Consider the following 57,924-nt stretch of genomic DNA (forward strand, 5'->3'; position numbering starts at 1 on the left):
TGATCACCTTAGCCTCTGAAGACTTGATCTACTACAGCCTACGACCTACGACCTACGACCACGACCCCAGTGTACTGTTTAAACGTCAATCCCCAACTTCTGTTAGCAGACCCTACTGTCGGATAGCTGACCGTAACACTAGGAACCATCTAGTATTTTATGCGAGGAACCATGTGTATTTGTATTGATTTCTCGTATCGCCTATGTGTATGATTTATGGCACTTTTGAAATATGCAACGATATTCAGTTAGACACAAGACACCAATTACGGGACGGCACTCTCCTTAAATCAAATTCAAGGGAGCTGTCTTAGGCTGGCCAGCCAGCCCGTGGTAACGTGGCGAGCTGAGATGCAAGACATCATACGAGTCTAACCAGTCTCGCGCACGACGGGGAGTATTTCATCGTTTTCATTGTGAGCTATCATAAATCCTTTTGATGATAATTTCGAAATGAAGGCGCAAAGGTCATAGAACTCCATTCCAGTTGGCAAAGTGATCGAATATCAGGATTGACCTGGTCTAGAACTCGAATGCGGTCTACCTTACAGGAAGTGGTAATGACAAGTACTGGGCCTAGAGTCAGCGCATGAAAGTGTTGTGATGTTACTTGGTAAAGGCTGTCATAATCGTACCAAATTTGAGAAACAGGTTTACATTGCGAATGCCTGGTTGTCATAGTCGCTGCGACGGCCGTCCCCGAGGAGTCCAAAATGTTGACGCTGTCAAAAACAACACCATTTTCCTGATAGATCATATTGGGCCGTTAATATGTATGTCAATGACCCCTCTCACTAACTAATCACAACAGCTCTGACGACTGACGAATAACCACTGAATCTTTTGAGGCCCTACAGGCAAATAAAACCCATGACTTTGAATCAGGGGTCAAGGGCTTTGGGTGACTCCTAGGTATATCCTTAGGTTGCCTGAATTTTCATATACTTACTTGTTGTCAGGTAAAATAGGTGGACTTTAAAAGTATAGTATAAAGAGGGGCATCTCCTGCGACCAGACTTTGGGTTTCTTATGTTCTTTGTATTTGATAATGTACTGCAAGTCTTCCAGTGCGTGCTCTCGATCTATGAGTGAGTATGCACATGAATAGATGAGCCTTTTGGCTTTAGGGCTGGGAACGGGTCGAGGCAGGATCTCCAAAACCTGTGACCTGAATTCCAAGAACGCTGGTGAATCTTTTGACGTCGCTTCACCTAAACGCTGCTTGGCTTTTCGCTACCACATGGAGTAAAGGTCCACGTGGTTTAGATGAGGTCCCGTCATGGCCTCTAAGCTACGCATGTAGACTAAAGAGCCCGGCAATTGTTCCTCTCCAAGTACGTCAGTCCTCTTTTTCAAAGGGTAGCCTGATCGCACCGCGGGTCCGGTATTAGGCACCTCATCAATTTGATTGGCTCAGTACCACGGAGTGAACTCCTCTGTGCAAGTATGCATTGGTAAGCGGACTGCCGTGGAATCGGGACTTTCACTCCGGATCGACTTCCCTGAGGCTCAAGTCTCGGCGTATTTCCACCGTGACACCGTCAAACCCAACATGATGAGAAAAGGTTGGCGTCATGAGGCTTTGAGACACGTCCCGTTCGGGAAGGAGATTGACACCCCAGGGGGAAGCTAGCTCGTTATCAGCGGTCTGGAAGCCAAGCCTTTCGGAGCTAAGGCGTGAGCTACACCCGGAGCTGCGTTGGCGCGACCTTCTCGGCATGGACCGAGACGCCGCTTCGGTGGGGCGACCCTCGAGACATTGAGAAACTCATAGACGTCATTCATCGGATGGCACTTTTCGATGGGTGTTCTCCGATGGATAATTTGCGGCAGGCAGAGGACCGAGGTCTATTGCCTGACCTGAGCAGCTTGCAGCATGATCAGCTCAGAGGCGGGCAGGTCTGAGGAAATTCGAGCGTCATCGCGAAATCTGGCCGTATTTAAGTAGAAGAAGAGTGCACTTTGAAGCATAGCAAAGACAAAAACACATCGGCATATATTCTCGAACAATATTCTAGATATCATCACCACCACCAATCTAATCAGAATGAGCTACCCCGAAAAATTCCAGGGCTTCTGCACCCAGGGTCCGAAAACATGGAACAAGTTCAGCAAGGAGACCCTCACACCGAAACCATTCGAAGATCACGACATTGACGTGCAGATCGAGTGCTGTGGTGTCTGCGGATCCGACGTGCACACCATTACTGGCGGTTGGGGTGAATATGAGGGTCCGTTGTGTGTCGGCCACGAGGTAAGTCTACTGTAGAACATCTAAGACGGGTGTGCAAGATCTAAAAGCCATCAAGGTTGTCGGTAAGGCGATCGCCGTTGGCAAAAGTGTCAAGGACATCAAGGTTGGAGACAGGGTTGGCGTGGGAGCCCAGGTGTGGGCGTGCCTGAAGTGCGAGCAGTGCAAGCATCAGAACGAGAACTACTGCCCTCACCTCGTTGGTACGTTGACATGGATTTTTCGGCCGCTCCCGAAGGAAAGACTAACTAAAGAACCAGACACTTATAACGCAAAGTACGAGGATGGCAGCCAGGCGCATGGCGGCTTCGCAAGTCACATCCGCGCTCACGAGTACTTCACCTTCAAGATCCCCGAGAAGCTCAAGTCCGAGGATGCGGCCCCGCTCATGTGCGCCGGCTTGACGACCTACTCCCCGCTTGTCCGGGGCGGTGTGGGGAAAGGCTCCGTAGTCGCGATTGTCGGCATCGGCGGCCTCGGTCACCTCGGAGTGCAGTGGGCTAAGGCTCTCGGCGCCGAAGTCTACGCCCTCACGCACTCGCCCGACAAGGCCGAAGACTGCAAGAAGTTGGGTGCCAAGGACGTCATCAACACGACAGAAAAGGACTGGGCGAAGCCCTGGGCATTCAAGTTCGACTTCATGTTGAACTGCTCCGACATGACCAACGAGTTTGATCTGCAAACCTACCTGTCGACGCTCAGCGTCGGTGGTCACTTTCACATGGTGGGACTTCCGGATAAGCCGCTTCCCCAGTTCCCTGCGGGCCTGTTCACCAGCAACTCGGCTAAGATGTCCGGAAGTCATATTGGAAACCACCAGGAGATGGATGGGCTGTTGAAGCTTGCCGCTGAGAAGGGCATCAAGCCATGGGTTGAGACTATTGACATCTCCGAGGCAGGATGCAAGGAGGCGGTTGAGAGGGTCAAGGAGAACAAGGTTCACTACCGATTCACCTTAGTTGGGCACCAGAAGGCGTTCGGTACCGCTTAAAATTTTCCCTTAATTGAACCAATTTACAGCAACTTCATATCCAATTGATTCGTACTCAAGTTTTCGATGCATTGCTCGCCCCCAAGTATCATGTGGTACACAGTATTAGGTTTTGTTATCCGCTCATTGAGCTCTGCGTCAGCCAGAGTGACTCCCGAACCCCGCAACGCCCGGCCCATCCGGACATCATCCAAGTATGACAGTGTGTGCACTTTCATCGCTGAAAAAGTCGTAGAAGGCTATCAGCTACACATTCAGTTAGTTGATCGGAAGTGAAACCAGCTTACGAAGGATTTTTTCGTCGAGAAAGGTTCAAACTGCATCCACTATGACCCCTGTAGGGATGACTCTTCGCTGATGACTGACAGTGGCCCAGCGGATTCAAATTAAATGCGGGCGCCAACCGGCTAGCCGGTTCAGTGCGATGGGACCACTAACAAGCTTAATCCAAGCCTTGATGCGGTTTAGGTCTTACTTCACACTCAATGTAAGATGCCCTTTTGATGCCGCCCCATCTGCTCGGTCTGCTGCTGACCCTTGGCAATTGTCGGCAGCTCAAGGATTAAACTTCGGGTTAAAACCACAACCCCTCTCACTGTGTTCCGTTTGATCGTTAATCAACCACCAGCGAAGCCACACTCACACAACTGCACTCATCACACTGCCAGCAATATGGCGGCCGAAATTCACGTCATTTCCAAGAAGGACCTCACCAAACATGAGACAATCTCAGTCAATCTGTCTCTTCCCCCCTTAGCCCCCTCGTCCATCCGGGCGCGCTCAACTCTCATCGGCATCACATCCAACAACCTCTCATATGCTAAGCTCGGAGACATGCTCCATTGGTGGTCCACCTGGCCCGTCCCTCTCGACGGCCCCGCCCCGTATAACAACCGGGATGAGTGGGGTATCGTGCCTGCGTGGGGTTTCGCCAGGGTTCTCGAGTCGAACATCGAGGCCATCCCCTCCGGCAGTCTTGTCTACGGCTACTGGCCTACCTCATCACACGAAGTTGATCTCAACCTCGTACCACACGAGCCCAAGGGTCACTTCCGCGAGGTGAGCGACCACAGGAAGGAGCTCGGAAGCATCTACAACCGGTACAACCTCGTCGACGAGTCCGCTAAACCAGAGGAGTTCAGAGCCATTTTCGCTAACGCGTATCCTATCTGGAACGCGGGCTACGTACTTAACCGCTTCAGCTTCCCGACGGAGTTTAAAGGAGTTCACCCAACTGGCCAATATGGTGGCGAGTGGACCGACAAGGACGGGGATCTGAGCTCCGCCGTCGTTGTCAACCTCTCCGCATCAAGCCGGACGGGGCGGAGCATCACCTGGAACTTTGCCCGGAACCGTAAACCGGACACCAATGGGCCTCTTGCATGGCTGAACGCCACTTCTTCGTCTCATTATTTAAGTCCTTCCCCCGAGGCTCCCTTCGAGATCAAGAATGTGAAGTACGACGAACTTGCTGCTAAAGAGACGATCGACTGGATTACTAGTGTCCAGCCTAAGCGCGTTGTGGTATTTGACAACGGAGGCCCTGTGGAAGTCACAGAGCGGCTCCGCGAAGCTCTGGCCGCCAAGTTACCGAAAGGTACAAGCTTCACTCTGGTCTTGATTGGCGGCGAGCCAAAAATGCAATCTCCAGATGAGTTCCAGACACTTATGGGCTTGCGAGGGAAGTGGGGTGTCCCTGTTCAACTGAACACGACTTGGGTCATTGACGATGGTGTTGAGGCGGAAGGCGCGGAGAGCTTCTTCAAAGCAAACGAAGCTGCATTCGAGAAAGCAGTCGGGGAGAAGTACCTAGGAGATATGGAATTGGTTTGGGGCACTGGAGTTGGTGGTTCCTCAGGAGTTGAGAAGGCATGGGAAAATATCATTCAGGGAACGCTGACGCCCAACAAAGCCTGGGTTTACCGCCTGGGCAACTAAGATGCAAGCGAACCTGTGGACAATTCCATTACCTGTCGTCATTGCGTAACGAATTGCACCGAGTAGAAGTCGAGAATATGCCCGAGGTTCGGGCTCGGTATCGGAGTTGAGAGCGCGAACAAGTCTCCGGCTGGATATGTCAATACCTAGGCCACCAGACCCACTAGCAATCAATTATTATGCTTCATTAGCTTTTCTGTGGCTCTTTTCAGGCGGAATGTTCCTTTTGTGATTACATTTTCCCTAAGCTGCACAGCCATAAGGCCATATATGTAAAGGCTTGAGTCAGGAATACGGGGTTAAGTTCTTGGAGGCGAGTTTCAGACGGCCGTTTCAGACGAACCTCAACTCCGGCCGCTCAGTACCGGCAGTCCGGTTCAGCTCGGGGATACCGTCATCAATTAAGGGTTGCTGTTAGCCAATAGTCTGAGTGAATCAGTATCCGAAGCTCATGCTCAGAGTCTTTCTTGACTTGCTGCGATACATGGTATGCACATCTAGTGCCCACTTCGCCTGCCAGTTGTGTTTGACAGCAACCTTAATTCTTTACGGCGACTTTTTATAATAGCTTTCGTCTGTCAAATCCTGGTAGTCTTCCTGTGTTCCTTTGTAAATCATTTGAATTAGGAAGTTTCCTATCTCGAAAACACCAAAATAGCCAAGTCAAGTGTTCTCAAAGAAGATCTGCCGATCAAGCGCCCAAGCATTCGGTCAAGTACAAAAGCAGCAGACATCGCCGCTTGAACTGACATAATGTTCCAGCTAGTTGGTCATCAAACAAGCAGGCAGCTTCATTCTTATTCAAAATCTTGAAGTCCGGTACTTCCACGTTTTTAGACAATATTCTTTGAGTCTGTCACCTGTCCATCTCATTCACATCCAACAATATGAAGTTTACTGCAGTTATCGTCACTCTCATTGCCGTTGTTTCGGCTGCTGTCCCTCACCCAGTAAGACCTTTTACCCCCTTAAATGCTCATTCGTGGACATCGCCGAATGCTGACTGATATATCAGCGTGACACTACGGGCATGGAATTATTCCCTCGTCAGGCAGATTGCAGAAGAGCGGATGGTAATACCTGTTCTCTAGATCCTCCAATGATTTCACATTGAGCTGATTTACAACCACAGAGTTTTGCAACGACAACGACCCTCTGCCTCACGATTGTTGTAAGGGACTTAAGTGCACGCTGGAGAACCCGGCTGGCATTGGCCCAACCAAGATTTGCCGATAAATGCTCTCGATCCAATGGCTGAGATGGATAAATGGTAAAATCAATGTTCATCCAGACTAAGTAAATAGAACAAGAATGAATTGTATATACTGGGTTGCAGAAGCTTGCAAGGCAAGATCCGAGTTGCGCCTTCACAAGATGTGCATTCGACCTGTCCCGCCACGGTTTTGTTGTCGATGTTTCGTGTCATCAAATGAGCGAAGGCGCACCTGAATTACAACCGACACATCTGCATGAAAGTGAACGGAGAATACAGTACCTCTAAGCTTGCGCCCTCCCAAAAAAGCCCCATTCAAGTGATGTGACAACGTATGTTTCTCATTTTCCTTTCAAATATCACATATCAACCTCGCTGAAGTACCTTTACGCCCATGCTACTAACGACACCTAACGAAACTCGAATCTCCTTCAAAATGTTATGGCATCCTCAGAAATAGGTACCAAATTCCCCTTGCCCTTGAACTTTTCCACAATGTCCGCTTGCTCGGACAGCATGAGCCTGTCGCTCTGATGTCCAAACCTCGCAAGCACCCTCCACCGCGCCAAATCGCCGGGGTTGCGCTTATCACCGTGCGCCGCCTGAGGATTTTCCCAATGACCCCGCGAAAACGAAATGAGAGTCGAGATTTTCTGATTCGGAATGTCGTAGACCAGCGAGCAGACAGTCCCCGTCTCTTCGAGCCAGTTCACCTGCCATAGCTCGCCGGGGCGAATACACTGATACGTGGCGGCCTGGTAGTTTATGCGGCCCGCCATCGGTCCACCGTGAATGGCGTAGACTACGCGGTCCTCGGAGAAGAACCACATCTCATAGCGCCATTTTTCCGGATTTCCATTCTCATCCTCGGCGTCGTAGTCGTAGATAAGGTGCACGTCGCGGATGTCCTTATCAAAGGTCGAGTCCAGCGGCGTGTTGGTTTGAAAGCGGGGCAGCGGTTTCGCTGGTGCTCTGTTGGAGAGGAACATGACTCGTGCGTTTCTGGAAGGCTGGTAGATGTTCTGGAATGCGTTGATGACGACAAGTTTGTGAGCTAGCTCAGGTAGGGATAGGCAGTTTATAGAGCTTTTTGAATTCGAATCCTGAAGAGTCTGAGGAGGTAGCAGTTCGTCGGACAAGTGAATAGACGCCGTTTTATCACACGGATGTCCGTGGAGAAGGGTGCTCGGGTGGTGTGCCGGAAGTGGTCTGTCGGAGCGGGTCTGTGTGGTGACATGCTCGATTGTCTAAAGACTATTACATCATAGGCCGAACCTTCCGGCGATACCGCGCCATGTGGACAAGAAAAACTTGTAAAGCCTTTGGTCTTTCGCGCACGGAATGGGCAATTTGTCAACGATGAATCAGGAAGCTGCCGTTGACGTGTTAGCTTGGCTAGAAACCGGAAGCAAACGTGGTAGCTCTGAGTGGGTGCACATGACGAAGGATGCTTCCTAGACTGCATCCAAGCCCTCGAAGGCGGACTTGGCAGCATATTCTAGTAAATCAGTAAGTTTCATTGCTTTGCGATGAGAGACGTTGAGAGACGTAGTAGTAGCAATAGTTGAAGGTGATTGGCCAAGTCAACTCACCTGCATGCTGCTGCCTGCATGGCGACTTCAGAACCTCTCCTTGAGTCTTGGCTCATCTGTGCTCTGGCCGAGAGATGTCTGTACACATACCTTTGTGCTCAAAGTGGCCAAGCTCGAAGTAAAATCAGAGTTGCGTCTGGCCTGAGACTTCGTATTCTTTTCAGAGAATTTGGTGGCTAGATCCTCACATGGCATATCTACCCACCAACCTCGATTCCTGCATGCCATTTACACAGACGCAAGCCATCATGCCAACCCCAGAGACACCATCAGATCCGAGACCTATCAACACGCCTTAATCAGCGACCACCCGCCTAATCGTATACGGCCAAAGACGTAAGCGGCCAAGGATATTACATAGGCTAGCGCAGCGAATATTATCAACCCCCGATAGCCGCCCCCCTCGGCTCCTAAAATCGCCCCAGCGATTGGAATCCCGATGAGAGTACCAAAGCTACAAAGAGTGTATGCGGTACCGTTGCGTTTCCCATAGTCTTCCGTCCGACAAACCAAGCCAATGGCGACCGGAGCAAGACTCACTGATGCTCCTGACCAGAATCCGTAGATGATGGCGAACGCTGTTGTCATGGCCCGACTCCCATTTGCTGTAAGCCAGAGGCCAAATATCGATGCCATGCAGCAGAATGTGATAGCACACATGGTGTTCATGACACCGAATCGATCAGCGACGTAATTAGGTAAGAATCTACCCGGAACGGCGCCAACGTTGAGGAGGGGGTTGAGCATGTATGCGTCGAGGTATCCGAACCCAGAGTAAGTACCATAGGAGCAGATGTATGTGATAGGAATGAAGACGGCAAACTCAACGAGAACTAGTCCAAGGGCCACTGCAGCGCAGTCAATGTCCTTGAGGGCTTTGAGGTCGATGGAAGAGCCTCTTGACTTCTCAGGTTTCAGCCGTTTAGTCAGTAGGCAGCATGCCGCTGCCCCGTGAATGGCGCATATGAGAGCTATCACTCGTATAGACCAGCCGAAGCCGATGCGAGGAGCCAAGTAGAGGATGACGAGGGGCATCCAGACGCCGCCCACACCTCCCGCAGTGCAAGCCAGGCCAGTGGCCAGTCCTCTCTTCTTGTGAAACCAATGACCGATTGCCGATACAGCTGGATTGTACAGTAACGACGACGAAATCCCGCCAAGCACACTGAACGAGAGAAAGAATTGGTAGAACTCTGGACAACAATTAAAATCATCATCGAGAACTCATGATGCTAGGTAGCCTGAGACATGAAACTTATGAGGCTTACCGGATGAAAGGCTCATGAAAACGAGAGCAAGTACGATGCCGACAGCTCCGGGAATGATCAATAGGCGCATGTCATGGGCATCAAACACAGGGCCTGGGGCTGTTAATTTCAAAACGATACGCATACACTTGCTCCGGGCTGCCTTACCTATTTGAGCGCCACAGAAGAACAGGAAGAAGGCATAGCCGCTGAATATCCATCCAGTGGAAGACTCTGGCATTCCTTGCAGCTCGTGCTCTCCGAGCCAAGCCTGGAGGACGGCGAGCGAGTTTAAGAGACCCATGGAAGGTATCATGGCACACCAGGCGCCAAATACGACTAGCCAAGCTCTCAATCCGCCATCTGGATAGTCCATGATAGATTCGGTGCTTCCAGCGTGGGTCATTATGCCTTAGAACTATGTCAGCTGTGCTTACGACCCTGAATAATTGTTTGCTACGTACCATCTGAAACCGAGCTGTGCGGTCGCTCTGCTGGCTGCGGTATATTCTCTTTCATGCTGGGGACCGTTTCTTGACCGCACGGCGAAAGTGGGTGTTATCCGAGTTTGCCGCGGAAAACTAATCATTCACGTGGGTGATTGTCTAGACTTTTGGAAAATGTTTCTGGATACGCGCGACTCTTAATTATTGAGACTCGCTTTCATAACTCCGCGGAGGTATCGGTCAAATTAGCACCACGGAAGCCATTCTTTCTGGATTTGGCGACCGCAAGGCGTCGTCGACACCTTGGTGGAGCTTGATTTCCTTGGGGCAACTTTTTCCGTAAACGGGCCGGTCCGGCCGTTGAGCATAACGTGTTACACTTGAAATATTTCCCTGGAATCTGGCAATGGGGGCACAAATCCCGAAGTCAATCCACATTTGACGTATTGGGATGCCAATCAAAATTTGGGACCTGCCTCATGAGAGGCGAGGGTTACGCTATCTGGAAAGTAGCTTCAGATAGGCGGAAGTGCCGCCCTAGTCTGTTGGAATTGGCGGGAAAGCTTCCGCCCTCTCGTGGTTTACAAAAGCTTTTTGTCGTTAGTTTGCTTGTGCGATATTGAGGGAACCAGGCGTACATGTTAGGAGAGTAATCTGATCTGGCATTGTAAGGAGAGCGTCAGTGCAAAAGATGGGTAGCGATGAATGAATATTTGGCACATAACATGGTGGCTAATAGATTTTGATCATGACTGGGGCACATGGGACGTTCCTTTTGTTCTCAATTCATGTTTCATTAGTAGAGGAGCATTCAGGAGGTTCTTTGAGGCGTTGCTTGGCAGATAGGACTGGTAATTCTCGCGAAAGAGCTCTTGGCCAAGACAAGATCATGTAGCAACGCGATTCATTGATCAAATGAGATGTTATTGTTAAGGATAGTTGTCCGGGTCTCGGGGCTCATTTTCACAGTTCCTTAGTGATTGTATACAGTTTACCTCGACAGCTACTCACTCGAACTCATACCTACAACAAAACACATTGGTGACAACCCAAAATATCAAAATCGGGATAGTCTAGACTTGCGCTCGACTGTTACCAGAACAACACCGGACTCGGACGCCGAGGATAATGTATGAGAAATCAGCAGTCCTTCGCATGACTTTCACAAGAAACTATCACATGTGCTTTAGTCGAGCGTCTCAAAACAAATTTCAGTTTTGGTTCACTCCTGTTGAATCAAGACCTAATCCGTAGTACAGGAAGCATCTATCCCCACAAACAGACATTGAATCGGAGACATCAGCGCCACATCGGAAGAGATGCTTGGGACCGGCCCGAGTATCGTGAGCACATGAAAAGTCGGGTTTGTTGAGCCTCTTGGCAAGGACGAGAGAAATTATCCTGAATCGTCAACATTGAGCAAAACGTCTCGCTGATCACTGGATCTCTGCGCCGGTGTGAAGTTGGAATGTCGCAGGCTCATGCGGAATGAGTAGAGGTCGGAAGAATATGTCCCGTTTTGTTGATAATCGCCAAAGTGAGCCACAGATTGGGAAATGGGGTGTCTTGAACGTTCGCGCAAGGCGGCGCATGTGTTTCATGCGGGGTGACCGAGCTGAATGCGGCGACTCCATTTTGCTGGTATGCCGGAATGCAGTTTTCCGTGAAGATCATTCTTCGGATCCGAGAGGCATACCGAGGCTGGACTCCCCTATTGATCCGAACCCTCAATGGTTGCTTTCTTCAACGTCAACCGAGCTTCTTAACTCCGGTCTTGGCTGGAAGAGAAGACAAAGTGATAGCTTATATCTAGCTATGGAATCATATCCGCTAGATCGGTATTTTCTGGATGGGCAGTGACATCTCAGGTTTCTTCGTTGCTTGATATGACCGTAGGACCCCTCCGAATGCCAAGTGCCGCGTGTAAGACAGCTCCCCTCCTTCGGTCTGCGTCAAATGATTGAGATCTTGTCCCGAAAGAGCACGTCGAAAAGTCACTATGGCATTCTGGGTTCGCCATGTTGTAAACGAGCCTATTAGAGCGTTGGGCAAGGGAGACCGTCCGTGGGATGTCTCACATCTGTGTTCTGTGGCTGGCGTGTCCCGCAACCATCCACCTGGATACGCCTGGATACAGACACAACTTTCACGACTTAGCAGGTACAACCCTTTCTATTGGTTATTGCTCCTTGAATCTTTGCATGGCTCGTGCCGTTCCCCAAGAGGCCTTTCCGAGAATGATTTACTGAGATGGGATTCTCCCTCTCTTTTGTCATGAGACATTCATTTGGGCAATTGCTGGAATCACTCTATTTGGCCAATGCTCGCAGGCAGGATGATACCGTTAACGGAGACGATGAATCTTCAGGATACGCTGATTGTTGAGATCAACGGTAGCTAGAGAGTATGTTGTCTAAGACCCTAGGGAGAGAGCTGGGATTTTGTCTCTCTCCTATCTCGTTTTGGTGGAGACGAGTGCGTTTGTGGCAGCCGACAACACCGTTTTGGGAAATCAGCTCCTAGACAGCTGGATACCCGGGGAAGCCATCAATGGCTACCATTGTGTTGTTGGTCCTTCGGATGGCGTCTCCTCTCATCCTGGAATTCCTCCCACGAAAAGTCCTTCACACAGCATCCATGACTATATATCTGGATCGTTATTCTCCTGTTTTGTGTCTTCTCTTTCCCGCTTCATCCGATCCTTGCCCACCCATGACCGAGATATCCAGCACTTCATTGAATCGTAACCTTGCTTACGAGCTTCCTTACTTCAACGAAATGGCTACCCTCGACACTCACACCAATGGGATTTTCATGCCCAAGGACTTCGTCGGAATGGACAGCATCCTCGATGAGGACCTGTCTACTTCCCCGGATGCCACATCTCACATCTTCGAGATGTCCCGCACCAGACGTCTGCCTCGTCCCAACGGCGTCCTCTCTCGCGACGCCAGCCCTACGGGCTCCACGCGCTCTTTCGCCAATGGTCACAGCCATAGCTCCCGTCGCATCCTGAGCCGCACCCGAACTTCATCATGGGGCAGCTACCAGAAGCAGTACAGCTCCGAAGTGGCCAAGGAGCTGACCGCTCAAGCCGAGGGCGAGTTCTTTGCCCTCACCGAGCTGATGGCCAACATGTCTCGCCGGAGCACCTCCCTGAGGGAGGTCTGGAGCAAGATCATCGCTGAGCGGGAGTCCTGCTATGCTGAGATGGACAGGATGCACCAGCGCATTGAGGAGTTTGCCGAGATCATCGAGATCAAGGAGAGGGAGCACTCTCACAACCACCACGAGCACGAAGAGCGCCAGAAGCAAATCCTCAAGTTCAACATTGACCTCAAGGCCGCTGTTAACAGCACTGCCGAGTTCAAGACGAAGCTTGCTGAGCGCGACACCGAGTGCCGCCACCTCCTTCACGAGATTACGCAAGTGAAGGACACTCTCAGCCACGTCAGGCGCGAGCATGAGGAGACGAAGAAGACTGTCGAGACCACGAGACACACTCTGATCTCGACCGAGAGTTCTCGTGCTGAGCTCGAAGACAGGTGTGGCAAGCTTCGTGGCGACCGTGATGCTCTCGACCTGAAGTACACCGAGCTGCTCTCTCGTTATGAGGAGCTGACGACCAAGCACGACACCCACCACAAGGAGCTTGTCCACTCCAAGCAGCTCAACTCTGTTCTCAAGAAGGAGAAACACGACTGGCTCCACCGCGAGAGCGAACTCGAGGAGAGGCTGCGCAAGCATGAGCACAGGCACGAGGAGATCAGACGCAAGAACAAGGAACTCGAGGATCGCCTCGAGAAGAAGCAGCTCGAGATCAAGGAGTTCCAAGAGGTCATCACCAGGGCTGAGCAGCGCGTCACTAAGGTCAGACACGAGAAGACCGAGCTCGAGCAGCACATTGAGAAGCTCAAGCGCGACATCATCAAGGAGCACAGCTGCTGGGAGGAGGCCGAGGATCGCAGCAGCAAGTGGAAGCTCAAGTGGGAGCACTCTGAGCGTGAGATCGTGTCTCTGCGCGAGGACGTCTCTCGCGTCGAGATCATTCAGACCGAGCTGCGTGAGACCATTACCAAGAAGATCGAGGAGATCCGCGTTCTTCAACTTGAGAAGAAGCGTGTCGAGGAGGAGAGCGGTCGCCACTCCGGCCGCGCCGATGATATCCACCGCCAGCTGGTCATCATCCAGGAGACTCTCAGCCACACCGAGTCTACGCTCTCCAAGACTCAAGAGGAGATCCACTCCAAGACCGAGCGCATCGAGCGTCTGCAGCTTGAGTTTAACACCGCCAAGACCAAGATCAAGGACTACGAGATTGAGATCAAGAGCCACAAGTCTCTCGCAGCTACTCTGCAGGTCGAGGTTGAGAGTCTCACGACCGAGTGCGGCTCTCTTAAGCAGAAGTGCCGCGACTGGGAGGGCAGGTACGAGGACGTCTGCGAGAGCGTCACCGAGTACGAGGATGGCGGCTCCGGCTACGAATTCGAAATCAGCAGCATGCGCACCATGCTTCGTGAGTCGAGGGAGCAGAAGGAGAAGGCGATCAGCGCTCGCAACAACGCCGACCGCGAGCGTGACGAGGCTATCGCGAGATACGAGGAGAAGTGCCGCGAGATGGAGAGGCTCGAGGAGAGGATGAGAACGCAGTTGCACGAGCAGGAGAGACGCCGTTCCAGCAGCGGCCGGACCGTTGTCAGACACTTTTCCAAGAGTGGTAACGGCATGACCAGCAGCAGCGAGGCTGGCAATGGCCACAGCCACAGCCACAGCCATGGTCACAGCCATAGCCATACCCACGGCCACACCCACAGTCACGGCCATATCCACGACCACGAGAGTGTTTAGTTGGGATTCAACAACTTAACAAGGTCCTTCTTTATTCTTTTCCTTTTTCCACAAACACTTCCAGTCTTTAGTCTGAGTTCGCAAGACGATTTTTTCTTTGTCAGGTAATCGCCAACGGAGCGAGTAGGTCGCAGATCAGAGATTGAATAAACCCCTACTATTCTTGAACGTCTGGTCAAGTCTTGAACTGCTTAGAGAACAAGTCCAAGAGTCCATGTGTTCTTACAAAAACAAACAAACCTAATACAAGATTACTCTTCAGATCTGATACCGACCTCAATCTGGCTATTCGTTTCGTTTGACATGCAACATCATGAGGACCTTTAACAGTGGATGTAAGAGCGTGGTCTGAAGATCAGTTCCAGACGGCTGCCGTGTCGTCATCTTACATGCATTTACAGCATCACAGCAACAAGGCGATTGGTCTTCTAAATTTTTACACAAGGTGTTGCTGAAGATTAGGCTTTGGAGTATTTCTCCCACCCTTTTTAATTACAAATTCCCCGATTGATGTTCCATAACGTCTGTGTTCTCGAGATGTTTGGGTTCTCCGGTGGTCCCTGTCAGCTTATGGCACTGGAATTGGTCGTGGGTGATTAACATTAGTGGCCCGACAGCGACTGCTTTGCGCTAACACCTGCTGGTAATCTCGAGCAGCCGGAGATCTGCACCTCATACGACGAATGCGATGCTCGGCTCTCACAAGCACTGACGAGGCGTTGTATGTAGAATAAGGTAAGTCATTTCGAATCCCGTGAGACCAACGATTGGCAGAGGTTGCTGCATTTCCAATGCAGGCATCACGCAGCTCTGTCGTAGACCATGTGGTCGATCAACAGCAAAGTAGGTTGTACAACACCCAACAAAAGCACCGCACCTACCTAGTGAGTTTTACATGGACATGCAGCCGGAGTATCATCCGAAGTCTTGGTCTTTCAACGGCGGCTTACGTTGAACCATATCGAATTAAGATCCATGTTTAGAAGCTTGAGTGGTCTCAATTGGTAATTCCTTGGTGAAGGATCAGTAAGCTCCCAGCGGGCGCTCAATCATAACGACTGACTTCTGACGAAGAACAATCATTCGTGGCTGTGGGCAGCACAGTACCGGCGCCAATTTGCCGGCTGTACTAGCGTGCCCGTTTTTGGGTTGCTCTTTGTTCACACTGAGTGGAAAACACTAAGATCGATGATGGAGGGCCAACTCACGGGGAAATCCATGAAGCCCATCACGCGTTTGCTACCTTTGACACAACTCTCTAGCACTTCATCTCGTGACTGCGGGGACCTCGGACTGAGTGCCTGCAAAAAGACCTCACAGGTCGGGTTGACATCGACCCTGGTCGTGCTATTCAGGGGCGGAAAGGCTGGAGCCGTTGGGGCGAAGGATCCTGCCCTCGCTAACGGGTTCAATCCTACGCTATTCTCGGTTGAGTAACTGGCAGCTGCCAGGCTTCAGCGTTTTGCTCCGGAAGTCATTGTTTAAGGACTGCGCATGGCCCCCAAGATCCATTTGTCCTTGTTCTTTGCTTGTCATCCATATCCAATCTTGAACATGTCCATGATGGAGCCACAGTCGTCGGGCTCAAGCTCGAAATCCAAGTCGTCCAGCCCGGATCCGTCCGCCGGAGTCATGGCCCCGCTGACGACCGGGTCTCGGGGGAAGAAGAATAGGTACGTCAACATCGGCGCGCCTCCGATCGTGGCGGCCGCCCCCTGACACTGGAAATCCATCTGACGATGCTGCAGATTGCCGGGGATGTCGCCTCAAATGGTCACTTTCTCTCTACATCAACGCTCACAAACTAAGAGAGCTTCTTCAAAGAAAGTGAGAACAGGTTGCATCACATGCAAGTAAGCATTGACTCCAAGTCCTAGTCATATCCCCTGATGGGCTGACGATTGATGCAAGACGGCGGCACATCAAATGCGATGAGACCAGGCCATTTTGCCAGAAGTGCACCAAGTCACCCCGCGGGCCAGGGGTATGCGAAGGGTACCCTTCCGACCGCAACACCAAAGCAGGGCACCGCCAAATCCAAGCTGCGCCGCGCAGGATCGTGGCGAAGGGGACATGGAGAATCCAGAACATTCTCGTCGAACCAGGGTACGACTCTGTCTTCTTCACAGACCCGGAAGAGAGAGGCTACTTCGACTTTTGGCGCATCCTCGTCGGCAACATCTACCTCTTCCCCAACGATGTCATGTCCCGCATCCTCCCGCAGCTTGCCCGACATGAGCCCGCCATCAAACATGCAGCCCTCGCGATGGCCGCGATGGCCCGCGCTCTGGTACCGAACCTCAAGCGTCGAACTCGAAGGGAGCTACATAGCAATGGGCCGCACTATGAGTTCGCGTTAAAGCATTACGGCCGTGCCATCAAACTTGTACGCACGTCCACGCCGTCGACTGATAATATGCTCTGGGCTATCGTCTGCTGCGTCCTGTTTGTCACCTTCGAGTGCCTCCACGGTGACCGCAATGCGGCGTTGCAGCATGTTATGCACGCATATAAGATGATGGAGCACTACTTCATTCAGCGGTCCATGGTCGAGGATGCTCGGGAAACAGACTCCATCCGCTCTGTTTGTGACGATGCTGCGTGGATCTTCCAAGGCATGACGATGCAGTCTTGGTCGCACAACGTGCTTCACTCGAAGAACTCAAGCGACATAAGCTGGTGCTGCCGTGGTAGCACTCGGCCCTTTGCAGTTGAGGAGATGCCTTCGACGTTCGCTGACCTACACATCGCACGAAGATGGTGGAGAGTGGTTCAGCACTACATCTGCCACCGCTGTCCGATCTATACCGACATGTATGCGGACGACATGCCGCAAGAGGTCATTGCTGGCGGGTACATACGAAATACATATGAACTCAAGGATGCTGAGGATCTAAGGAGAGTCCTTCCTCAGTTTCTTGCCCATCTTCAACGCTGGCATGACAGCTTTCAGGGGATCTATGACCATGCCAGGATTGGACAAGATCGCGACTTCAGCTCATACGTCGACGCATGCAATCTGCGTGTACAGTATCTTCTTTTATGGAGCGATGTCGTGAGCATCAGTTACAGAGATGTCAAGACAGTCAAAAGTCTTACACCAGCATTCCGCGAGATTGTGGACTTGTCACGGATTGTCATTCAAACACAGTCTAACTGCGGTGGCTGTTCTGAGGTGTTCAGCATGGACAACGGACCTACCATGCCACTGCTGGTTGTCGCATGTAGATGCCGCGACGCCGAAGTGAGAGAAGAAGCAACGGAGCTGTTAGGGAAACATCCCAGGCGTGATGGCTTGTGGGATAGCAGGACGTTTCACACAATTGCTATGAGAAATAAGGCCATTGAGTCTGACAACATCGCCTTTGAGGATGATGAATTTGAGGAGTGGTCTCGACTTTCACGGAGGGAAGTTCACTTCGATGCCAACGGGGACGTCCAGGCAAAAATTGTCAAATGGCATCCCGAAGTCGGGGAGTGGCGTGTTGTGGAGGAGCAACTCGCTGAGCCATCTCATAAGGTGCCTCCAGACTACAGAGAGCTTCCACGAAGGCAGCAGTCGATCAAGATTGCCCCAAGACTTTGTTAGATAATTATTGACTGGTAATGCGAGATCTCAAGCTAAACTCTAGTAACTCTGACAATCCCGTTCCCAAAGCCAGCCATCCGCCGATGCATAGTAGCACGTATTTCTAACATGAATTCCATGATCGGTCGAGAGCTACCTTCCGGGCTAAACCTCAGGCCTCCCTTCAGAATCTTTCTCGGAACCATCTTCTGAATGGCCTCTGCCGGGCTTGCAACAATAGTCCTCGTTTCCCCAAACGCCGGAGCCCTGCCAAACGTCTGGCGGTGGGCAGGGAGTCCGTTGTTCGGCCTGGGCCATAAGACTTTCTAACTGGTCGCGTTTCTCAGGAAATATTATCGGAAGGAGCTCACGGAAATGTAAAACGGTTCCATTATGACATTGTGGAGTCATAACCTTTCTCACGAGGGGCTGCGAATCCTCGAACCTGGAAATGTTAGACACAAGGAAGTGCCCTCTCTTCGTTCCCGGCCACCACATAATGAAATCCTCGTCAGTGAACTTAGCCCAGATATCAGTGTCTGCGCCATAGGTCAAGAACAGAGCTATAAAGTCTGCTCGGTTCTCCATTCCTGCTTCATGGGGCAATGACACGAGAATACGCATAAGCCAAGCGTGCCAGCATGTAATAGGTACACCATGGAGTATACAAGTTCCGATATTGGACTTTGCGCTAGATGATGCTCCATATTTGAGATAGGCATGTACTCCTGCTAGAATTCTTTGGTTGACGACTTTCGCAGGAGTGCCTTCGAATTGTTGGGGTTCGTCGTTCTTAGCGTGACCGAAGACGTAGGTGCCGGTGAGAAAGTTGTCGAGAACAACACCTTCAGATATGTCGGTACCTTGACTACAGAGGAATCTATGCCAAACTTCGGGGGAATCGTAATTATTGTATATCCCAGCTCTCATAGAAAGAAGGAGCAAAGCGTCTTTGGGTGGAAGGTACCAACTCGAAGTGTTGAAGGAATGTGCGAAATGAAGACTGAAACTTAAATTTATTTCCATCTCATGCAGATTATGATGTTGTAGGATATAGCCAAGTTCTTCGAATAGGCAAATCCAACGGTCATCGGATAATCTCTTCTCCAAGTAGTGATATTGGGAGAGAAGCCCACGAAGCTGGACATTAAGTTTCTGTCGTACGTAGAAGACACTTGGGCGGAAGTGTTTTATTGCGGCAAGGTATGACTGGCAATGAAAGTCCCCTTCATTGAAATCAATGTCATCCGTCGCGTCAGCGCGCATCGTTTTGTTGACCTCATGTTGTCTCAAAAACTCAAGCACCGTCCTATGAATACAACGGACCTGCTGATGAGATGGATAATGCTGATTGATTTTAGATGGTTCCTTGTACGAGACATGGAAGTGGAAGTATTCTTCGTCTTCAAAATCGAGAACGACGTCTGAGTCCGTTGTGGCATCATTCGTGCTGCCTGACTGCTTCGTCATGCTTCTCGGTCCATGGTCTTCTGGAATGTCATCCAACTCAGCCGTATACACCTCAAGAAGGCCCATGCACCTGCGGTACACCGCCTTGTGTGTATTCTCCAGTCTCTGATCTCGGGATGCAGCATCTATCTGTCGAGGGAGAGGGGGAAGATCGAGCGCGAAATTACGGTTTTTCTCGTATTCTTCGAGGAACGAATGGCGAATCAAAGCCATAGGGATGCGTGGGCTGTTCGACGGAATAGTGGCCAAAAGCATCCGCATAGCCTTCTTCCTATCCTTCCTAGTCGCGAAGCCTTCATTTGCCATGGACTTGAAGATGTTTTCGTAGAGAATCTCCAGTTCTTTCGGCAAATCATTGACCCTTTCTTCAAGATCTTCCATGAGATCCCCAGCCGCGTGACTTGAGATGAGTCCTTCAACAACGATACGCACCCAAAGAAAAACACCCTCAGCTTTTTCAATGATCTGATCAATCAAACGTCGGGCTCGTTCTGTTGCAATTGAATCTCCTATCGACGAGATGAGATCTGCCAGCTTGTGGCGGACGAAGCTTTGAATGTCGCGAAATGTGATTTCATGCAGCTTAATCTTCGGGCTATGGACAAAGGCCCTTGTGAAAACAACCCACTCGCGGCTTGATACACAAATCTTGATGTTGGTTGGATAGCGACCGGCCCAGCTGAGCAGCAAGTCTATCATGGCCTGATGCTCTCCGACAAATTCATCTAAGCCGTCGATGAAGAACACAACAGCGTTCGAAGTAAAGAAGTCTGGTGAGTTGAACAATTCCGTAAAGGCAGCTTCAACATACGATGGCCGTACTTCAATCGGCATCTGCTGAATAGCACAAGACCATAGCTGTGGGAAGACTTTCTCGACGAGGCATGGGACTTGTTCAAGTATTGAACACAACAATGCCTGCTTTAGTCCTTCCAGAGACTTTTGCAAGGGTGTCCCGTGCTGATAGAAGAAGAAGTTTGCCATGATCAGTGATCTGTTTCCAGCCCATGTCTTCAATTGATCTTCTGTGTTGCCAGTTTGACAAAGTAACTTCATCAATGTTGACTTCCCTGCACCTGGCTTGCCAGTTATGTGGAAGATGCCTCTTCCCTTTGAAAGCCAAGTGGTAAGGTCTCGACGGGCGTCCAACTCCACAGCTGTCTCGTCAGGTCTGGCTTCTGATTTCAGAATCCAAGAGAATGTCTTCTCATGGGCAGGCTTGACGTCGTCGAACCTGCGAGTCATATCGGCGACATGGAGCTTCTCCAATATTAGTGCCTGCACGGTGCGCTCGGCTGCTCCTTTGGAGAGAGCCAGAATATCCGCAGCTTGTTCCATGAACTCGGGAACATGCCTCCAAGCCTTCATTCGAGTCTCAAGCTCACTTATGCCATCTCTCATGAGCTTGACTTCGGTCGATTTGGCCTTTCCCTGATCACGGATCTCCTCCAAGCGCTGTTGTAGGTCTGCACTTATTCAAAATTTAGCTAGGTCATAGGATGATGGTGCAGCCCAGCGGGAACTTGGCACTTACCTTGACGCGAGTGTTAGTTGCATGTGTACTCGCTGTCGGCAAGCCTTCAAGTCCTTTTGTAGCTCTGCCTTCTTGTCTTTCTGGCGGGAGCTTTTGAACAATTTGAACGCTATGTCCCGCTTTCTGGTTGCTTTGAGGCCTCCCAGGAGACTCATCAACTCAAGTGTCAGGATCCTGTACTCATCGGTGACTTTGACAAGCTCGGCCTCATGACTATTCTTCTCAATGTCTGAGTAATCCCGGCGTATACTGTTCATTTGATTGTCACATCGTTTGATGCGATCTTCCAATTTCGCGTTGTCACCCAGCGATGCCGACCCATCTTCTGCAATCGCTTGTGCTAAAGCGACACCTTCGGCAGCAAAGTCGACGAAGCTGATTATGCTGCTGACTAGACCGATGATTTCTAGCCCACTCATGATCGTTGGTCTGTTATGTCTTGTGAATTTACCTAGATAGATTGAAGGCTAGACGATGTTTTAATAAGGCGAATCCTGCACGGCTGTCGTAAGAGGACGCAGGAAGCGAGTTGTGAAGCATTGAAGGGGCCGGATTGACAGAGCTACGGGGCTTTTCCAAGAGTTGTGTGCTTCTTACTCAGGACCTACAGAGGCCACTGGAGCCTTTTTGAGCGCGCTCGGTTCCGGGTTTGCCGCTCGCCAGCTCCGATTCGTTGGTCAACTTTGGTCTCTCAAGCGTTTGATGTTTTTCGGATCGAGGCATAAAGGTACCTATGTGACCAAAGTGCTCAGGGGGCAACAACTCTTCACAGATGATATGAATGAGGCATTTACCGCAGGGCCGCGTGAAATGAGTTGTTCAAAATGAGGGAGATGTTGGGCATCAGGCTGCGAAGGCTCATCGGAAGTCATGGGATCGCGCCTGCACCTGCCGGGTTTTCGGACCAATGCCCATGAAGCTCTCAAATTACAACGCGTCAAAGTGGCCCTATCTCACCACAACAGGCTGTCCAATAATAGATGGTGTGATTGGCTCCTGCTTATCCGGCCAAGAGAGGGGTACGGCGTGCTGACGGTCGCGGTCCTATTATTAGTTTCTATCTCACCCTGGCCACTTCAAGCGATAACCGCTGGCCAGAAGGCATAAGTTCGATTGCACTGTTGCTATCCTTGATATGATATCCTCTCCAACTCGTTTTCAGTATTTGGTAGACGTAAGAAAAGGTTGCTTACCTATATCAAGTCTTGACGTATCGAATGAACTTCTGCAACATAAACCCTACTACTCAATGGGCATGGTCACATCGCTTCGATTTAAGAAGAGAAGTTCTCTGACATTCCCGTGGAAACTCGATCAAAATCTGCCTGCAGCACATAGCTACGCAGACTGCAGCCCAACGATGCCGATGATAAAGAGAGAAAAGGAAACACATAGGAGTTCCTTTGATGAGATTGTATGTATCTGAAATGTATTGATCGACCCATGAATGCTTTGAGGTCCGTTCTGCTAGCGAGCTACTTTCGCCTACCTCTTTTCTATTACCTCGGCAATAACATCGTCTTCTAGACGCTGGGCGTCAGCACGAGAGAACACGGGTTGTGCTTCCCCCTGGTTCTTTGGTACCCATCCAATGTAAGGATCCTCATCCCGACGCAAATGCAATCTTTGCATGAATCTTTGGCGGATGATTGCCGGAATGTTGGAACCTTCCGCCAGTCTTCTCTGTCTAGATTCGAAAAGAATCTCCATGGTGTGTAGCAAGGAGACTTGTGGCCAGGAAGCAGGCACCAGATCCTTCATCTGCCTCTTCAGGAGCGAGTAGAAGGAAATCAGGCGGTTGCCCCCACTAAGGTAGGTGTCTTGGAGGCTCAGCTCGTAAGAAGCAGGGTAGAATCCGGCGAGCTCCCAATCAATGATAGCAGAAAGCTGGTAGTCGGGACGTCCGTCAGGAGAGTTGCAAGGTTTAACGATGATGTTGCGAGGGGTGAGGTCGTTGTGGCAAAACACGGACTCGTGCCGCCACTGCTCCATGATCGTCTTTTTGAGTTTCACAGAGCCAAGGTCTTCGAATTGCGACGTCACCAGCCGGCGTGGTGGGCGATATGGTGCAGAAAGGCTTTTTCAGTTCCAATCTCTTGGTTATGGCACCGAGAAGAGCTGGTCCATCCTTGAGGAATCCCGTGCTTGGCCCGCCCATGACTGCTTCCTGGAAGGACTCTGAATTCGAGTCACGCAGAACTTGGCGTAGCAGGGTTTGTACTCGGTCGTCGGAAATCCGTACAGCGTGCAGCTTTCCCAGTGCTCGAACCAGTGTAGTGACAATGGATCTCTGGCTATCGCTGCTCATCTGCTCCCATGCTTCTTCCAGCGTATCTCCCTCGATGAATTCAATGACACTGAACTGCAGTCGTTTGCCTTGTGCACTGTTGGCGACGCCAGTTTGGAAAGTTTTCGGAACGAGATTGTCAATGGCAAGCGAGGCAATCTGCTGCTTTGTTGACACGAGGGCAAATTGTGTAGCTTCCTCATCCCCACGTACAGTCTCAAGACGAACAATGCAGGGGCACCGAGATTTAAAGGAATTTGGGAAGCTAGCTTTGAACACACATTTGTCCCAATCCTGGAGGATAACGGAGGTAGAGACGTGAGGTTGATCGGGGAAAATATGATCCAGAAGGGATTCATCAGCAGCGAGGTCTCGAGGGTCCATGATGTGTGAATCGATGAGGTCCGAATGTGGAATAAGGGAAAGCAAAGTCATGAGCGAAGTTCATTGGGAATTCGAGGGTGGCCATGGGGCGGTTATTAATAGTTGGGCAGCTCTGTTCCTGACCGCCTAGATGCATGTGCGACAAGGGGCGTGTTTGTCAAACGGACAGTAGGGAGGCCGGGCGGCGCAGCCGAGATATGAGCGTCTTGAAGGCCGTTTGCCCTCCGATCCGTTTATGGGAGTGTTGTCCCAAGCGCCAGTAAACGGTCAACAATAGCTACCGGCTCACAGATAAGCAAACATGTACAGCCAATTACGCACGTTGCAAACAATGCGGGCTTTGGTCAAAAGGCACCTGATTTGCACCTCATTCTGGTCGCTACTAGGTACTTATGCTCAATTTCACACTTCAAACAAGCAGCTTTCACGTTACTATGTAGCATTGATGACTAGTAAGCCAGTTGCGAAAATGCACATCCAGGTTTTCCCAGATCTGATGCAAAACCTCTTACGGCTAGTTACTGACTGATATATGCCACATGAATATAATGAACCCAGCCTGGTACCTAGTCTTATGGGTAACTAAACCGCAACACCAGAATCACGCCGAATAAAACAGCCTAGACTCAGGTAAGCTTTGGATGACCCGGTAAGAGTCGAGACCCTTCTCCAACTTACGTCTTTTACCAACGATTCAATTAGAAGTGTTGCAAGTGCAGTTGTTAACGGTTCCAGCGAAGTTCTTGCCGCACTTGCCGCACTTTTTCTCGTCAATGGGATTAGGTGGCGTCGCCGACTTAGCGGGGGTGGTTTTCATCTCGTCATGAGGCGTCATCTTCTCAGACTTTGAATAATGAATGATTGAAATGATTAAAAATTGAAAATTCTGTGTTTTTCTTACTGATTGTTGTTTTTGATGTGTGAAAATCTCAACTTAACTTGACAGGCAAGATGTCCAGTTCGCCCTTTAGTTAATGGATATTCTCAGCTGTCTACATGCCCTTGAGTGACTCTCGTTGAAAGAGCAGCCATTGAGCTCAATAGCTGATGCAACCGTTCACGAACTGCTGGGCTGATAGGTATCTCGACCAGCAAGTTGCGTACGTGCCAAGGGGCAAGACACAGACCCTCTTGGCCGTGGTTTCTTGAACGAGCTCTTTATCTGTGTGTCGCATAACACAAGTAGACAGTTGAAGGGATAATCGCATGGATGAATGGACGGATGAACCGCAAGCGGATAGAGGTCTTAAGGAATCTGGACTACATAGTACAAACAAAAAGTGTCAACCCACAAGTCGAAGCAAGTTTCGCTAACCAAAATTGCCCTGGAAGGATGGCTTAACCCGCTCAGGGAGGCGGGTGATACAGCCGCACCTCACCGATAGACAACAATGAGGCGGAGTCTGCAAACAACACAATCAAGTGGACGCAATTCTCGTGGTCCTAGCCGTTCCCATCCAAAGAGCGAATTCGCGCAATCCATGGCGTTAGCTGTGCATTGGCACATAACGTGCTGTAAGAAACTCCAGTTGGTACTACAACCGTTCGCAATCACTCGCCGCAAGATTGAACCCACCGTTGTAGTACCACAATGGAAACTATCCATCAAGCTGTATCCAGAAGTCCATGTGCTAGCCTTGCTTTCCGATAGTGTGAGACGGTCGCTGTCGACGGTAAGAGATTGAGAGAGCAGACTTCGTTGTGATAAAGCGTATCAGCTACATCTTCTAGGCTACATTCCATCGGAAACAATATGATATACCGGCAAGAATACCGGCAAGAACCGTATGGCTATGAGGACTCAGGGGATATATGTTCGGATTGAGAACAGAGGTCAAGGCTGACAACCTTAGAATACGATTGTTTCAAATGGTGGGGAAGAAACACCGCGAGCCACCTGCTGGAGCAAAGTAGCAGGATGCTCGAGCGGACACGCATTGGGACTTTGCTAGGGGGGTGAATATGTTCGTTGACCCCTATTGGTTCCCTCTTCACTGGGCGGAGCTCACTTGCGGTGGCTGCATGCAAACGATGTTGCTCTTGTGATTGGTTTGTACCTAATCACGTGGAGTTCTCAACTCTTCACGAGTTCAGGTTCTGATGCAACTTGGCGAGAGACATAAGCACTTTATTACCTCCTCACCGCTGACAAAGTAGTCGACGGCCACGCATGACCCCAAACAAGGCCATCTCATTACATGTCCTATCCTTGCAGCAAAAAGCATGTTCTTATGTCAGTTTTGCAAAAGTATTGAGGTGCAATATCTCCCCTCGGCCACTGGGGTTACACTAAGGCCTGATGAGTTCGAGGCAGCCCCGTCGCAGCCTCATTGCCGGTCCTTTTTTTCGTTGCAAGAGTCGGCCAAAACGTGTAAACTTTGTCATTTGTTCTTCAAAGGCCTCAGAGTTAACCAAGATGAACGGCTTCCCAGCGGCTGCGCTTATATTAGTATGGGGCATACAGATTGGGCCGCTGAAGATCCCCCTCTGACCGTGGAGCCGGTCAATATCAGGGCGCTGAGCCGAAGCAGCTGGAGTGTGAGCCAGAAGCAGCTTTACGGTATTCAGGTGACTTGTGGGTACAGGACATGCGAGTTTGGGCTGTATGCAGACGATGGTATGTGACCGCTCAGGCTACTGGATTACCTGCTTAACATGATCCAAGATTCTCGCGCAAAGAAAATTGGAATGGTGGTTGGCGAAAAGCCTGAGCCTGTGAAGAAGTGCCGGCGGCCTCTGGGTTGGATTCAGGCATGCCTCAAAAGTCACGATGTTTGCTCCCGATACCAGACACTTTTCGCGTCAGCGACATCCTTCCCAACCCGACTTCTTGACCTTCAGCCTACTACACCACATGCGGACGTTCGGCTGGTAGACGGCTCCAGTTGCAGCTATGCGCCGTACGTTGCATTGAGCCATTGCTGGGGCGCCGCTCCCGTCGTCAGAACGGTCAAAGCCAATTTACTTGCCTTCAGGACCAGGATCGATCCGTCCTCACTAAACAAAACTTTCAATGACGCTATGGACGTTACCAGAAACCTCGGAGTGCGCTATCTGTGGATCGATTCTCTGTGCATTGTACAGGACGACGCAGACGACTGGGACCGGGAGGCGGCCAGGATGGCCCAGGTTTACTCCCAGTCTTACGTTACCATTGCTGCGACGTCTGCGCCTGACGGTACTCATGGTTTGATCCGGAAAGCCCGCGATGACCCGCTCATACCACTTCACTTTCAGAGCAGTGACTCCTTGAATCGCGGCGTGTCAATTGGGCCGTCACTCAACAAGTTCCAGCGCATCGACAGGGAACCATTGAACAGTCGAGCATGGACGCTTCAAGAGCGAGTTCTATCCCCGCGAACACTTCATTATGCGGTAGATCAAGTACATTGGGAGTGCAGACAGTCCATCATCAGCGAAAGCGGAAGCTCTCCTTACGGTTATGGCCAGGGCGAATCGGCCGAAAACTCCATAGCCAGGGGTTGGCTTGGTAAGATGGCAAGAGACGTAGTTCCGGACATCGGACCGGGGAACGAAGAGATCTCTAAGCTAGTTGGGGGCGTTCCCAAGCTTGCCATTAACAACTCAAATGTGTCATACGAGAACTGGTATCGGATGCTGCAAAACTATACGGAAAGAAATATCACCAAAGACGCCGACAGGTTGCCAGCTCTGTCCGGTATTGCGAGAGCCTTTTCCAGTAAGAACCCTATCCCCTATCTAGCGGGTATTTGGCTGGATGACATTGTTTCTGGACTGCTGTGGTATGTCAACGTACCAGAATCAGCACGACGCCCAGACACATACCGCGCTCCATCATGGTCTTGGGCAGCTGTCGAAGGCTCTCCGGTAACATTCCTTTCAACCCACTTCTTTGGACGCCGACCAGGAGAGGTCGATGAGATAGAATACATCGACCACAATGTTGATCTAGACTCAGCCGATCCCTTTGGGCGAGTAAAAGCTGGCTCATTGACCTTACGGGGCTATGTTAAAGCTGCAATACTCAAGACAATGCAGGAAGGCCAAGATATCGAAGGAGTTCGAGCTTCCATGCAAGTGTTGTTCGATGAAGAATCTGCGATTGGCACGGCGAATTTAGACGTTGTAATTGCAGACGGTCCTGTACATTGCCTGCTTGCTACTTGTACATACCCCCAGGACTCATCGTTGCATTATACTCCCAACGTCATTCTTTTGCTTCGTTCATTTGGAAATGCTGGTCAATTTCAACGAGTGGGAATGGCCGGATTGTTTCCACAGCGGATTCGCGAGCCGCAAAAGCATTCTGACCCAATTCCGCAACCGGGAGACCCCAGCTTTACACAAACGGGCAAAGTTAAGCTCAACGAACAAACGCCAAAGGGGGAGAGCCTAGAAACTTGGTTCGATGAAATAGAAACATCAGTCATCTCTATCATTTAGATATCAGGCAGTCAAATCGAAGAGGCCGCTCGGAAGGGTTATTCGTGAAAAAGCACACTTCGCTTGGAACTTGCAGGGTGATGGTTGGCTAACCTTTCTCATTTGTTGATTATCTGCGTCTGCTGTGCCGCCTCAATGCTGGAGTTATCATTGGCCCAGCTGGTCCCCAGATGCTGCAGGCTTGGGGTCATGCGGACCACGCAAGGCTCCCGACCGTGATGAAAATCCCGCCATCTTCATCACCGTTCTCGACTGTTGCTACGTCAGACGCCAGAGGAGCTCGCCATCGCTCGGGGCTTGCCCAGGTCTGCAGCCTTAGCCGACATCACAACTTACGGAATCATACGTTTATGACACCCAGAGCCTTGACGAAGACTGTACCAACATTTAGTCCGGCTCCGCTCCCACGGTGGCGCCTGGTCTGCTCGACGATTGGATTCACACGTCATTCTTTAGATACCTACAGCTCGGGATCGCCTTTCGCCTTAATTGCCCAAAGTACGCAGACAACATGATGACACCCGTGGAGATCATTGGGCTTGTCAGCGCAGTCATCACATTCATCGACTTCGCTGCCGAGAATATTGCGATCGCTCAAGAGATTGGCAAGTCTGGCACTGCTGCCAAAACAGAGAATGCTGAGTTGGAGAAGCGCGTCGGTCTGCTTCAAAAGCAGATTGACAATGTGCGGCAGAGCACGAATGGGTCGAAGAACGACATCCACGTAGTTGAACTGTTGAACCTTGCGGACGAGTACCACGACCTTACGACCAAGCTGCTCACCCTGCTGAGTGAGCTGAAGTCAACCAAGAAACGTCACGTGGTCTGGAAGTCGGTCAAGAATTTGTACAAGAAGAACGAAAAGGAGGGTCTGCAAAAGGATCTAGAATACTGCCTGAGGAGAATACAGCTTCAACTGATGCAAGTGACGAGGTAAGGTTTCCCTGCGTTGAGAGACATTGAATCGAGCTAATGGCGTTATTTATGTAGATATGAGTTTGGCGCACACCTCGATATGATCAGTGACCAAGGAAATAAGCAGATGGAAGAGTTGAAGCAACTCAGAAGAACCACCACCAATCTCGAAAGCGGCATGAGCTCGTGGGGTCACATTCCCAGTTTACTAGAGCAAGTTCGTCTCATTGTCCATGAGTCCAAAATAGCACTTGGCCGAAAGGCCTATTTCAAGATTATGGACGGACTGAAAGCGAATGGAATGGTCGACAGATTCGACGAAGTTGACGAAGCGCATGAGCACACTTTCGGCTGGATTCTAGAGCGAGGGCCAGCTTCGGAAACGGAAACAGCGGAAGAGACTGAGGCGCGTCGAGGAATCATTGACTGGCTTTGCCATGGAGATGGTGTTTTTCATATCACCGGGAAGTCGACTCTCATGAAGTATTTGTGCCAAAGCCCGAAGACCCAGGAATATCTGGGCTCTTGGGCTGGGCACAAATCGTTGATCACAACAAACTTTTTCTTCTGGAGACTAGGCAGCGATATCCAGAAGTCACTCGACGGGCTTCGGCGGGCTTTGCTTTACTCCATCCTGCAAGAGCTTCCAGAATTTACTGAAGATGTATTTACGCGCCATTGGAAATCAATTTTTGATGACAAAGTTGTTTCAATTCATACCAGAGACGTCGATACCGCCATTGAAGCTCTATTCAACCAGACGGCCTTCTTAACATCCCACAGGCTCGTTTTCTTCATTGATGGCCCGGATGAATATGATGGAGATCACGACGGAATGCTCAAGACGATCCTCAAATGGACCAAAGAACACCACAACGATATCAAACTCTGCGTCTCAAGTAGAGAATGGGAGATTTTTACACAACGGCTAGCCGACTGCCCCAGGATCAAGCTCCAAAACATCACGCGCCGAGATGTTCAAACCTACGTGAACGAGGAGCTCTCCGAAAACGAAGACTTCACCCAAGTCTCCCTTCGAAGTCCCAAAATACTCAACCTCGCCAACATTATTACAGAAAAGGCTGAAGGCGTATTCTTGTGGGTGAAAATCACGCTCCGGAGTCTGAAGTGGGGATTGTTGTCTGGGGAAAGTGTGAGAGAGCTTGAGGAAAGAATCAGCGCATTGCCTAACGCGCTTGAAGCCCTTTATCAATCAATATTCGATTCTATAAGAAGCACCAGTCACACAAGCCAAGTGGACAAAATGAGATCCATGCGGACGATTCTCACAGTTTCGCGTTACGCCATTGCCAAGGAAGAGTCGATGTATTGGCCTCCTTTGTTTCAAGTTCCACTCATGTACTACTCATTTATTGACGAATACGAACGAGACGAGGACTTTGCCATTAATCTGCCAGTTGGGAAAATGGAAGAATCGACACAGAGGGAACGGATAGAAAGGGCTCGCAAAATGGTTTACCAAAGATGTATGGGTCTCTTGGAAACATACACTGTTCCCACTCCCGACAGACCTCGCCACTATAGACCAAGGAACAACGTAGCTTCCTCAGCTCAACAAACAGCTGTGGCCACCTGGAGGGAGTCTGATGATTCCATCGAGGACGGAGATGAGATCAGTGATGCTGTCGAAACGTCAACTTCTTCTTTGCCGACTTGGTCATCCTCCCGCAGCATTATTACCGGCAAAGTAACTGACGAATACCTCCACAAGCATGCACAGTTTGTTAGTGACGGCAAGTTCAACCACCAATTCATGTATCAACCAAGAGTTCGGTGCATTCACAGGTCAGTGCATGAGTTTCTCGCCAGGCCGAGAATCGAAGAACTTGCGCGCCTCGATGCACGAGACTTTAACGAATCGGACTTTCACCTCCAGGCATTCGTAGCATGTCTGAAAAGGTTTCGACCATCTGTTTACTTCACTAGAGAAAGGCTGCTTCTCACGTGTGAGATGCTAGTACGGGTAAAGCATAGCTCTTCGAGCATGCGAGGCACTCGCCTTGCGGCCCTTCTGCAGCAGGTATTACACGTCGTCAAACCTTATCACTTGCTCCCAGGAACATTGATCGGTTCTGTTGATTGGTCAGCAGACGGTCGTCTTAGCTCACACGCAAAAGTTTACTTATCAGCTGATGATGCGTTTTATCTTGTCCTTCAAAGACTGGAATTGTGCAATGGGTTTCAACACATCAACGGGGACGAGCTTTCCCGTGAGCTTTCCACCGAGGATGGAATGACCCACTACAGCGATATCGTTTTGGACAACTATTTAACAGGGGTGATACATGTCGACCTTCTTCCGGGTTTCAAACATACAAGAAAAGAATACTGCTCGAAAGTTTTCAAATCTCTATCGAGACTCTTTGAAACAGGCCTGTCGGCAAACGCAAAGTCTGTCCAAATTTGGTCTGGCCATCCAGTGGCGAAGTGTTGGTATCTATGGCTAGCACAGTCTCTAACCTGTCGAGACCCCGAAAATATATTCCAGGGGTTTGTCAGTCTCTTCCTCCAGCATGGAGCTGACTGTAAGATTTGGTTCAAGTACAATGCGGATGAGTTTGCAATGTGGTGGAGTGGGGCCAAGAAAGCCAACCGAATCCTCTTCGGACCAAAAGTACTGGAAAGAACGCCTGACTGGTTCAGGTCAGAGAGTAGAGTTGGCATTTTCATGGCGTCTCATACTGAGGAGAGTGGTATTATGCCTCTGAGAGACATTCTTCCACATATGTATCCGAATTGTGGCACTGAGCTACAAAGGCTAGCGGACCAGAACCAGGGAGTAAACCCTCCGCCCGCAGAGGATGTTTGGATTGAAGAGACGGAGGACGAAAGATATTTTGTGGATTCCGCGAGTCTAGCTTCCTCATAGTTCAGTGTATTTATCGTCTCGCTGGTTTGAGGTTTCCCAAACATGTTTTATCAACTCTCTATTATAAAAGTTTACCTGGTTTGATTGCGATAAGGCGCTGATCTTACAAATTTTCAAATTGTAAATGGAAAGAAGAATGAGGCCGCCTATGTCGTCCGTGCTTGAGTGACTACTTTTCCTGTGGCAATATACTATACCTTCACGTCCTTATTTCTACTGTCGCCACTATGATTGCTACCGTTGTCGTTGTCGTCGTCGTTTTTATTACTCTTATTGTTACTTCTCCGTCTTTGATAGGAATAATAGAATGTATAGAAAATGTTGCCGCACATACACGGAATAGTCAGGCAGTTTCAGGAGAATAGAAGAATATCAACGGTCAGACCCCGCTTCTGACCTTATATTTTGTGCATCAACTGGTCTTCAACCTCTCCCCAAGCCATCCCCAATACCCAGCAAACATCCCAATCCCCTTCCACCCTTCACAAAAAGCCCTCATAGCCTCCATCCTCTCCCTCTCAACCTCCCTCTGCCTCCCCTCAACCCACCTGCCCCCCTTTCCCCCCTGCACAACCCCCATCTCCCCAAGCCCATACACAACCCTCGCCTCGCAGACAGGACACAAATACGGCGGCTGCCTCGCATCCTCCCCTAACCCCGCGGTGCCCTGCATGACACAGGCATAGTACACGCAGTGATCCATCCCAAAACAGTGGCCCAACTCATGCGCCGCCGTCCTCGCGACCCTCGAGAACCACAACCCCCTCTGGTCCTCCTTCGTCTTCGGCACGACAAACTTCTTCGCAGCATTAATCGCAGCACCCAGCGCCGTGCCCGTCCTCTTCTTCAAATCCAGCACCGTTCCCTCTCCACCCTCAACCTTCCTCCCCCCACGCTTCCTTTTCTTATCCCCATTAGCCTCGCCTCCACCCCCATTCTCCCTCTCAAATTCCTCACAAAACCCCTCCACAAACTTCACACAATGCGCCAGCGGCCACATATGCCCAACCTCCACCCCAAACGCCAGATCCAGCACCGGCCTGTATCTAAAACTACTCACCACCGAGATCCGACTCCCGCCAAACGCCCGCCCGCAACAAAAGTCGTCCTCCTCATCCTCATACAGATCCTGCGCGACCACCAGCACGCACGCATACGCGTCCCGCGGCACCACCCCCATCAGCGCGTCCAGCAAGTCGCTCAAATTCAGCTGCATCCTTGCAATCTCATCTTTACTCGGCCGCGCCCGCACGCCCACCACCGTCTTGTCGCCCGTCGCCAGCCCGACCATGTCCGCCTTCCCCCTGGCCTCCCAGCGAACGAACCTCATCGGCGTGGGCAGCAACTTCACCTCAAGGGGATAATAAAACGCCGCCAAGTACCCCATCAAGTCCGCCGTGTCAGGGTGCTCCAGCCGCGGGAACTCCGCCGGGTCAACCAGGTCCTCGACATCCGGCTCCGCCCACTCCCGCATAAACGCCGCGCTGTCATCGATCCGCGGCACGTCCGCGACGTACAGCGTCTTGCGGTCGTGCGTGATCGGGTTGCGGTACCCGCCGTTGATCCACGACCGCAGGCTTTGCGGGGGGTACCGCGGGTGCAGCGCGAGCTCGTCGTCAGGGAGGACGAGCGGGCCGGGAAAAGTGGAGGCGTCCGGGGCGGCGACGGGGCCGGGCGACGATGCACCGCCGTCGGGGACTCTGCCGGAGCGCGTCGTTGCAGCGATGCGTTTGTCAACGGGCACGCGCTCGAAGCCGGCGGTCTTGCGGCCGTAGTCTGACGCGTCGATGAGGACGGTCTGGTGGGTGCATGCTTTCTTTTTTGCGGGCGCCATGGTGGGAGTTGACGGTGCAAGTGTCAAACGTCCGCCGGTCGCTGGGTGAAAATGAGAGACAGACTTATACGATTCCTTCGCATCCCATATTCACCGAGACGTTCCAGATTCTGTGCCGCAGAATGAGTCACAAGCACGCATAATCACCCCGCCGTGAATTCCAGGACCGAAGAGGAGTGAATTGTTTGATGAAGGGGCTAGTTTGTAGCTAGAAACCAGCAAAACCCCGCTTTCCGCGCTGCTGCCTACGATGCCTAATTCAAGCCACTGGCGGACGATTTCTTCAGCCTCGCATCCTAGAACTATTCCTGTAAGCACCAGCATCGCTTCTTGCGAGTCGTGTAATTCCAGGCTGGGTCGTGTTGACACTGCCTTGCACTAGGCTGACTCGAAAGTCGTGCGGCTCGCCTGGAGGTAAACACTCGTCCGGATCCTCGATATCCTTCGAGCGCACCCAACTTGCCACTCGCCCGAGTGAGTCGCCCAGTCCGCCCTCACATCCAAAATCAACAACGAGCCCAAAAGAGCAGAGGCATACACCCAGAAAGCCTCTTGCATCACTCGATCCAAGCAGACGTGCCCCGAGCAGGCCTCCAGCCTTGACATCAACGCCTCTGCCTCGGCCATCCGCGGACGACGGAGCATGTGTCCCTCCAATGCAGTCCAGAAGCACAGAAGAAACGTCCCTTATCAGCCTTTCCTTCCTGCAGCCCTGCTAACACGAAAATGACGCCGTCAGTCCGTCTGCCCTCTTCACGCTCGGCCGGGTCTGGCCTTCTTGCAGCCCTGCACTGTACTGCACCTCGCCACCGCCTTAACCATGCCGTCGCGCTTGCGCATAACAAACCGGCATGGCCCCTTCAGACGATCCGCCCGCAACACGCAGCACAACACCATACGCGCGCTGATCCCGCTACCACCGCCGCGGTACCTGCATCCCGCATCCGCGAAGGTGACGGCCGGCCGGATATCCCCCAATATCACACACCTCATCATCGCCGTGCATCGTGGGATAATTATCCCACAAACCAATATCACCGCGCCCGCCCGCTCATGCCCCCCAACGGCCAGCGTCAAGAACATTGTCAAAAGCCTTGCGCGACGCCATCGCTCCCCCGCCCGCGATCTCTGACGCGCCCCGGCCGTCCCGCGACCGCTTCGCGATGGTTGACGAATGAGATGACGCCACACATAAGGACGTTGTCAACGCCCAAGCTAACAATCCAAGACGAAAACCCCCAAAAAGAGAAATCTCGCTTCATCTGCCAAATTGAGCCTGTACAGTCGTCAGCTTCGTCAGCTTCAAATCTCTCTCGTCGCTCTGCGAAAACCATCACCGTCGCAAAACTTCGTAAACAAAGAAAAAAGCCAACAGCATTCCTCCCCCACGTGAGGCAAGGTTCACAAGTGAAACCAGCCCGTCTGCCCCGGAATCCCACCTCCGCGAACCGCGACGTACCAAAGCGCCTAACCTCCCACCTTTCCGCACGCCCCCCACGGGGAATATACTCCAGATGAACTCCCCGAAAAGGACGAACAGCGAGAACACATCAAACCTTAGCATCCTCTCGTCGCGAAGCGGGCGCAACTGTCAAGGCTCAACTTCGCAGGGTCTGCTCGTGCTCTGTCTTTCCGTCCAAAGGCCACTGCTGCATCCTTGACGAGGAGACATGGTTTACCGCTGGCGGCACACGTGGTCCAATGGACAGGTGTGATGGGCGGCAAGGCAGCGCGTGAAAGACGTCGGGAGGACCTCGTCACGTCGACACGCTGCGCGCCTGACATGACGTTGGGCATCCTGTGCCGTCCGCGGATTGCGAGACCGGCGCGTGTCCATGCATCGCGACTGTGACCAGTCGCCGATAAGTGGGAGGCCAGCCCCGTGTGATATTGAAGCCTTACTTCAAAGTTGATATGGCGCGACCTGGAGTAACATCGCCAGTCGATGGTTCTCCCATGGTCCCAGGTCATCAAGTGAGCCCTGCTTCCCATCAGTGCACCGTACCCCGAGATGGTGGTAGATTGCGCAGATCGATCCGGGGTCTGATGTGTCGCAGCCAGCACATCATCGCCGGACTACACTGGATAAGGTCCTTATCGCGTGTTCACGGGCGATCATGGTCTAAGACCTTTGTGGCGCCGAGCCTTTGCATCACAACCAGCGTTCTCGGGACCGAATGGTCCTGGCGCCAGTCCATGCTGCCACGAGGTTCGCGGGGGTGTAAGTTCAGAAGAGCCTTGCAGGTACGTGTGCATCTTCGCCTCTTCGCGACTTCGCGGGTACAAGAGGTCTGCTCTCATGATAATGAGCGGGAAAAGGCGTAAGTTGACTGCTCTTCGTGTTCCGCATTGACTTTGTCTTTGCAGCGCAACACTCAGTCTCCACTGGTGTTAATCGAAGCTCTTTGCGGCTGCAAACCGGCAATACCAAGCTTGAATGACTTTGAAGGGAGGAAGGTTCAATTTCCAGAAAGCTTTAGGCAGCCTTGAACATGAGAAACCTGATGCAGGGCGTTCAAAATGTTTCGGTGTCGCAGGAAGATTGTCTGAAAAAGCCGCGATCTATTTGCGGCTATCTGGTAGCCTGTTTCCGCATTTGGAACCGCCGTGCACTCGAGATGGTGATGGAAGATGGGCGCTGGTGCCTCGAGCCCCTAGGAGCATCGTGCGGCGTGCGAAGAATAATTCTCCCCCAGATGGCCATGCCGCACCATCGCGGATGGCTGGCAGACCATGGCAACGGGCCATATCAACAAGCGCACGACCGAATCGACGGCAGGATGAAGCCCGCCGTCCCGGACTTGGTGCGGTCTGACCTGGCCGAAACCACCGCTTCAGTGCCAAGAGACTTTGAATGACTGCAGAATAGCCGCCATTGTCTTCTGTGGCCGTATAATGGATGGCTTCAGGTTACCCCAAAAGCTTCAAGCCAGCACAAAGGTAAAACGCCTGTTTTTCGAAGCACAGTATCCACCATCTGTAACAGATCGTAATGGAGTACGTGGACAGGCGGGCAGTCTTTCCTCATCCGGGGATCGAATAAAGAACAAGATCTCAAACTGCTCGGTGCCGCCTCAACGGGAGGCTTGCGACCGTCGTCTTCGACCTCGTGGTGGCCACTTTCCTGGCCCAAAGATAGCATCAGTTCGCCGCCACAGGGTCATTAACTTCGGGCACCATCGGCAACGGAGAAAATTCTGACATTTTCTGTTGAGAATGGAACACCGACGTGGCTTGCCGCTTGCCGCTCGACGGATTGATCGCTATGTGGCTGCATCCACCGATAACTTGGAGAAAGAAGGCTGCCGCCTGAGACTTTTCCACCGGCGACGATCAACTGTCAAAGGTAGCAAGCTAATGGGTTTCTGTCCGAGTCGAGACCGGTCTGAAGGCGATGTACCGCAGGGCTACATCATCCCGGGGCAAAAACCGATCAGCGTCTCTCAGAGGCTCTGCAACTTTACGTTCGACCGACGCAGCCTTGGAGACCGGGAGAGTAGGCGCTTGCAACTTCACATGCGAGTAAGCATTGCTGGCAATCAACGATGGGCCGCAATGCGACGGCATCGCCGTAACAGGAAGTATGCCCTGCACAGGATAACGTCGCCGGCCTTCCGCTGAAGCTCTAACGCGCGGCCAGACTGCGGATAGTCCCCGTCACCCGTCTCTTCCCTCTCGCTTCCATCTTCTTTGCAGGTATTTTGCAGGACTGACGAATGGCCGGCCGTGTTAACCCTCCATCAGGGCAGGGCTAATGCAAGGGACACAAGACCGAAAAAAACCTCACTCCCGGTCATTCGTCGGGCTGGACACATCGACTCAACAAGTGAGTCGCCTCTGACGCTGCACACCATCTTCCAGGCGCGATCCTGCGCCAGTCAGATGCAAGTTGGAACCGCAATCGTTCGCGTGAAGCCAAAGTGGGTGTACCGACCCTTGCAAACTCGGTCGGATTCCAGGGCACCCAAATGCAATTTCTGCTCTGCTGAACAAAAGTGCCAAGGATGGAAAGTTCAGTACAGCCCGGCAGACTATTGCTTCCAGTGATGAAAACATTTGCGCCAGTCGATGATGACCCGTGTTGGACAACTCCGTCGAGATGATTTGCTCTCGTATTTTTCAAATCTAGGCACAAGCCAACGGGCACTGGAGAGTGGAGCGAGGGTTTGACCCGCAAAAGTGAGCTTCGTTATGATCATTATGTGATCACATCTCAACAGATCGTGTCGGCACTGGATGTCGTCAGATCCAGCTGGGTCATGAGGAGCGCCCCGATCTCGCTGACCCCTCCTGCCCTTCATCGGCGTGCTTTACTCAAGACCGGCGGCTGACGAGAGAAGGAGCCTGAGAACTCAATCTCGGCATGTCAAGATGCCTGTCCCGCTACAACAGAGTGGAAGGATTCGTCCCCACACCGAAATCCACGGCCCGGCCCAGATGAAGTGATCCGGGGTAGGAAAGCATTCGATGTGCTACGGCGCAGCAACAAGATTTTCCATCGGTTCAAGGGTTTGGTCGCAAAAAGTGCCAGATGGGGATTTCATGAACGGCTGCAGATGCAGAATCAGGTTTTCAGTGGCAGGCCTGCATAGGTAAGCAAGCCGTGCAGCTCCAGGCATCTTGTCAGCGAGACAAATGTCCGGCATGCAATGATGTTGAGACATGTGGCCCAAGACCTTGACCAAGGAACCACGTACCAAGAGGCCGTTAAGTGAAGTGGCCGACGGATAACGGGCGAGTCGCCAACTGATGATTAGCCGGCTAGCGAATGGCCTGCGTGTGCAAAGCAGTGTCTGGAACACCTGCGGTGATAGAACGCGCTCCGAAGAAGACACCCATGCTCTGATATTGACCAAGGTAGCTTGTGTTGGATCGAGGACGTGCCTTCAACCGACTGTTGTGCGATTGCTGGAGCAAAGCTGATCCATCAATACACAACGGGTGATCAAGAAAGCCCAAGTGACTCGATCCCTATGCCTGTGTAAGTGGCAGGTTTGGGGACGCAGAGACGGTTAAAGTTGACCAGTTTACATCGCTGGCCTGCCTCTAGAGGTTACACGCGCGCTGTGTGACAGGGCCTTCTGTCAGCCTCGAGGACCAGACGGATGCAGGAATGAAAGGCGAATCAACATCCCGGGGGCGTAACCGCACCGCCGCCGGACGTGGTCCGAAGCGAAGTTAACAAAGGCGAGCTCCCCGCACCGGTGAAGTTTGAGCAACTCCCCGCACTTCGTGCTCCCTCGCAAGATATTGACTAGAAGTGCAGTCCCGATTTGTAAGACAGACCTTGTCACATATTGTGCGACCACTTGGATAGGGAGAATGTGATGCTATTGTGATCCTTGGGAGATGGATGCGGGGGATTTTGAGTTGCTCAAAGCGTAGAGAACCGTTCACGTTGAGGCAGGCGGTCCCGGCCCCACCTGCAAGAGAGCCGCCTTTCGATTTCGAGGCTGAAGTAGTCAGCTACACGACTAAGGCCTTGCTTTGTGTTACTTTCAAGCGCCTGTAAGTGCTGGAAAGTGTGGGCGCTGGCTTCCGCGATTCCACGAGGATACTAAGAGCGTGCCGAACGATTCGGGATACGTCCACGCGGCAGGTTGCCGGTCCGGGAAAAGTATGTGTTTCGAATTGCTCTTTGACGATGTCCATCGATCAGATGGGGAATGGTGAAATTGCCAGCTCAACTCTCGATGTTGTCTTACCCTGGCCGTGGGACAGAGCAGGTCTAGACAGACGATGTGACCTTGATGCCGTCATGGTGGTGAGCTGGGCTTTCGAGTCAAGTCTCTCAGGCCGCAAGTCCCCAGGCGTCGAAGAGTCTGCAGAGTTTGCGAGACTCAAGCAGTGACATTGATTCAGGAACAGGAAGTGATCGGCAGAGTCAAAGTCGTCTTTAGGTTTTTCTGCCAGTCATCCAATTGGGCAGAGGGAAAAGAAAGAGAACTGTTGAAAAATGGGGATGCTCAGGATGACCTGTGTTGCCTGTCCATGCACTCGTTGCATGCGCAGACTGGGTTGTGGCGATGCAGCTGTAGACGACAGTCCCAGGGCGACTTGTGTCATTCGTACTCCAGTACGAACCGCCGAGGCTGAGCAAAGTTGCGACTCAGCCCAGAATAGAGGCAGTCGGAATCTAACTCATCATCAGCCCAACCGGTCAGCTGCTCCAGCAGAAGCGGCGCATAGTAATAAGTGCAAGTGGTGCCGGCGTTACGCTGATGGTAGCACAAAGGATCTGGCGCCATTGCATCTCTTGGAGGCTCCTAGAGGCGGCACCAACAGCGAACCACAGCGGCGGCTCAGTAGGACTCAGGAGCTTCCGAGCTGTTGCACGGGGAGTTTGTGTCTGGCCCGCTGGCAACAGTGAAGCCACAGCATGTCGATGTCGCTGGAAAAGCTGTCTAGCATCCCAAAGCTCTGACTTTGCAGGGCATGGGTACTCTGTCGGCGCATCGCCCGCATGGAGCAACTCGCCGGTTCCATTGGAGGGGGCGAAATCAGTCCATTCTCCAATATTCTTTCTTTTCCGCAAGGAATCGTGACAAGCCCTTCCGCTCAGTCCTTTCAATTGACTCGGGACGGCACACAATGGAGCCGCGACGGCCTGGTAGGGGATGTGTGGACACGGCGACCGAGCAAAGAAAAATTTCGTGTCCGCTGTACGGGTAGGTACTGAGCGTCAGAGCTTGACCAAGGCATTTTCTGGGTTGGGCTGTGGCAGAGTGTGGGTTCAGATGACGCAACTGAGGCTCTTAGTCATTCGGATGAAAGTTGCAAGCGAGGCCCAGTGGTTCCAGCTGGAAGACTTTGAAGACCCAAGCATCGACATCGTGGAGTGATACGGGGAAGGCTGTGAAGAAAACCCACTTGCGATCAACGGCCATGTTCTCCTCACAGTGCATTCGAGATTGTGCGCCGGGATGCCCCTAGACTGCTTGTGCAACTCTGTTATGACAACCACTGCCAAACAAACAGTGATCAGACAGTGACGGTGTTTGTTGTGATGCACTGACCTATTCCTAGAAGTTGACGATTGCTGCGGGGTGGCACTCTCTCCACCTTTCGTTAATGGTGGGCACTCCAAAACAGAGAGCCTGGTGGAAAGTGTGCACTCCGGACTTCCTAGCAGAGACCTCTGCGATATCGCAAGTTGCAAGAAATCGCCGTGGTAGCAGTTGCTGCTTTGACCCCCGCCCTGCAATCCAAGATCACGGAACCAGGGAGCAACTTCGTTGAATTCGACGATGGGTGTCCCTTGTAGCCCGGGGGCTGTGATCCCAGACGAGATAGCAACACGTTACTTGTCAATTGGGGATTAGCTTGTGGCCAACCAGGCTCGTCTTGATCAACTTCGAGTGTTGGGTCCTTGGCCGAATGAATTGACTTGATTGCATCCATTGCCCGCGCAGCTTTCATCGAGATTCCGCTCATAATGTTTTGCTCGGCACATATGTCGATCAGCTCCATATGCGTAAACCGGCTGTGATGATCTGCTCTGTTCAACAGATGGCCCAGGCTTCTTGGGGCAGAGAAGCTGAATGGTTGCTGGGTTGGACGAGTTCGCCAGTTAGAGCAAATGATCAGAGGGATTTGGAGTCATCGAAAGATCCTCCAGAAAAAAACCTCCGAATGGCCAATCAAGCCCAGTTGAAGACGCCCATGTCTAAGTACGAAGGCATGCAATGCCACATGCGAGAAAGTTGATCCTGCAGCTCAACTATGACCGACCGCAATTCAGTCCTTTGCCTCGGCGTTAGGTGTCGCTTGCTGTTGCCCAGAGATTCCGCCCCCAAATTTTCATCGTATCGTTCCATTACATTCCATCGGCTCCTATCCTGGGACCGGCAACTAGCCCCCAGCAGGAAGGAGACGTCCACCTTCCTTGACATCCACGCCACAGCGTTGCGTTGCCCACCAACCTGGAACAAGCCCGTGGACAGGGCAAACCAGAACACCATCGCAAGGACAACGGCGACAATGAAGAAGGCCGATGATGGCTAAAGTGGCCGGGAAACTCAAAGGCCGAAAGTGGAATGAGGGGCCGCCGGGGCTTTTCCGCTTGCGACGAAGCTCACAAGAGACGGAGTGGCTAGCGGTCGAACCAGCAGTATCAAAGTCTGACAGGACGCGACCTCTAAAGCCGACCTCTTCCTTTTCTCGACGGTGGGGCTACCAAGGCCGACGTCGCCGGAACCAGACTAAGGGCTCAACGGCGGATGTCATGGGACTTTGAAAGTTGCCACTGTCTGTCTCGACCGTAGTGAAGGCTGAAATTTGGCGATATCCATAGCGAACTTGCAAAGACTCATCGCTCGTTGGTTCAACGCTGGGCTGCGCGCTCGTCTCTGCTGTCATTGTCGCTAGCAGCATGGGCCGCTCTTGGGCTGTGGAGCTCTTCATTGGCGACTCGTCAGCTCTTCCTACTGGCCGGGGAAGCAAACCGAGGCCTGTTCCCTGTGGGGGGTTGAGAACCCAGGCAAACGGTCCAAATTCCGACCGCAAACGTGGATCTTTCCGACTCATTGAAGAGAAAGCCAGGGCAGGACTCACCGATGCGTCCGGATTTTGAGACCGACATCCACATACTGCGTACCGATGCTGCCAAACTGCAGAGCTGGAAGCAATTCAATGCGCCGCACCGATCATTGGGAACTTGAGATGGCAGCACGGCGTGTACCTTGTAGACCAAATAACTGATGTCCGTCTTGTGTTGCTGCAGGTGTGGTCTTCGGATGGCATGGCATTGAGTTTGCCCACCACCGAGAGTTCCGCAGGGAGCTCCAGGCGAGTGACGGTTCGTTCGGACGGGGCACCGTTTGGCGTAAGGCATTCGCAGGCAAGTTGGCAGCGAGCTTGGTAATCCGTCATCGGGCAGTGAGCTCTGCAACGACTTATGAGCGATGCATAAGTTATGCACTGCGTGGTTGGTTGTGCAGCTCCGCCGGTCCGGCGCGCAGACCCATCAGCAGCTGCCATGTCCATGTCCATGTCCACCGGGCTCTAGGAGCTGGTCCCAGAACCGGCAGAGCGAGAGGTCCATCCAAGTGGGGAGAAGACCAGCCCAGAACACTGAGCGACCCAGCACAACATGCGGTGCTGGGATACGTATCGCCGACGGTCGACGGTGGTGCACGGCGCATCGCCCAACGCTGCCGGGGCGTTGGAAGAGGTCGCTGTCGGCTCTGTTGTCAGTGGCTGGCACGGCGCGAACGTCTCCCGAAAACCCTGCCCGCCACGGTCCACGGTCCATGGGGATCGAACTCCGAGCAGGGATGAGGTGGAAAAACACAAGGGAGGGGGAGACGCTTGGCCGCTTTTGTGGCCCCGGTCGAAGCACCCAGAGAGGGAAAAAAACGTTGAACCTGAACCTGGCACCCTGGGCAGCTGTCTGGCTGCAAGGGAGAGCAAGGTGCCGACCGAGCTGTGATCCCTGGACTCCGCGAGGGAAACGAAACGGATTTTGGGTTAGCGTCCACGGAGACGGAGAGGCGGTGCGATAGCGACAAGCAAAAGCAAATGGCGGAGAGGGCCGATTGCGATGCCCCAGCGATGGAGACGGGAGGGTGCAGCTGGAGGGTTTTGCAGAGATGTAAGGCAAGGTAAGATGCGTGCGGCAGGTTGAGTTGGCGGCCGTGGTGGTGGTCGAGTGAAGATGGCGCTTGGAGTTGTGTTCGCTGCTGACGATGAGGAAAGAGGGAGGAGGGAGGAGTCGGAGGGCGGGTGAAGCCTTGCAACGTGAGAATGACGAACGAACGCCTGCGAAGACGGACACCCGTCCGAAGACCCAAGGTAAGGTATCTACGAGGGCCTACGAATACCTGGTTTATGAGGCAAGAGTGACTGACGAAACCGAGCCTGCCTGCCTCTTTCTCTTTCCTGCCTCCCGTCCTCTTTGGGTGGTCGCTCCTGCCAATTGCGCAATGCTGGGAACAGGCCCAAAAGAAGATGGGGAAAGAACGGGCCAGGTATTGGGCAACCCTGAACCCTGCGCTGTTGCCGTTTGCCCACGCTCCCTCTGCTGCTACTGCTGCTGCTGCTGCAGCACGCACCTGCCTTTCTTTTGTTCGCTGCTGTCGCTGTTGCTGCGGTCTGCCTGCTGCCTTCTGCACTCTGCACGTTGCACCTTCCGCGACCAATGGTAGCCGTCCCCGCTGCTGCAGCAGCGTTGCCGTTGCCGTTGCTGGAAACTGGAAGGCCACGCCCAGTAGCAGATGCATCTGAGGGTGTGCCGTGTCCAAGATTGTCCTGCAGAAAAGACGGTCGGTTGGGTGCTGGACCTAATGTCCTCATTGATTGACGGGTGAATCTCCCGGCAGGATAATGTCTGAGAAGCCCTGCCAGTGGCATCATCCTGCTTCCTGCTTGCCGTGTGCCAGATGAAGGTGCCGTCGAAGCAAGTCCGGCATCTTGATGACTGCCTTCTGTGCTCTTCAGACGGCGTCATCGTGTAAGGCAATTGGATGGCACACCTAGACATGGGCGAATACGTACTTAATGGCTTTCGAGTACCTAGGTGCTTTACTGACCTTACGTGCTTCAACCAATGCCCCTCGCTGTATTTCGTGCAAGTAGCAAAAGAGTAGTCAGATGCGAGTCAAGCTAGCTGTGCGCACCGCGTTCTGCCGTGCGGTTGGCAGAGCAGTGACGCAGACCAGCTGGCTCGAGAATCGCCTCGTTGCAGAGCTACGGGCAGCCTTTGCTCAGAAGCTCAAACAGCACGAAGCAGGTTGAGCCGACAACCAACCCACCCCGCGGCGGGCCAGAGACATTCCGCAACTCAAATCATGCTGACGCTGACGCTGCCACTGTCTTGATCCGTTCCGGTCGTGTCTTGAATGTCGGAACCGGAGTCAGCCCCAGGGAAAGACAACGGCGTCGTGGTCGTTGTCGGGCGCTGTTGGTCCACCACCGAGTGCCGTCTGAGTCTCTGACTCTGGCCTCTGAAAATTCCGTCCCCCAGAGAATGACGGTAAAGACGGACGGAGGTACGGTACGTACAATGCGCCTGTCCCCATCCCACATGGGTTCCCTAAAAAGACGCTCGACACGGACCAGGGAACGTGGCTGCGGCACAACGCACCGCGCAGACCCTGAACGGCTTGGGCCCTCTTGTCTCCTCGGGAAAGACCCAGAGGGCAGCGAGAGACTCGGCAGCACAAGATGGAGGTAGACTGTCGGTCACAGAGAAAGACATGGCTCTCGTTCGTGGACTCTTGGGGAGGAGGAGCCTGGGAGGGGGAAGACTCCAGCGGTCCAGCGCTCGTCGTGGGCCTCCTCCACTCTCCTCCACACTGCGCCTACCGCTTGGTCGGCGGCGCACACGGACCATCAGGAAGAGGTTTAAGCTACCTTGGGCCTAGGCGGTTGCAGAAGGTTGTCTGGCAAGCTTAACGGACGAGGGGGCCAAAATAAAGAGCCTGCTTCTTTTCTTCTTTGCTTCTGAGACAGCCGAGGCGATGGCGGCGGCGGCGGCGGATCATGAGGGAGGAGGGACGACTCTCAGCTAAACAAAGAAAAATAACAAACAGAAGAGGCTTGCGCCAGTGCAACAGCAGGAGCCCTCTCTCGCACTGTGCATTCTTTCCGAGCTCCCCGAAGACGCGGCCTCGAGTTTCCATCCGCTTCGTATGCTTTACCAACGGACATGACTTGTAACTGTGCCCATTTCATTGTCCACGAGCGTTGGAAGCTGGAGCAAATGACTCCACGTCCCTTGTTCCTCGCCCGTTGCCGTTGACGTCGCCCGCCCGCCGCCGCTCTGTCCATCGGCTTGGCTTGAGGCTGGTCTGCTGCTGTCCTTCTTTCATCTCCCTCGCCTCATCCTGCCGACCGAGTGTGGGTTCTCTTCATCTTGCCTTTTTCTCAGTGTGTGTCATGTCGTGGGATTGAGGGAACATTGGGGGACGGTAGTGTCGTCGGGCTAGTTTGGCGCGTAAAGAAGTTCGAGTGTACGGATACTAGGTATGTACTTGGCTACCTCGCCTCAAGCAACCTCGGGCTGGACTGGACTGGGGTGATGGGGCTCGTCACTCTGCTGCTTGTACCGTTGTACCTTGCCTTCCAGCGTCCCATTACCCGGGCCAGAAGGAAAGAAAAAAAATCATCGCAGCATGCAGGAAAAAGAAAGAAAGACCAAGGGGATGCGGGCATGTGCCGCTGTCCACTCCAAAATGGAAAGCCGCTGCCGCTGCACGGCGAACGCAATGTGCCTTCCCAGTTTTACATAGGCAAGTACGTGACCCTGCAGTGCCTGCCTTCCATCAACAACGTGCCTTTCTTCCCTCCTTGCCAATCTGAAGCCAAACGGCAACTACGAATGCACTACGTATTCCATCGTCAACTGAATGTTAGAATGGACAGTCTATCTCTCCTCCCCCGATCCATGTCATGTCCCGCGCAGTTTGCAGTGTATGTACTTCCATCGGCACCTATCTTCACCAGCACCCAGCAAGTACCTCACTCTGTCTCCAGTCTGCCTTCCCCCAAAGGCTAGCTTCGTTAGGCTGCGGTTTTCAGCAAGGTTTCCCACCAAGCCTTTTTTTTTCTTCTTCCCATCCTAGCTCCCGGCCTTCATCCACAAGAGAAAGTCCAATCCACCAGCAACAGCGGTCCAGCACCAGCACCATCCACATCCATACCCGCGCCCACCACATCCCCCCCGGTCCCTTCCTCTGTTGTTTCCTACCTTACCACGTCCACCCCCCCTGCCCGCACTTCGCTCGGTGTCTTCCCACCAACGAGCCCACATCCACCACGCTCAACTCGGCCGCCCACCCCCCCTGTCCAAAAGCTCACACCCTTGCCCCGTCTACCTTACCCTTCCTGCTTTTTTGGCTACGCTCGTCCAGACATTTTCCTCGCCCACCCTCCTTGCGCTGCAAAACCATTTGGGAACCCTCTTCCCGCCGTCCTGTCTTTCCCGTCGTCTCTTCTCTTACAGCAGCATTCCTGGCAAGACGTCGCCAACCGCCAGCCCGCCGCCAGTCGACCGACCTCTTTTCCTTGCTGCTGCCGTCCAACCCAGCAACCACCACGCCCACGTCTCATATATCGTCGTCGACCTACCGCCTCCCGCTTCCGGAATCTGCCTCCGTCGCGAACTGCCTCGCCTCTCCGCACCCCGTCAACCGCTGTCATTCCCCTCACGTGTCTATCCTGCAGCAAGACCCGGAGCTACCAGCGAAACTGTCGCATTTGGTCCCGCGCACTCCCGTTTGATTGGAAGAGGAGGACTCTGCACTGAAGGAAACAACAACGCACGCATATACATACATAGTCTTGCCCGCCCCCCCAGTACAAGCACATCCGCGCCCAACCACCACGACCCAAACCGCCGAGGTACCCTGCACCCAAATCGTACACGTGGGACGAGTCACCGCCACATACACAAACGGTCGCTTGCACCTTCGAACCGCATCATTGGAGAACCCCAGGAGCCTTTCCCAGCTTCCGCACGCAGTCACCGGTCACGACCATCACCAACCCCGGAGGTTAACCTTGAAACATCACACCGACACGTTCTGTGGAAAAAGAGAGGAAATTTGGAAACCAGACCGTCTCGAAGAATGTGGAGGTAGAGAACCGGTTCGCAGGAAACACCCAAAGTGGCGTCAGCAACAACAGAGTACTTACATCCGGTCACAACTCCAACACCCCACGAGAACCACGGCAACCTTACACAACTTCACCAACAACGACAGAACGGATGTGTGCCTAGCAATGACAGAAGACTAAAACTGAGCACCACATCTTTGCCCGATCTCACAGTCACCGCAGTGTCTATTTTTTAATCCTCCGCCTGCCCCACCACGTCTGCCAGGGTACAACAACACAGCGGCTCCGGCATCGTCATACTCGCTGGGTCTCCCCAACCGCCACCCCAAATCCTGACCATTGCCACCCATTGCTCCAACAACAACATCACCAACACGCACCTCCACCACCGCACGCCTTCCTCAAACGCATCTCTCTGCTTCGGCGGGGCAGCCCCAGGCCACGGCAGACACAATGTCGCCCAGACTCAAGCCTTTACTCCTCCCACAGCTTGTAGAAGAGCGCCGGAAGTTCGAGGAACAGCACCCCGATCTTGCGGAAGCCGAAATGGACCACCAGTATGTCTACTACACAGCAAACTCGTCATCATCCGACGTCGCCTCTCCCGTCACCCCAACGTTCTCGACCCGCGGACATCTCCGCTACTCAAGCTCTACATCATCAATTGACCTCCCGCCAACATGCTGCAATGACAGCCCAGCATCACCAACGTCAACCTCCCATTCCAAGTCCTCCAAGCGCCCTCTTCCGGATGTGCAGGAGGAACCTGTAGAACGTGATGAGCTTGACGAGAGCACAATTCTAGCTGAGCAGTTCGACCTCTACGACTGTTTGTGTAAGTTATTGACCCATGCCTCGTGAGCAAACGGACGTCCGCTAACACAGCGAAATAGGTGATGAGCCATGCATCCACCACGGTTACGAGAGCGCCGAGACGCTCCACAGTGTCTACCCTGCTGACTTCGACATTGACTACGACCTGGGCTTTGGAAGCGACACCGACTATTCTTCGACTTTGGAGAGGAAGCGGACCGGAACCGAATCGCCATTCTCTGGCTTGGCTACCCGCATCGGAACCCGCTTTCCTCAACTGTCTCGGTGGAAGTCTACAAAGCGGTCGCAATTGACTGCCTCGCCAACGACTGAGCTGACGTTTGAGACTGCTCACCCTGTCACCTCTAGGGCTGCGTCGAGCCGATCGTCTTCACTCTCCGGGCCCTCCCGCCACATGAACGAGCCCTCGATCCCTACCCCTGCGACTTCGTTTTGGGAAAGCAGTGAGAGCGTGGATGGCCCCGCTCCCATTGACATCGAAAAGGCCAACGAGAGGGAAAGCATTGAACGCGACCGCGCACTGGCTTCGACACCTCTCCTCCCTCCTCTCCTCAACACGCCTCCAACCGAAGTCCCGCAGCCTAGCCCTCTCCAGTCTCCCACAGTCGCACCAACCATCCTGTCTATGGACGTTCCCTCAACTCAGTCATTGGCCCACGTTGTGACACCCTCTCTCAGCACGAGGCCCTCGGTCTCCTCCTTCCGCCACGCTCAGTCGAGTCAGGAACTGCCCATTGGCTTCCCATCCATCTTGCAAGACCATGATGAGTGGTCAGACCGGCTTGGTCACGCGAACTTTAGCATTGCACCTCAACCATACGAACCTGAAGAGGCCAACATGGAGTCACTCCGTCTTCTGCGCGCCGACTGGGAAGCCGCTCGTGTTAACTACACCAAGCACCTCGTCCGAACCGGCGAGAACTACGGCGAGACTTCCAAGATCTACGCCCTCACTGAGGCAAAGTGGTCGGAGATTGAGAAGAGCTGGCGCGCTTTCCACGAGCAGACGATGGAGCGCATTGTCGCAGGCAGCAAGGCCAGCGCTCAGCGACCTGAAGCTCCCCGCAGCCGAAGCCGTGGGCGCGGTCGCGCGGGCAGCGGCGGCTCTGCCATTCTGCGCCGCCCCACCAACGACGATGTCTTTGCTAGTGAGCAATGGCGGCGTTTGGAGGACGGCCTGCCAACCACGATGCCTCGCCTTGTCGACGCCGAGGGCAAGTTCCCAGAGCGCGGAGACGAGGACATTGTCGGACCTATGGAGCGCGACACGAAGATGATCCGCGCTGGAAGCGAGGAGCGCAAGAGCAGTCGATTCTGGCGCAACCTGGCTGGAAAGGTTGGCCTCCGAAAGTGAGGCGACCTCCAGCACAGGTCCTCGTCAAATACAGATCCTGAAGCTGGGCACTTCAGACGCGAGCCCAGGGGTTCGCTGATCTGCTGTTACGATTAATGCCCTCGAAACAACGATGACGATCGTAGGTCGCTGACATCGGCGATCTCTACTCTTTTTCAACGCTTGTTCTTTACGAGATACCCACCTTCGTCACTCCTTGACCACCACGCCTCGACTAGGCTACGTTTCTTACGACACCTCACGAATCTCGCGTTGTTTTTACGATCTTTCCTTCACCTAGAAAGGTCCCCAGTCGGACCGCACCAAATCTTATTGTCTTTTATCTATTGTCTAAAAAACGTATTGTCTAGAGCAGCAGAGCGCCCTTGGCGGCGCTTGAGGCCTGTAGATGCTCTCCATGTCACTGGGAGGAACATATGGAGCCACTGGGAGGTGTTCAAAAAAGGGAGGCAAAACGATCTTAGACCTGGGGGAAAACCCAGCCGGAGTTACAGTCCAGGCCCACGGGAGAGTGGCTGCCTGTTGTTTTGTGGATTTACTCGGCGTACCACAGGAGCGAGGCTTGGTGCTACGGTTGGACCGAGCCCGGCCATCTTGTACAGAGTTGTTCTTTCTTGAAAGAGCTCGACGGCCGTTGACAGGCAGTCGAGCTCAGCTGTGCCCGCTTTGGTCACAGCCTCCGGTCTTGCGCCGAGAGTGTTTGTAGTAAGAGCCTGCAAAATGGCCCAGAAATAACAAAAACTACTTGATAATCACCTGCCTCGTGTCTCTTCTCATGTGAATCATCTTTTCGTATCGACACTTGTTCACACCATCTTCTTCGCCCCTCGTATGATGAGCGGCGCTGCCTTGGTCATGGTAAGCACGTCGCGGTTGGGGAAACACGACATCCCAGTCTCTCCCCCAACCCCTCACTTGGCAGACTGCCAGCCTGTCTACCTCCTCCAACGCGTCGCGATCGCGACAGAATGCAACGTTGTCGATCACCCAACCGGTGGCTGTTAGTTTTACTCTCCGAGGAAAGGGGGGCTCAAGCACGCCTGCTCTTCCCGTGTTCTCATCTGCCGCTGACAGAGCTGCGCCCGCATTGCAGCCGGCAGCAGCGTTTTTGTCCGTTCCGTGAGAAGCTGGGGACGGGGGGTTCAAAGTGTCAGATGCAGCCGCGACGTGTACTGGCGCGGGAGAGCATAGGTTAGATGTCTGGAGGTGTAGGTCGATTTTCCCATTCGGCGCCACGGTTGTTTCAGACGCGGGTCGCCGTGATTCTCGCTGGCGCATACGTATGGGGGATGGATGTGAGGCTGAGGCTGATGCGGGTTTCCCTCTGACCTACATCACATCTCTGAGTTGTCTGGAAGCCTTGTGAGGGGGGACTGCACTATGTGGCGGCGCGGGATGAGAATGAGGCGTTTTTGGGGACGCGGAGGGGGAGTATCGGATGGCGGGGAAGTGCAGCCAGCGCGGGGATTTCGGGGTTGGGGGGAGAGGAGGGGGGTTTTCGATTTGGATGAGACTGGTGTCATGCAGGTCGCCGCCGTCTTTCTGAGGCTTTGCCGCGGGAGAAGAAGAAGGGAAGGGTATCGGACTTCGGGACGGACCTTGCGGATGTGGGCTATCCTTTGGATGCGTTGTGCTTCTTGCATCTTCGGGACGGATGTGTATGCTTGAAGTGTGATGTTTTGTGAGAAATGAGATGTGAGCAAAGATGTTCAGGTCCAGCTGAGGGGGGGCCTCCATCGGATGCGACGGACGGGAGGGTGCAGATGCTAGGCGCGGTGGCGCCGCTGCGAGGGCGGGAAGTGGGCTTGGGATGAGTGTGTTTGACGGCGTTTCTATTTCCGGCTTTGGGGTGTTTCGGATGAAGGTTGTCGTAGATTATCGGAGATGGATGGTGGGCTTGGTGGTTTCTCAAGATGCGGGTGAGGGCACTGCATCTGGGCCGGGCCGGGGCCGGGGATCTGCGATGGATCGGGGCCGATGTGGGGATGTGCACGGCAAGGAGTGGGTCTTCGAGGCCGGTTGGAGTAGAATGCATCATGATGTCCCCCTAGTTGGAACGTCAGCGCCAGAGACAGCGCGATCGTAGGCGAGATGACAAATGGTGATTTGGGATAGGAACAAAGGTCCGATTTATAATGTGCTCGTGCGCGATGAATCGCGGATTGGCACCAGGCTTTCGAGCGGAAATTGAATGCCGTTCAGGATATTAAAAGACGGACTTTTGCGGCCATTATGCGTATGATTAGAACCATTCCAATGAAACATGTACACTAAAACGTCCCCATCTTTCGATACAATGGCGCCCATCCGCATCGCCCTCATCGGCCTATCCGCCAGCGCGAAAACATCATGGGCCGCGGAAGCTCACCTCCCATACCTCCTCTCCCCACGCGGCCGGCAGCACTACGCCGTCGTCGCGCTTCTCAACTCCGGCGTGAACGCAGCCAAAGCAGCCCGCTCGCATTTCTGCCTACCAGATAATGTCAAAACTTACGGCGACCCCGAGCTCCTCGCGCAGGATCCTGATGTCGACCTCGTGGTCTGCTGCACGCGCGTCGATACGCACTCATCCCTCATAGCTCCCTCCGTTAGAGCGGGTAAGGCAGTCTACATCGAGTGGCCTCTGGCTGAGAATCTGCACAGCGCGGAGGAGCTTGCTTCGTTGGCTGCGGAGGGCGGTGGAGGCGAGATCGTCGGGCTCCAAGGGCGCGTTGCCAAGGTCGTGCTGAAGATCAAGCAGGTCGTGGAGTCTGGGAGGATAGGGAGGGTGTTGGGAAGCGACGTTGAGGCGTACGGGAATCTGCTGGGGCGTGACGAACTTCCCGCGGGGCTGGCGTATTTCGCGGAGCGGAGGGTGGGCGGGAATCCTGTTACGATCGCGTTCGCGCACATGGTTGACTACGTGCACCATGTTCTTGGGGAGTTTGAGGAGGGCTGGGAGAGTCGGATGCAGATTCAGCGAGCTCATTTGAAGCTTATCGGGGATGAGGAGGAGGGGATGGTGAGATCTGACGTGCCTGATTTCATTGCGGTGCACGGCGCGTTGAAAGGAAGAAATACGGTCGAGGGGGCGACGTTGGCTGTAAGGTTCCGGAACGGGACGCCGTTTAAGGGCCGGCCGGGGTTGGTGTGGAGGATTGTGGGGGAGAAGGGGGAGGTGGAGGTTGAGAGCCCGGCTGGGCCATATCTGCATTCGGATTCATACGACGAACCGATCGGGATCAGGGTTCATGACCATCAGAGGGATGTTGTGGAGGTGGTTGAGTGGGAGTGGGAAGACTGGCAGGAGGAGTTGCCCGTGAGGGCAAGGAACGTTGGGGAGATGTATGAAAGGTTCGCGGCGTGGTTTGAAAATGGGAAGCTTGCTGGCAAAGAGAATTGGCCGGGGATTGAGGATGGTTTGGTGAGGATGAAGGAGTTGGATACTTTGTTCAGGAGGTTCGATGATCAGTCCGTCTGATTGCGCTGGGCATTAGACCCTTGTAAGGTATCTACGACAGACCTGATTGACAGCAGCAGATGTGCCCAATGCATCTAATTCTAAAAGTTTGTCACCTCACACAAAGTTCATAGTGGCTTCCATTTCACACAAGTTCTCATCAGGCAAAGCCAGCCGTTGAAATGTACTGAGATGCGTGTAAGTAGCTGACTGATCCTTTTCATCACGGAGGCCGAGGCCACTCCGGGCCGGGCCATCCGGGGCCTTCTCTCCTTCTCAGCAGATCAAACCACATATCCGGTCTGACAACCGCAAAGTCGTCGCCCAGTTTCTTCACCATGCTATTGACACTCGCCGGCGTCACATCAAAGGCACTCACAGCCCCGGCTACAAAAAGAGGACCGCGTCCCTTGTAACTATCCGAGATGTTCTTCAACGTCGCAGCGCCGCTGTCTTCGTTCCCAATGCTCACCATGTTCGTAACTGGAAACGCCTCGGTAACATTTACCTGCAGCGCCTCCAGTGTAGAGACAAACGACCCGTACAGGATCCCCCGAAGCCGTTGCTTCCCCACAGCATTCTGAAACGCGAGCGTCAGCTCGGGAGTCAACGGGTTGTCGGTAGCGTTGATGCGATCGTACACGAACAAGACGCTATCAGTCCGCGTCTCCCGCACGTACTCGCCGCTTTGGGCGAGGAAGTCGGACAGAGCCCTCTTCGGCCAGACGCCCGGGTAGGTGTACCCTGCGCCGTCGGGCCCGGCGATGAGCAAGTCGTTCTTGGTGGCAGTTCTTTGGTAGTACGAGAGGATGCCGGGCCCGATGTCGCGAAGGAGGGGGCTGATTGTCCAGCCGAGAGGGACGGAGCCCCTTTCCGGGTCGTTCCAGTGGGTGAACATGGCTCGTTGGTCGTATTGCAGGTTGTCGCCTTCGAGGTAGACTAGGGACAGGAAGACTTTGGGGAGTTTTCGTGGCGGAATGCCCCATGGAGGCTGTTTTGGTGGACTCTTCGACGGATCTTTCGAAGGGTCTTTTGATGGGTCTTTCGATGGTTCCGTTGGTTGATCTGCTGGTTGTTCCTTTGGCGTAGACTGTTCCGCTTGGTCCTTCGATCTGAACCCGCCGAACAACGTCGGGTTGAAGTAAAAGTCCGCCGCACCGACGTATATGCCATTCTTGGCCAGTTGCGTGACGCCAGTCATCTCATCGCCGTTGGGGAACCACCCAAGGTAAGCTGCGTTGGGCTGGAACTGACGCAGAAGCTTGTCCAGCAGAGCCGCCTCCCGCGGCCTGTTGCTATCCAGCCAGATACACGGAGCCGCGGTGCCGACAATGTAGTCGCGAAATATCGAGTTGACCTTTTGGTACCCCGGCCTGTCTGCCGATGCGGATACCAGGTACTGATTCCACATCGACAAGGTGAGCGTCAACTGAGTGGCTCGTCTGGGATAGTCGAACTTATGAATCATCGCGGCTGAGCCGTCTGCAAAACGCCAGCCTCCGGGGTAGTCGGCCAAGTGAGAGCCGCCATCGTCAAATAGAAAAGCGTCCTCTGCCTCGTCGCCAGGTCGGAAGTCGGCCACGGTCTGGTTGTCTGCTGTGACCTGGACTCGGTAGACCGAAGGACCAAACCCATCGGCAGGGAAGGCATCCGTAATATTGACGTAAACAGAATTACTGCGATTGATAAACCGGGATAGGTCGGCAGTGTAAGTGCCGTTATTGGAGCTATCCGTAACGGATGATTTGGCCTTCAGAAGAGTTTCCCAGGTCCTGTTTGCGTACAACACAGTCGAGATAGGTTTGATCGCTGTGATGAGACGATCCGTGACTTTGGGCCACACGCTCCGGGCTGCGTACTCGTACAACTCGTATTTATCCTTGAAGCGCCCTCTCAAATCCTCAATGATGGATAGGTTGAGGCGGCGCGCCAGCTCTTCGCTTGCTATCACGGCTCCATAGAGGCCCGCCAGTGTCGAGGCGAGATTGATCGTGTCTGGTAGTTTCGTGTCATAGACGATGGCCCCGCGAATGTCAGATTTGTACTTGTCGACCAGTCGAAAGGGGTCACTTGTCACGTCGGCACTTTTGAATCCTTGACCTTCGATTTGCCGCAGCCAAGCTTCGTTGACTTCATCGTCGGAGTTCGAAGAGTCTGGTGACCAGTAAAGGTATAAGCGTGGTTGGCGCCGGTTCACCAGCCCCTGCAGAGAAACAAGGAGAATCTGCTCCTCGCCGGATAGTGCCGTGAGCTTGGCGTATTCAATTTCTTTTGCAGCATCCGGGAACAGCGGCAATGCTCTATTTGCTGGCCAGTTTAGGCCGGAAATGTCAGGCGCTGAGGAACCTAAAGCAGCTAAAGTGCTCAATGCCAGAAGCAGGAGGACACGCATCTTTCGTCCTCTTCCCAAGTCATATGACCTGGCCGTGATCGAGGAATGAATGAACAATGGTGCAACTTTTCTATGCAAGAAAGAGATCATCCCGAAGTTATAAACAACTCAAGAGAACTGAATAAACGAGGCGAACGAAGCGGGGAACAGAGGCCCATGAAAGTTTGCTTCAAAATCCTCAGCTTAACTCTGTTTCCATGACTAGTGCATTACTTTTACAGCACTGCGAAACATCGTCGCAGAGTTCACTCTGGTAGCCGCACTCTTGTAGATCGTCCAATCTTAACTGACACCGGGTGATCTCGTCTCATCCGAACGACTAGTATAACATGGCTGCTTGATTCGTATCTTCAGACGACGTTTACAATAACTCCTAGAAACTCTATTCACTCGCATTTATTCAGCGTCAGCGGCTGCAGCGGCCATTAAAGTAAGAAATAGATGAACATGAATCAAATTTCATATGCTCCTTCGTTGTTCACAATGGTATCAGATTGCGCAACCATCCAATGTTTTGTGACCTCCTCGTCTTCTCGCTCTCTTCCTGACTTGAAAATGGTTACCCTTTCATTAGTCTTGTAGAAATTCTGGCAACATCTTTGATCGAGATTTTCTAGTCAGGCAGTGTCCCCTGTTGTCCGCAATCATAGAGAGAATGATGGAAGTAATATCAAGGATAACGACGATAGAAGACGACGACGACGACGACGATAATAAGAATAGACGACGAAATGCGAGAATAGGAAATTTGGTCGCTTTAGAAACAGGCTACGGATTACACACGTGTGTGTGGACACTGCCCGACTAGCAAGACTCCTTGATTAATCATTGTGTATATCTTTGTTTGCCTGATCGTCGCCAATTTCTCAGCAAACCGCATCAAAACATTCCTCCTAAGGCAATGCCCCGTAGTAATGGCGAGTAGTTGGTAAGATTTACGCCCAATCGAGAACATGAAGCACAAAGCCATTTTGAGCTGGCAGGACCAATCGCGAAACAAAGTTGTGTAAGATGACTTTGAGTTGCTGGAACCGTGGATCAATGACTTTGATTGAAGCCAAGAAGAAGGCAGTTAATAACTATGCAATCGCTATCGGTCTTGTTGAATTTCTGACTCCGGCAATTGTTGCATTTCGAATGCGTCCCCTTCTCCTTGTGCCGTTCTCACTTCGTCAGCCGGCTTGGGCTCCTGATTCTGCGTATTTACTATATTATGGTCGTTGATCTTGTATCTTGTGTACTCCGAAGTATCGACTCTTGTGAATTTGTGCGACATGTTGCGCATCACAATTGTCAGGGGGGCGGCATGGGCAGAACGACTCTCGGTATCCAAATTGCTTGGCGTCAATCTCCGCAACAGACCAGACACCCTAACAGGTGGCAGCTGTTCAATCTGCTCTGCTTCATGATCGACATCGTAATGGACGTATCCTTTGATGCCAAAGGCGTGATGTCCCGTTCCCGGAACTTTGCTGTAGCCAAGACAATATCTCTTCAACTGCAGTTTCAATCGCTCCTGCATGTACCACTGCTTTCCCTTTTCGCCATCCACAGCCACATCGAGCGGATCTTTCCACGGTGAGTCATTGTCACTTCCCGATGACGTTGTGCGGGGAACACCCAACAGATCACTTGTGGATGCCCATGACACCAGGTCTCCAATGGTGAGCCAATCCCGAGGCATGCGGCGAGAACGGAGATCTTTCAGCACCTCAAATAGTATCAGAACAGAACACATCGCAAACCCAATGATGCTGACGATGAAGAGTTCTTTGGTGAAGCACACAAGACAGGTATTCGGTTCGGTAATGTAGTGATACACTGTAATACTGGAGCCAACTAGTGTGGGCATAAGGCGGATTAGCGCGGCCCAGACAGATACTCTTGCAACCTTCCAATGCTTGTTTTGGCAGGCGGAAAGAAATCTTTTCGGAGCTGCAGAGCAAGTGTAGTTGAGAAGCAGCGTGTGCTTTGCAGTATTCTTGTTGGATTGCGCCTTTAGATTATATTTAATATTTGCCAGGAAGTTTCGTTGCATAGAGCCATTCGCTGCGTTGGATGTCGAAGTCGTCGTTTGCGGGGTGTTCATGCGAGCTAATGGCTCGGTGTGTGCTACAAACAGTGCAATGGAGATCCAAAAATCAGCGAGGAATCCGACGATGGTTGTCAAAACAGTGTCGAATGTGATTATGGCTTGTGTAGTTGAGAGAGCTGGCTCGAAGCAGAAGCTACCCGATCCTCTATCCTGGCGGGTCAAAGTAATGCCCAGAATGAATAGAATCATTAGAAGTAGTGAGAGCAGGCTGTGACCGTATATCTCGAACAGTCTTGTGATCGCCCACGCTGATAAATACCGGATTCTGGCAAGTTCATCGTTTGTTTGTTTGTTTGTTTGTTTAATATTTAACGCCATGGCGGCAAGGGCGCGGCCGCCCTTGCGGCAGACCTCCCGAAGGGTATGTGGCGTGGAGGGCCGCAGGCTCTAGCTATATACTCTGTAGTACACGCCTCTTCC

At 52.7% G+C, this 57,924-nt stretch overlaps 11 protein-coding genes across 11 annotated transcripts; 7 read left to right on the forward strand and 4 right to left on the reverse strand.

Moving 5' to 3' along the window:
• Positions 1–2,047: 2,047 nt before the first annotated feature.
• COL26b_013393 (uncharacterized protein) lies at positions 2,048–3,242 on the forward strand (the record flags this gene model as incomplete). Its single annotated transcript, XM_053186009.1, has 3 exons — positions 2,048–2,254; positions 2,280–2,454; positions 2,512–3,242. The coding sequence occupies 3 exons, from the start codon at positions 2,048–2,050 to the stop codon at positions 3,240–3,242; spliced, it is 1,113 nt and encodes a 370-aa protein (XP_053030036.1).
• A 672-nt stretch (positions 3,243–3,914) lies between these two features.
• Positions 3,915–5,180, forward strand: COL26b_013394 (uncharacterized protein; the record flags this gene model as incomplete). The annotated part of the gene is made up of 1 exon (XM_053186010.1): positions 3,915–5,180. The coding sequence occupies one exon, from the start codon at positions 3,915–3,917 to the stop codon at positions 5,178–5,180; it is 1,266 nt and encodes a 421-aa protein (XP_053030037.1).
• A 1,644-nt stretch (positions 5,181–6,824) lies between these two features.
• COL26b_013395 (uncharacterized protein) lies at positions 6,825–7,991 on the reverse strand (the record flags this gene model as incomplete). The annotated part of the gene is made up of 2 exons (XM_053186011.1): positions 6,825–7,415; positions 7,986–7,991. The coding sequence occupies 2 exons, from the start codon at positions 7,989–7,991 to the stop codon at positions 6,825–6,827; spliced, it is 597 nt and encodes a 198-aa protein (XP_053030038.1).
• Positions 7,992–12,390: 4,399 nt separating this feature from the next.
• Positions 12,391–14,526, forward strand: COL26b_013396 (uncharacterized protein; the record flags this gene model as incomplete). The annotated part of the gene is made up of 1 exon (XM_053186012.1): positions 12,391–14,526. The coding sequence occupies one exon, from the start codon at positions 12,391–12,393 to the stop codon at positions 14,524–14,526; it is 2,136 nt and encodes a 711-aa protein (XP_053030039.1).
• Positions 14,527–16,080: 1,554 nt separating this feature from the next.
• On the forward strand, positions 16,081–18,115 carry COL26b_013397 (uncharacterized protein; the record flags this gene model as incomplete). Its single annotated transcript, XM_053186013.1, has 2 exons — positions 16,081–16,199; positions 16,582–18,115. The coding sequence occupies 2 exons, from the start codon at positions 16,081–16,083 to the stop codon at positions 18,113–18,115; spliced, it is 1,653 nt and encodes a 550-aa protein (XP_053030040.1).
• A 2,435-nt stretch (positions 18,116–20,550) lies between these two features.
• On the reverse strand, positions 20,551–21,517 carry COL26b_013398 (uncharacterized protein; the record flags this gene model as incomplete). Its single annotated transcript, XM_053186014.1, has 3 exons — positions 20,551–20,558; positions 20,641–21,035; positions 21,099–21,517. The coding sequence occupies 3 exons, from the start codon at positions 21,515–21,517 to the stop codon at positions 20,551–20,553; spliced, it is 822 nt and encodes a 273-aa protein (XP_053030041.1).
• A 7,188-nt stretch (positions 21,518–28,705) lies between these two features.
• On the forward strand, positions 28,706–29,249 carry COL26b_013399 (uncharacterized protein; the record flags this gene model as incomplete). The annotated part of the gene is made up of 2 exons (XM_053186015.1): positions 28,706–29,127; positions 29,237–29,249. 2 exons carry the CDS (start codon positions 28,706–28,708, stop codon positions 29,247–29,249), a joined length of 435 nt encoding a protein of 144 aa, XP_053030042.1.
• A 3,401-nt stretch (positions 29,250–32,650) lies between these two features.
• On the reverse strand, positions 32,651–33,833 carry COL26b_013400 (uncharacterized protein; the record flags this gene model as incomplete). The annotated part of the gene is made up of 2 exons (XM_053186016.1): positions 32,651–32,666; positions 33,151–33,833. 2 exons carry the CDS (start codon positions 33,831–33,833, stop codon positions 32,651–32,653), a joined length of 699 nt encoding a protein of 232 aa, XP_053030043.1.
• A 14,010-nt stretch (positions 33,834–47,843) lies between these two features.
• Positions 47,844–49,578, forward strand: COL26b_013401 (uncharacterized protein; the record flags this gene model as incomplete). The annotated part of the gene is made up of 2 exons (XM_053186017.1): positions 47,844–48,225; positions 48,284–49,578. The coding sequence occupies 2 exons, from the start codon at positions 47,844–47,846 to the stop codon at positions 49,576–49,578; spliced, it is 1,677 nt and encodes a 558-aa protein (XP_053030044.1).
• Positions 49,579–51,874: 2,296 nt separating this feature from the next.
• On the forward strand, positions 51,875–53,038 carry COL26b_013402 (uncharacterized protein; the record flags this gene model as incomplete). The annotated part of the gene is made up of 1 exon (XM_053186018.1): positions 51,875–53,038. One exon carries the CDS (start codon positions 51,875–51,877, stop codon positions 53,036–53,038), a length of 1,164 nt encoding a protein of 387 aa, XP_053030045.1.
• A 202-nt stretch (positions 53,039–53,240) lies between these two features.
• COL26b_013403 (uncharacterized protein) lies at positions 53,241–55,409 on the reverse strand (the record flags this gene model as incomplete). The annotated part of the gene is made up of 1 exon (XM_053186019.1): positions 53,241–55,409. One exon carries the CDS (start codon positions 55,407–55,409, stop codon positions 53,241–53,243), a length of 2,169 nt encoding a protein of 722 aa, XP_053030046.1.
• Between the last annotated feature and the right edge of the window lie 2,515 nt (positions 55,410–57,924).

Source organism: Colletotrichum chrysophilum (genome assembly GCF_026319265.1).
Source record: "Colletotrichum chrysophilum strain AFK26 chromosome Unknown scaffold_227, whole genome shotgun sequence".
NCBI classification, from domain to species: Eukaryota; Fungi; Ascomycota; class Sordariomycetes; order Glomerellales; family Glomerellaceae; genus Colletotrichum; species Colletotrichum chrysophilum.